Source organism: Lissotriton helveticus, chromosome 4_1, assembly GCF_964261635.1.
Source record: "Lissotriton helveticus chromosome 4_1, aLisHel1.1, whole genome shotgun sequence".
Taxonomy (NCBI): domain Eukaryota; kingdom Metazoa; phylum Chordata; class Amphibia; order Caudata; family Salamandridae; genus Lissotriton; species Lissotriton helveticus.
The window spans coordinates 697147922-697220010 of NC_136063.1; positions in this window are offsets into that span (position 1 = coordinate 697147922).

Sequence of the window (72089 nt, forward strand, 5' to 3'; positions counted from 1 at the left end):
TGCTCCTCCTTGTCTCTACAACGAGGGGGCTTGCCATGCTGCTTCTACTGGTGCTACCTTCACTGTCAGGCACTTCAATAGCAGCAGTTTGTGCTGTTTGAGCATTAATTAGAGCCTCTAGCGCACCGGTCATTCCGGCTATGCCCCTTGTCAGGTGATTGCTGTTTTGAGTCAATACCTCCTGACTGTTCATGCTACGCCTGCATAGCAGGGATGTGGCTGTGGCCAGGCGGTGAATTGCTTTGTCAGTTCTCTGTGCACGCTGCTTCTCCCTGAGCCTTGATGATATTTCTGAGTCCAGTTTTGTGCACAGTTGCTGCATGGATTGTGTCATGTCATGTATCCCTGTAGCCATTTTCTTGTTTACTTCCACCAGTTCCCTGATGCCCTTTCCAATTTCCTTCATGTTGATATTGAGGTTGCGCATTTGTCATTGACAGGACATGATGCCCTTACCCTGCATCCTCTGAATCTTTACCATGGATCCCTCCAGGCCTTGGAAGACACTGGACCCCTCCCCACGTGCACCTACACTCCTTCCTTGTACTGTGCGGCATCTTGTGGTACTAGGGACAGGCTCTGCGCTGGGCTGCAGTGTGGCAGAGATGTCAGCTCCAGGCAAGGTGTGTGGGTCTTCACCCACCATTTCACCAGCAGCTGTCTCCATTTCCATCAGTGGGGGAATGACATGCCTCCTGCTAGGTTGTGCTGAAGGTGTTTCAATATCCAGTGATGCTGGCATTTCTGGTGACGACAATAATAGTGGGGACTGTGAAGGTCTTGGGGATGCCTGCATTTCTTCAGTGATGTCAGGTTCTTGGGAAGGTGGCTGCCCACTCGGTACACCTGTGTCCTGTGATGCACTGGGACCTGGCTCATGACTTTCATCCCTCTCGGGTGCCGTGCCTTCTGCCTCCTGTGACTACCTTCTGGATGTGTGACCTGTGGACATATGAGCGTATATCAGCTAGGCGCAAATGTCTCACAGCCACTACAATAAAAACTTTTGAAATTGCACTTATTACATGCTGCCTGCCCTTCATTATGTCTGCAATCATTTGCCTAACTTGGTGGTTACTGTGCTGTATGACTTGGTCTTTCATTAACTGACTACATGTACCATGATGCATTGCTACTGTTTGACGCAGACACACTGGGACTGGGGTAACTTAGCTTCAAGGGGTGAGGGAAGGATGAGGGTGTGAGGGGGATTGCTGTGCATGCATCTTACCTTTTCTACTTGCAGCTTTGGCCGAGCTGTCCACTTCTCCCAGTCCGCAGACACTTTCAGGCTCCAAGGTTGTGGCCACCATCTCTTCCAGGTCAGTCAGGGGGGTGCTGTGTTCTTTCCTCCACCTGTTTGCGAGGCCTGTTTGTGGTGGTCTGCTAATTTTTTTTTGTGAAGCTCCTCAGGTCATAAAACCTCTTTTTTAAATCTTCTGTGACTCTGGTGGTCACTCCCACAGCATTGACTTTGTCAAGGATATCAAGCCAAATGTTCCTTTTTGCAGATTCAGCCACAGAGAGGGACTGCCTTCCAAAAAGTTTGTGGTGCACCTTTACCACCTCCTCCACAAGGACCTGGAGCTCCATGATGCTGAATTTGAGCTTTCTTTTTCTTTCTGTCTGCTCTGTGTCCTTACTGCTTGACATGTTTAAGGTTTTAAACTGCACAAACTCTGTCTGCTGCTGCTCCCAATCTCTCTGCTCCATCTGCCTCTCCAGAACCTTCTAATTAGTTGCAGCTGCCTGTGTAGCCATTCCTGGTAGGGAGGGGGAGGGTGGTTGCACCTGATTGGCTGTTGTCTTAAGTTTCACTTTTGCTTGCTTTCCGATTCGGAATTTACCGAATTGGTATTACCGAATCGGTATTTACCGAATCGGTATTTCCTATTCATTCCTATGGGCCTTTTGGCCCATAGGGATGAATGGGAAATACAGATTCAGTAAATACCGATTCAGTAAATACCGATTCGGTAATTTCCGAAAGTCCGATACCGAATTTTACCGAATCGGAAATACATACCGATTTTTTCCCTACATCTCATTTACCGATTTTTGAATACCGAATCGGTAAAATTCGGTATTCAAGAATCTGTAAATGACATTTACCTACATCGGGCTCTATGTGTCTATATACAAGGGGACCCTTTTGGCTGTTTTGCTGCTACTCTTAACGACTTCTCACCTTGTGACCGGGATTGTTGTGTGAGAGAGACCTCGCCGGACCAGCTTTGCTGGTCCCGCAGTGCCGCATTCTAAGTGCGTGCATCATCCAGTGAGGAGCTGTGACCTCAGGGCGTGTGGAGCTGACGGCAGGGCTGCGAGCTAGGAAGCAGGGACTCAACCTACCAGGAGTCCCTGCGAGCCCTCGCCACACCTGGGCTGCTCTCCCTGCTGGCCCCGCCCACCCACCCATAATCTTTCCCTCTCTATTTTAAAAGGAGTTCTGGGGACCGCTGCGCGGGAGCGCGCGGGAGCGCGCCCGAGAGAAGCCCGGGACAAGGGCGGGACCGTCTGTGGCCGTCCGGGGCCGAAGGAGGCCGGGCTGGGCCACCCCCTCTGACACTGACGGTATTTATATTCCTTAGTACTTTGCTGTGCCATACAAGTGCTTACTAGCAAGTGTTGTAAATGGGCTGGTAACTTTAAAGAATACCGGAACTCCCAAGCAGCACCGCCTTGAGGACTTCACCGGGCGATGCAGGCCCAGCAGTTATTGGTCCTTTAGACAAATTTTTCAACCGCCCGAATCAGTCTATTGACAAAGAGATATCGCTTGCAGAGAGGCGTGCTGAGCGGAGATTATCCATTGAACTTCTCAAAAATCCAGTTGATAAGCGCTCTGCACAAATCTATCCTGCACTGGTAACACCTCTGTCTTCACTAAACTTGCCTGTAGTAACTGAACTAGTTCATGATGCAATAACTATTAAGGAGATCCGGGGTACTGCAGGCGAACTGATTCCATCTTGTGTGAGCCATATAGACTCTATAACTTGTACACCTGAACTATGTACCAAGGTTTCATTGACCCACCCTAAATCAGGTTCTAAAAGAAAAAGGAATACTGTATCTAGAAAATGTTTCCCAGCTAAGCCCCCATACAAACTCAGAAAAGTAAATAAAAGTATGTGTCCCAGTAAGGCTGCTACCAAAGTAAGCCAAGTTAGGGAAACCATACAAGAGGGGGTTGTTGTGACACTAGACAGCCCAGATCCTAGCACCATCAATCTTCCAGTCACTGGGTTGGTAATTGCTGATAAACCGCCACCCCTAAGCAGCCTGTTTCCTGACTTAGAAAGGTTGTTACGGTCAATACTGCTACCATTAGAGGAACGTATTACTAAGCTTTCTGACCGTTTAGACCATTTTGAGCAGGTAACTTTAGACAATTTCTTTTCTACTAAGGCTTTGATAAAAGCTCAGGCTAGGCCGGCCGAAAGTAGCAAATGTCAGAACACTACTCAAGCTGCATCACAAGTTAAGGGACAAAGGCATCAACCTAACTCTCCATTACCACCAAAGAATGTTAATGCGGTTGTGAAGAAGCCTAATAAGCCTCCCAATGTAGCACCATTGGGACTTGTCATAAATCCCTCCATCATTGTAGCCCCAGCTCAGACTGCGGCGCAACAACCGCCGCTTAGTTTAAACCCTCTGGTTACTGTAGAAGCAGGGGGTGACGCGTGTATCAGAATGGGTACCACTTTACCATCTGCCACACCTCCTAATAAGCAACCATTAGTAAATAAACCTATACCCCGCCCTGTTCCTATTGTCACCAGACCGTCCATACCACCCCTGATAAAGCCACCACATAAGAAACCCCCCATGAACCTCACCCCTGATTCCTTCCCCTATGTAGTAGTCCTTGTAAATGTTCCACCACTTCTACTAGGACAGAAAGAAACCTTCCAGATGCTTAAAAATAAAGCTATGCACTGGTTAAGGGTGAATCGGCCTCTACCAGGGGAAGTTGATGGTCTCATATTGGGGGTGAGGAGAATAGATTGGATAGGCTCTACCACCAAAAGCCTGGGGGGGGGACTGTATTGTGGTTAACTTTCAAGACCCAAGGGTGGCAGGATGGCTAACAAGACAGGGTTGGGGCGCAAGCAATGGAGGTATTGGTATTGTTGACCTTACTTTTTTCTACCCTCGCCCCACCAGTGTTTTGACCTGTCTGTTTAAAGAGCAAAATTGCCCCTCTAGTTGTCCGTGGCCAGAGATTGCCACACCAGCTCCACTGCCACAGTATCATAACCACACCACTGGCCCGATATGTAATCCTTCGGGTGGTTGGCAAGACCTAGGGAGGGGATGGTGACAGACTATTGACGACCCAAAAACTAGTATGGGTAGAATTAATAGTGTGGACAGATCATCTAACACTAGAAGCTCCAGATTTGTAGTACGAAATGACTTAATGCCTACTTCTGGGGAGCAGGTCGCACCTGGTGATGTTTGGGAAGTAGGGGTGGCGATGGTCCAAACCGAGCTTGACACTGTCTGCCCTCCTCCGGGAGATATAGACATGGAGGGCCCTGTCGAGCCCGGCAGCATTTCGGCTGTGGCGGACCCACATGTTAGGGTTCTCAGCTGGAATGTTGCCGGCATGGACAGGAAATTGGCCCTGCCTGACTGGAACACTCTTGTGGAGGAGTACTCCATATGCCTGTTCCAGGAAACTTGGAGTACGGACCCGTCTCATAAGGTTGGATATTCTTCCTTTTACAGACCGGCTGTACACTCAGGGACTGGTAGGGGTCGCCCCTCGGGAGGCCTCCTTGTTTGGGTAGCCTCCTCTCTTAATTGTAGGGTGGAGGAGCACGACACTAAGTGTCCGGATCTCCTTAACATCATCCTCAAATCCCCCAAGGGCCGTGTTATTCTAAACATCTATAACATCTATGCACGAGGCACCAAGAGGGGTAGAGCATCCCCTACTATAACCTGCCTTGAGGGCTTGCTTCGATCCTCTCCCTATAAGTCTTGCACCGTGGTAGCGGGCGACTTCAACTGCACATTTGAGCCTCTTGGCTCAGATGTTACACAAGAACAAGAAGATGTAGATAATAGGAGGGGGATACCGGCCTTAGAGATCAGCCCTATTAGAAGATGGACGGAAGTGGTGCTCCAGGTAAACTCCCTATTAATGGAGTTTGACCTGAGGGCCCTCAATGGCAGGACTAATTCGGACAAAAAGGGAGCTCACACATACAATAGGCCCAGCCATACGTCAAGAATCGATTATATTTTGCTTGACGTCAACCTATGGAGTTCGGTCAAAGACATGGAGATCATACCCTCCGTCGAGAGCGATCACAATTTGCTCTCTCTCGACATGACTCCGTGGTGGTTGGAAGGTATAGGGAATGGAACCCGACGCGCCACTGTCTCTGACATGTCAACTGTCTCCAACTGTGGACGACGGCTAAAGTGGGCAAGGTTGTCGCTCTCAGTCGAGATAACATCCTCTATAACGCAGCTTCTAGCGGCAGCCCTAGATGACTCTGACCCTCTTGAGGGTGGGGTGGTGGGGGTGTCAAATAGGTTTTGTAACCTAACTCAGGCGTTAACCAACCTGTTTATTGTCCCAGCCAGACCCAACGGGAAGAAATTACGCCCACGGGCCAGACAGGGTTGGTATAATCATAAATGTAGGGAAGCAAAGATATTGCTTGTAGAAGCGGTTAAATCCAAATCACAAGCTAGGACTAGGGAGGCCAGAAGGCTTTATTCACACTGCTTAAATAAAGCCAAAAAGGAATGGGAGGACACCTTTTGGCAGGACCTCCTGGTCGCCAGCCAAGGGAGAGACGCCAAAGGGTTTTGGGACCTGGTGGGTAGTAGAAACCGCCCAGATGATACCTTGAGGACTTGCACTATTACTGCCCAGGCGTGGTTTAACCACTTTAAGGCACTCTACTCTGCCGTAGAAGGCACACTTAACGTCCCTTTTTCCCCCCCCTTTCACCTGTGGTTAGAGCCACTGACCTCTTCTCTGTACGGGAGGTCATGAATCTGATTAAAACTCTAGCTCCACTAAAAGCAGCTGGTCCAGATGGGCTGCCTGGGGATCTTCTCCGAGCCTACCCAAGGGAATGGGGGGTGTTGATCTCTGGCCTCCTTAATGCTATCCTCGAGGGAGGTTCTGTGCCTGAGTCTTGGAAAGGGGCAGAGGTGGTTCCAATTTTTAAAAAGGGTTGTCGGGACTTACCGGGAAATTATAGGCCAATAAGCCTTATTGATTCAACCCAGAAGTTGGCGGGCAAGGCCATTCTGGGGAGGATCCTCCATTGGGTGGATGACAACTACATATTGTCCGATATGCAAGCTGGTTTCCGTTCAGGTACAGGAACTATCGAGCAAGTCTTTAGACTCCTGTTACTTTATTGGAAGGTGGTGGAGCTGGGCAAAGGCAGTCTTTATCTGGCCTTTTATAGACCTGAAGACTGCCTTTGACCTGGTTCCTAGGGAGGAACTTTGGAGGGTGTTGTATGGTTTGGGGATGCCCCCTTATATCTTAATGCTCCTCATCAAACTGCATACAGACAACTATGCCCAGGTGCGATGGGGACTGAATGGGGAAAAGACCGATCGGATTCCGGTCATTAGGGGCGTCCGGCAGGGCTGCGTACTAGCTCCCACCTTATTTTCCCTGTATGTGAACGGGGTGGTAGAGCACCTGCTTGGCGAACCAGCAGATGCACCCTCCCTGGGGGGCACTAGGATCCCAACCTTGTTGTTTGCCGACGACACCCTCCTCATTTCCAAAACCCCTCAGGGCCTCCAGAAGCTTTTGAACCGCTTCCAGGACTTTTGCACAAAAAGAGGACTTGTCATCAATGTGGATAAGACTAAATACCTCATTATGCACCCACCCCGTAAGCTCGGCCGCCCTCCCATTCTGAACTCTATCCCTCTCGAAAGAGTGTCAGAATTTGACTATTTGGGAATAAGAATGAGTGATGCCATGAGCTGGACACCCCATATAAACAAAATGACCATCAGTCACAAAAGGGTGGGGGGAGCTCTGTTGAAGGAGTACAAGAATTCATCTAAGCAATGTGTAGCTCCAATAATAGATATCTATAAAGCCCGAGCTGTAACTGCATCACTTTATGGGGCTGAGCTATGGGGACTAGGTAATGTGGAGGCACTGACTAAAGCTGAGAATAAATTCCTAAAGGACCTCCTGGCCATCCCGATGAGCACCCCGACAGTTCCTGTGCTCTTGGATACGGGCTGCAAAGCAATTAAGGATCAGGCCTGTTTACGGCCTCTCCTTCTCTGGGCCCGGTTGTGGAGGGTTCCGGAGCTAAAATCGTATGCAGACGGGTTGTCAGAGGTGATGGGTTTGGACGGCCGTAATAAGATCAAATGGCTTAAGGATATGAAAAATCTCTTAGGGGAACTAGGTTTGGGGTTGTGCTGGTCCACCCATTGTGCACCTCCGAAGGCGACCTTAAAAAAACTTTATTGGGAATGGGTCTCTGCTAAGCTCATTAGCAATCAGCGTCACTGCAATTCCACCGCAGCTTTTCTGCAAATAAAAGACGTTGTTGCCCTTGAGCCATATTTGGATATAATTACGATACCCATGGACCGGGGACTCTTCATTAAATTCAGATTAGGTACACTACCTCTAAATGACCTTATCTCTAGATGGAACAAGCCCGCGCAGGTATCACGCTACTGCGCCCTATGCACTAATAGGCCCGAAACTGTCACTCATCTCCTTTTTGAATGTCCAGATTATGCCCGCCCAAGATCTCACTGGTTGAAACCGCTTTGCAGACAATTGGGTACTTGCCAGCATTTGGTGGCTCTACGGATTTTATTATCTGATACATCTTCCCGGGTCGTCTGTGCTGTATCTAAATTTTTAAAATGTGTATGGTTGATCCGTTCAAAAAGACTGTCTTTATCTATGTAATACACTTTTAAATAACATTGTTGATTTTATTGCTACTTTTTATCTGTTTTGTTCTTAAATGTACAGTCTTTTGACGATGTGCTGTTTTTATAAATTTTGTATTGCTTTTATGATACCTGCATATCGAAATAAAGCTATCAACCAACCAACCGATATAGGTATACTATATCTAAGTATGGGGTGCTTACACCACCTTACCCAGGCTACAAGTGCAGACCTGTGGTGTCAGTTTGGAAGGCTAACCAGGGGTGGCACAATACATGCTGCAGTCATTGGTAGGCCTCCGGGGTCTCTATGCCCTGGGTACCTAAGGTACCATATACAGGGTTCATAAGGGTGACCCAGTAACCAATCTGGTATGTAAATAAAGTACATGGTATCAATTTAGAGAGAGAACAGCTAGGCTGTGAGACTGATTAGCATGGCCACAGCCATACTAAAGTTGAAAAACCAGTGAAACACAGCGGAAAGTGGGGGTAACCATAGGAAGCAGACCCTACTCTCCTACACCACGGTGCAAGCAGCGGCATGGATGTCAGTGTGAAGCGTCGTTGTTGGGGATACCAGGGCAACAGCGTGAAACAAGGCGGTGTGGAGTGCGAGGCCCACAGCTCACAGTGCAAGCAGTGCCTCAGTGGCGGCGTCAAGTGGCATCGTTGGTGAGACCAGGGTTGCGGTGAGGCGCTGTGGTGGTGCCCTCAAGACACGGAGTCGGCAGCGGCGGCGTGTTGCTTTTTCTTCTGTTGCAGCACAAAACACACAGTCCTCAGTGCTGAAGGCAGAAGAACTTGAAGTCTTTGCTGTTCCTGGGACTTCTTGACCAGAGGGCAAGCTCTACCTCAAGTCCTTGGAGAAACTCACAAAAAGGAAGTTGCAGAAAGATCAAGTCCAGTCCTTTCACTGCCCAAGACAGAAGCAGTCACTGCAGGCCAACACAGCAAAGCACACAGCAAAGTGGTAGTCCCTCCTCCCAGTTTCTCCAGCTCTTCATCTAGGCAGTCTTCTTGGTTACAAAAGAGTTGTAAAGTTCTGGGGTATGGGCCTCCATATTTATACCCCAAAATCCTTTTTCCTCTCAGGTCTCCTTGGTCTGTGCTTAGTCCAAACCAGTTCTGTCCTCTCTGGCCCAGCTTCCTGGCAGGGGATGGAGACAGCATTGTCCAAGGCAGACAGGGTCTATTCAGGTGCAACAGGAATCTCCTCCCACCACTCTAAATGCAGACGGGCCTATTCAAGTGCTAGTGAAAACTCCTCCCACTACTCTGAATGCAGCCCAGGCCTATTCAGCTCAGCCCTGACTCATTCAGGAAAAGCAGGACACACATCTACCCCCGGTGGCCGTCTCAGAGAATGCACCTTCTCAACCCCTGTCACTCCAAAGTCAGACAGTCAATATACATCCTAGCAGTGGCACACAGGACGGCTAAGCAAGAAAATACCTACTTTCTAAAAGCTGTATTTTCAAACACAGAATCTAAAAATCACCTTCACTAAAAGATGCATTTTAACATTCTAAGTCCAGACATGCTACCCTTTATTTTCGTATTTTCCCTGACGAAGGACTAACGGGGTCCGAAATGCATTGGATAAATAAACAAACTGCTTGAAAGGAACCATGCCTTTGTATGTGTTTTTGGTTGAGAGGTTCGAATGGGCCGCCAACACATGAGAAGACTTGGAAATTTGCATTTACCTTGCATGAGGAGGAGTTTAAGAAGGACAGTCACATGCAAAGAGATCGTGCAGCGCATTATATAAAGAATATATGTAGTAAAAAAGTTTCAGATGAAAGAAAGGTTGCATATGCATTGTTGAAAATGAGGCTGTCGCCACTGATGTGGGGTTAAAGGAAAGCCCCACGGTTTTGGTGTTTATGTTCAACACGTGCAGTGTGGGCTTGGCATGTATAACAGTGAGCACGCCACTTGAAAAAAATTGTGGATTAAAAAATTGTGGTTTAAAAAGGACAAGTGAAAATATGGTTGAAAAACGGTGTGCAACCCGTTCTTATGTGAAACTTTATTTTCTTACCTTGGTCCCAGGGGTAATTATGTTTATAAGATGGTATAAATAAACTCCCCATTCAGTCCTATGGGAACAGGCAGCCTTGCAAGGGTTAAAAATGAAATACACTGTAATGCTGCACCAGGACATGTCACACACACCAGTAGATGTCCTACTTTTAACATACACAGCACCCTGCCCACAGGGGTACCTTAGGCCTACCTTAGGGGTGACTGACGTGTAGAAAAAGGGAAAGTTGGGACTTCGCAAGTGGGTGCACTTGCCAGGTCGACATGGCAGTTACAAACGGCTCACAGACTCTGCGGAGGCAGGTCTGACTTATCTTTTCGGGGCTACCTCTGTGGGTGGAACAACCAGTGCTGCAAGCCCACTAGTAGCATTTTATTTACCAGCACTCTCAGTCCACTTTACTAGGGCCTCACCAGTAAATCAGATATGCCAATCATGGAAACACCAATACATACCATAATTTACAACAGGGGCACTTGCACTTTAACACTGAACAGCAGTGAGAAAGTGCGCAGAGACACTAAACCTGCAAAAACAGACTCAAACCGGGAGGTCAGAAAGCAAAAGGACAGGGGAAACATGCCAAGTCTAACAGGCCCCCTCCCAAGTCCGATTTTAGCCCCGGGACCCCATCCCTCTGGGCCTGGCCTCAGTACTGGGTGCCCTGGTTCCACCCAGGGTCCCCGGTTTTTTCACTTTGGGGACCGCAGGGGAAGTCTGAAGGCCCCCACAGTCCCTGCAGGCTCCCTGCCTCCTGTAGGAGCAGGCATTGCTTTTGGACAGAGTGAGATGCTAACATGCAGCTCCCTTTCCCCAAAAGCAATTCTGCTCTGCCTTCAGCAAGCAAGAGCATTTCACATGCTCTCACTTTTGAAACCGGAGCAGTGTTTGCTATGAAGTCATAGCAAACAGCAATGTCCCGGGGTGGGCCCACGGGACATTGCAGGAGGCAGCCCTGTGGGATGGTGCTCCCCAGGGCTATCTAGGGCTCCACATGGGGGGCAAGGCTGCCCCCTACAATGTAAATTAAGCCCTGAGGAGGTTGTGTTCCCCTTTGCTCTGTGGGGGGACCAGAACCCCCCCACTTAAATATTTCATTTAGCCCCGGGAGTTGGCAGTCCCCGGGGCTGTGGGGGGCCTCATCATTAAAATATTTAGTTTGCCCTGGGGAGCTGGCAGTCCCCAGGGCTTTGGGGAGTCTAGGAGGGGGCCCGTGTGCCCTCCCACATATTTACACATGCCCCTGCCCATGTTCCACCTGGGGCAGTGACATAGAAATACTGGTTGCCGACCCTGGCAGTCCCTGCGGTGGCCATGTGTAAGAGCAGGGGATGCTGGCAATGCCCCCGGTAAGATTGGGGGAGAGAGGCCCCTGCCCCAAAAACTTGTGCCACCCGGGGTGGAGTCGTGCATCCAGTGCGATTCCTGACAAATGTAAAAAAAAGTAATCATTTTTCTGCCCTTAGCGTTCTGTGTGTCCCCCAAGAGGCCTAGGGATTCAGGGTGTTTCTATCCTGCCCCCTTTCCTTTTTTTAATCTTTTTTCTAAGTCACAAGCTAGCTGCCAACACTTCCTGGTTTGAAGTGTTGGAAGCCAATCAGATCTCAACACGAGATCTGAAGGGTCGTAGATCCACTGCGTCCCTATATATACAAGTGGGAATTTCTTAAAATTTCTCCACTACTACTAAATGGTTTTACACCAAATCACAAAAAGGCATATTGATGAACCAACATCCACCTTCCTGCCAAATTTGGTGTCATTCCGTTCAGCAGTTTGGGCAGTAAATGTGTCTAAATGTCCTATGGGAACGAAAATGGAGAAAACACGCTTTTTAGCATCTCCTGGTTTTAGGTACCCGCTTAATGGATCACACCAAAACTTTCAAGATAGCAGCTGAAGTGAGTGTTGTATTTGTTTAAATAATTTCATGAAGATTCATCAAACGATACCGTAGTTATTGGCAAAATCATAAATGCTTTTCCTCTGGAAACTAGATCCTCACTATAGCTACCTACTGGCAACAGCACATTTAAATAGTATTCAAAATTGTCAACTCACAATAATATCTTTTCTTCGCACTGCAAGTATTTGAATTTTGACCCTCAGATTGATGAAATCACTAGGCATGCTAGGGCCTAAGTGAAGCTACTCCATAACATCAGGCCTTTTATTGCCAGAAAAGATTTTAAAAATACCACTGGCGATATTAGGTATTGAGTACGGGAACACTTGTAACTGTATTACCTAAATCCTCCCTTAATCACTCTATTTCAGATTCAATTCTGCAATCTAAGTAATCACCAGCACAAAGAACATTGACGGAATCACACCCTAACTTTCCGAACTCGACTGGGCTTTACCTGTAAGATTTCATTTCTCATATATAAGAGCCTGCACCCCATCTCCCCTCTTACACTGCACAAAAGCTGGAGCTGTCAGGCAAAAGAGGACTTTAAGTACCAAAACATACACTACTTGTCTAAAGGCTACACCACAAAAAATCCATCCATAATAAAACACTCTTTCTTAGTGTTTGACCATAGAATGCCTTCCCACCACCTTCCAAATCTACAGATCCTGGCATTAAAACCAATTGATTTACCAGAGGCTGCTACTTCACTCTTTAATCTGGCAGAAATCATCACTGTAAAAAAGCTATCCCTTTTCCTGTTTACTGCCTGCCACTGCGTTATTGTATATAGGCAAAACGTGCACTACCAATTCTAACAGTGTTTGCTTATTTTTTCAGGCCACTACCTGTACCTTCGAGGGATATGAGCTGCTTTTATAATAACTATCACATACAGGCAAAGCAAATGCAAGCATTCAGATCTGCTGTCCTTCACAGGTCTTCACTCCAGAATTTGTAGATTTTTGCAGGGAGTCACAAAGTGACTTGGCCCATAGCCCATACCTATTAATAAAGGAAGAGATTTTGTGACCTACAATAAATGTGCATTTTGCAATGCAACTGATTAGGAAATGAGGTGCTGTGATATGAACGCCTAGGCTTCCAACTAGTCGATTTGAAAAAAACACTGACTGGTTTGTGTCCTGGACTTAGTATATCGGCCCCTAACTGCAATCAATGTTCATAAAGAAATGAAAAGGTTAGTAAACCAATATTTTAAGCACCAGGCCATTTTAATTGTGCCTTTGTATTTGATTCTCTAACCTCTGAACATATCCAATTCAACCTATGCATTTTAGTCAGGAACATCAACACAGTGTGCGTTAATTGTGGTCAGAGTAGGAGAGGTTTTGTCTTGGGGGCTAATGAATGTAGAAGGCGATAACCATGCAGTACATTTAAGGTTTCTTACATTTACTCATTCTGAATATTTATATCCTGAATATTGATTTGATGTAATTTAAATTAACAGTAGAGTTAAGTAAACATTCTATACTTTTAAGATGAAAGTCGAAATGGTCAGTATTTGGTGTTTTTTTCCGAAAGGAAGTTCCAAGCGTGGACAAACATCAACTAAATTGTGGTGGCCATCTTTGAGCTCTAATACATCAATTTGCTTGCCCTGGAGAACCTTGCTGTGCCTGATCCAAAATTTGTTATTGCAAAGTGAGTAATCATAGGACCTCCGTTCCTACCTTACCTTTTTCTATTTACCTACTCTAAGAATTGTTCCTATCCCATAACTCCCAGAATTTCACCCGCTTTCTTCCCTCTCTACTCAAATCCAACTTTTTGAGTTTACACATCGATGTCAACCATTCATTAAATGCGGGGGGAACTGCTAGTATCCATTTTATGCATATCTCCCGTCTAGCAAGTAAGATTAATACAAACAGAAGGTCCTTTTGAATATTATTCAAGTGCAATGGGCCCCTGTTATCATTCATAATTCCAAAAATAGCTAAATCCACGCTTACCTCTATGTATTGTCCCATTACTTCATTTATAACCTTACCCACGCTGAACCAGAATTGATGTAATTGAGTGCACTGCCGGAACATAAGGATGTTGTTTGCTTTTGTCTCTCCACATCTTGGACAACTTTTCACCACTCGCTTATTTAACTTTGTTAGCTTCTCCGGAGTCCAGTAAGCCCTGTGTAGTATAAAAAGATGGTTTTTCCTAAGAGGTGCATGTGGTGTAACACACCATAATGTAATCATAGATACTTGCCATGAATGTTGGAGATCCCGCATTGGCAAGTCCTTCTCCCAGAGCTCTGTTGGAAGTGAGAGTTCTTCTTCCCCTGCTAGAATTAGAAGCCAGTACCACTTAGATACCTCCTTCCTCGGTGGGTCATTTCGTATATCCTCCTCTGCAGCCATCTTTTCCCCATGTCCCTTCTCCAAGCTTTTAATCCAACTTGTCAGTTGATAGTACTTAAACCTTGACAGTTTCCCATCCGTGCTTTGTTCTAGAGAGTCCCAACTAACCAGTCATCCTATTTGTCTCAGCTGACCCCATTTTGTAATGCCGCGTTGTTTTTTGGGGTTCGCTAACGTGTCTTTCAAGCATTCTGGTGTGCCTGGAGAATCCCAGATTGGTACAAAGGTACTATAGTACAGTATTTGTAGTATTCTTCTGATCTGGCACCAGATGGTGCAAGCAGCGTGTAGGACCTTCAACTTAATTTTGTAAACATTTTTGGATGGCCAAACTTGTACAAGCAGGAGGAATTTTCCAGAATTGATTTTAGTTTTTGGTGGTTAACTTGGTATCCCAAGACTTCTCCAAAGTCGTCTAACAGTTTAGTAATATTAGGTAAATATGTCTTAAGGTTACTTGTAAAAACCATTAGGTCGTCTATGTATATCGCCACTTTTTCCCCCACCCTTGAAATCTAAACGGCTTGACTTCCTGTAATGTTCTTATTGAGTAGGCTAGTGGCTCGATATACAAGTTAATTAAAGATGGGGAGAGTGGGCATCTTTGACATGTACCTCTTTAAATCCTAATTTCTTTGGTCAGATTTCCGTTTACCAGTATTTTTGCCACCGGAGAATCACAGATATTCATAATCGCCTTCAGAAATTTCTCACCTAGCTCATACTTGCTCATTACATTACAGAGGAAAACCCAATTTACTCGGTCGAAGGCCTTGGCGGTGTCAAATGTGAGAATCGTAAGGGGAGTATTTTCTGCCGTTAAATCACGTAGTTGTCTACCCTTAATAAATCCTGTCTGTTCATTATGGACCAGCTGATTTGACACCTGCCTTAGTCTTGTTGCTAAAATCTGTTAGTAAATTGAATAATCTTTACAATTTACATCTCAGAGGGTCCTTCCCTGGTTTTAAAAGTTTGCTAATAGTAGGTCATTCCAGGATTTAGGTAATTTTAACCCATTAAAAAAGATCTCATTTAGCAGAATCACTAATATGGGGGCCAGTAACTCTTTCAGGTAGATGTACAACTCATTCGGTATGGCGTCTGGGCCCGATGCCTTCCTTTTTCTTAGCTTCAACAGAACACTGGTTCTTTCTTCAAGTGTTATTTCTGTGGTGAGTAATTCCCTGTCATCTTCTTCTAGGTTAGGAACAGATAGTTTACTCAGGTAGAAATCACCTGTTCCTCAGAGGTCTTCATGTCTTCTGCATATAGAGAATGAAAGTAATCAGTGAAGGCATCTTCAATCCCTTACTCATCTACTTTATGCTCAGCCTGATTTCCTATCTGTATTGCTGCTATTCTATTTCTATTCTGTTTGGTCTTGAGTTTCCAAGTGAGCAGTTTACCACTGCCTTCTCAGTATTCATAGTTTGATAACTTGCTGGCTTCTCATTTTTGTCTGATTTTGATGTCTATTATGTTGATTAACTTGGTTTTCTTATTCTGTATTTCTTTTTTTTTATTCTTACTTGGACTTGATTATACTCAGTAACCTCTAAGTTTCTGTCCAGTTCTAGGGTTTCCGATTCCAATTGGCTAATTCTAGTTCTTGTGACTTGCTTCCTAAACGTGGATAGGTTGATTAAAGCCCCCCTGATTACTAATTTATAAGCATCCCAGACTATCTGAATCTGTGTTTCCTTACTACTATTACACTTAAAGTATTCCTCTGTAATTACTTTAAGATTATCTATGATCTGCTGGTCTAAAAGAAGGGTAAGATCTAGAGTCCATCTGGGTGTTGCCTTGTCTCTCCTGGTTTTTATTTTCATGGTGACAGGGGAGTTGTCTGACGGATGGGCTCGGATGTGGTCTATGTTGACTACGCTGTTATTTAAGGTCTTGTCTATCAAATAAAAATCAATTCTAGACGCGCGGGCATATTTTTTGTTTTTAAAGGTGAACCTATTACTTGATTTACCTTCACTATTTCATACGTATACAATCCCCACGTCTTCTGTATACCTTTTGAACCATGCCATCATTTTTGGTTGGTTCAAACCTTTACCTGGAGGGGCTCTATCTCATTTAGGATCTATTACTATATTAATATCCCCCCTCAGTGTAATTGGAGATGACGCTTCTATTAGTTGAGAGTAAAGCGCTTGGAGGGGAACAGGATCATCTGTGTTTGGGCCATAATATCCCACAATTGTGTATAAATTCTTCTCTATTTTTATTTTGGATATTGCCCACCTTCCCCCTAAGTCAGTTAACTCCTCTATAATTGTCACCTTCGCAGGTTTTTTTAATATAATTGCCACTCCTTTGATGCAACAAGACTGGTTCATACAAACATAGCAATCTACCCATTTTTGATGCTTCATAATTCTATTCCACTCTTGTTTCAGAAGGTGTGTCTCTTGCAAAAGTTTAACTTCACTATTTATAATTTTTAAATATTACTCTAAGGCCGTTCATTTTCCAAGACATGATGTTCAATTTAATATTTGCAATTTATTTCCTTTTTCATTGCAATAAAGAACACGTTACTTCCCTAGTTCGAGAGTTAGGGCCTTGTCTTTCTATGTATTTTGCATGATGGACATATTTATTTTTTTCAATTTTTTCCCCGCATGCTCCCACACCTTGTGTCTGTATTTATTGCTGCATGCCCCCCACCTCCTCCCTGGAGAACCCTCCCTGCTTCTGTTGGGCAGATCGGGTTTAACTCCGAACCAAAATCTTTTTATTTCCTATTTCCCCAAAAACTCTCATTATTTCTGTGTTGATTTCAAATGATCTATAAGTTTTACAACATCCTTAGGATCCCGAGTATTATACATTTGATTCCTTCACATGATTTTAAGTGAGGCTGGGAATCTCATCTGGATTATTGCACTCAGAGGACTGAGTTCTTGCATATGGTTCCAAAGTTCCCATTGCCTGTCCTGTGTAGCTCTTGATATATCAGAAATCATTCTAAATTTGTATTCTCCTTTGGTGAATGCACCAGCTTTCAGGGCTTCACTGAGAATCTTCACCTTAATTGTATAGGTTTTAAAATTGACTGGGATTCTCCTCGGGTTTCTTCTTGGCTTCAACAGTTTGAACTCTTTGAATGTCCTCCTCTAGTGTCTTAATCTCCATCCCAGGGATGAAGTCTTTCAAAAGGTTAATCACGAAATTCTTGATATTTTGTCCTTCCTCGCCTTCTGGTATATTTAGGATTCGGAGATTGTTGCGTCTTGCGTTATTCTCTAATGACTCAATTTTATCTTTAAGCTCCCTCTCATTTGCTCTCAAGGTGAGGATCTCCCGTTGGTTTTCCATTGTGTCGCTTCCGAATTTTTCTACCGTTGCTTCTACCACTTATATGCGATCCTTTAGGGAGTTCACTTTTCATTCAAGGGCCTCACAAGTTGCTTGAATCTTTTCCTGTTTTTTTTTCAGATTTCGCAAAATTTGCTCTTATTTCCACAATTAAAGTATCCATAAGTTTCCCCACCTCTGACTGTGCAGTTTGATCTAGCTAAGGCTAGGAATCTATTATTGATGACAATCTCCCCACTCTTGGGGGTATGGGCGTCTCCTTGCATTTTTGTGGTAGTGCTCTGCATAATCCGTTCCTCCATTTTTGACTCTCTGAGCGGTATATTTTGAAATAGTTGTTTGTTATGAATCTTGAAATAGGAGCGAAGACAGGGAGTAATTTAAATTTTCCCTCCTTGTTTGCATCGACCCGATTTAGGAAGTGAATTTGTGAATCCCGAATTTGGTTTATTCCCTGCTCGTCCTCCATAATGCTCTTCTTGGCCCCATTTTTTGAGAATTGTAGGTGTTATGACCAGATTTGTCTGAGTGCTACCATGGCTGGAGCTTTCTATACCAAAATGTCTAATCCTAATGCAACAGCTGGCACTGTAAACCTTTGTCTCTCCCTTAGTTGAACCTAAGGACAGTTTTTGTCCCTTCTTCCCTTTCTGCACAGTATTTTCCGGTGTTATTCTGCTTGTAGGGTTTCTGGGGGCCTTTCTGCTTCTCTCACCCCTCCCCCTGCCTCTTACTGGTCTCATACAGGGTCTCCCGCTCTCCTTCTCGCCTCTGTTGAGATTGCCTTCCACGTCCATCAGCCCGCATCCAATGCAGCCTGCTAAACCTCTGAATCTGATTCTGGCCACTGCCTTCCGTGATGATTGAAGCACCTCAACTGCCACCGCCCACTTCCGTGGTCTCCGCGGTCTGCTCCCTGCCCCAGAGACTCGGTTCTTGCTGAACCATGGGTAGGCAGCGAAATCCCTGCAAACGGGGCAAAGGGGGTTGGCTATTCTATTTGGCTTCTTCTGCAGGTCTGTGGAGTTTTATATCCGCAATGTGGGGAAAATATATTTGTATTATAAGCATGAGTTTCGCTTGGAGCGGGTGAGCACTTCCGACCGGAATCATCAGCCGGTCGCCATGTTCTCCCCCTTTCTGCCAAGATGTTTATATTGTAAAGAAATCAAAAACAAAGATGGGGTCTTAATAGCAGCCTTTATGACATAACAGTTGAGAAACCAACACAAATGATAAAAGAATGTTAATGTTTGTACGCACACTTTATTTTGTGATTACCATCCTTGTAGTTCTCAAAATTGAACTGTATCCAACTTTTGATACAAATAACACATGCAACTAGCAACAGGCTCTGATAAACCTACTCCGGTTGGGTGTATATTTGTTATCCATTTGATGTTGCTCTCTGTTGCTTTACACAGCAGGTCAAGTTAGGGTTTGGTATATATTAGAAGTAGCGTTATCATTAGTCATTACTAATCCTGTGTCAGCTTATTTTGAATATGTCCAGTTTCCTTTTATACTTCACAATTTCAGTATTGCTACAAATGGGGAGAGAAGAAGGAACATCCTGAAGCATCACCACAGTTCCGTCACTTAGAATAATATGCAGTTTTTGGGATGCATTTAAGGATTATAGTGTGGTAGGGGAGGACTGTGTGAAAGCATTTTTTGTTCCTTTACTGTGTTGTTTCCCCATCTAACTTTTCAATTTCTTACTTCTTTTCTCTTATAGACATCTTCGTACATGTACAGGCCCCTCAATTGCTTGACATGGTTGCAATTCAGCCATTTGGTTCAGTAAACTGTCCAAAATACTACTTACACTCGGGTCTGAGGTAAAGCCAATTGATAACAAGAATGCATACTTAGAAATCCTAAATGAAAACCTATTTACTACTTACTATTTCTACTACTATTATATTTGCTCACAAAAAGTGCTCTCACTGAATATGAAAGACCTGTACCACTGAGTAAAAGGAAAACAAGTAATAGACCATTGCAGGAAACTAAAAGTAGGCATTATTCTCTTTCAGGAGACACAAATCAGTTACTGGGGTGACCTGACCCTGAGAAACGATGCAGTTAGAAAAAAAGGTGTAATAACATTTAATCCTTGAACATTTAGGCTTATCTGTAATGGAAAATGGTTCAGAACTAGAACGCAAACTAATGATTTGGATATATAAGCCATACACATTTATACTCCCAATTTTGATTCCCTAGAATAGTGATCCTCTCTCAAAAGAATGAACATATCTCCCTCAAAATGCAAACCTCAGTCGTTAATCTCGTTCTGGATGAAGTAATAGACAGACTTTCACCCTTCAAATTGTGACCACCCAGATCACACACGAGATAAGGAATCTATGCCAAACGCATATTCTTTATTTTAAGTTTGACTTTATTCATTAAAGAAAAATAAAACATGTGCAACAAATACAGTATACAGTATATGTCAATAAAAATACATAGGAAATTCCAAAGGAGAAAGGGTGTAACCAATCTTCAATCGATATTAAATAGCATATGTTGCATAATTGTATGAGATAAAAGGGAATTGGAAGGGGAGGAAGGGGAAAGGTGAAGGGGAGGGGATAAAAAATAATAAAAGAAAGTATCACAATTTATATTATAGAAACAAGAGATAATTTATGCAAAATTATCACTATAGAACATTTGAAGATTAAAATATCATTTAGTGCTAAGAAAAAACATAACTGTAAGGAGTAACACTAAAAACAAGAATAAGATATTTGAAACTATAAAATATGACAGTATATTCCATTATGGAGGTTTCCGAACTTCATCCAAAATATTGATTGGTGTAGCAGAGGTAGAAGCTACCCAAGTTAAGTAAGAGGTTAAAAGGAGCCATAAAAGATCTCTCATAATAGCTAGAGATACCGGCGTAACGTAGTTAGTATCCAGTCTATGATGAAAACAGACAGAATTCCGCCATGTTTTAAAAGTAACTTTAGCAGTTTGCTTCCAGTTAGAGGTTATTAGATGGAGGGCCACTGCTAATAGTAAATGTACTAATTTAAAATTAGGTAATGTTTGGGGCCACCGAGGAGCTAAGGAGCCTAGGAATATGGTAGGGAGGGAGAAAGGTACTTTGGTACTAACATTTTTATTTATTTGCCACCAAAATAAGTGCCAAAATTGGGAATAGGGGGACATTCAAAAAGCATAAGTCCAGCATGTAGCTGAGGAATTTGGAGAAAAGGAGGTAAGCTTAGTAGGGGTAAATAAAAGGCGCTGATAAATAAAATAAAGGGTTTGAGAGGTGTTAGCAGCAATAGAAGTTTTATGAATTTCAAACCATAATTTATCCCAGAAGTGAGTCAACCAGCTTTCTGTTAGATCCTTTTCCAATGCCAATTCAGTCTTTGTTTTAGCTTTTTCTGAGGAGAGAAATTAATGTTTATATAAAGAGGCTGCTGAGGGGGACGAAATTAATAAGGGAAAAAGGGCAAGACATTTTAATAATGGACTGGGGTAGATGACAAAGAAAGAAGATACTGGGTAAGAGAACGGAGCAGGAGGTTATATTGTGCCTTAGAAGATGATGGAAAAGAGAATTTTTCTTGAAGTACTGAAAAAGATAAGGGGGTACCGTTAGAAAGTAGTTGTGAAATCCAGAGGAGCCCTTTAGTTCTCCAAGAATTCCAGTAAATGGTACTATTCTTTATACATAATAATTTATTATGACAAATAGGCTGTTGATCTAACACAGAGAGAGAGGGGTAGGAAGAGGGTGAGAGGAGGTTAAGAATTATACGTATGAGAAATAACTGGGGAACCTAAGGATGCTATGCTATTAGTAAATGTAAGGGATTCTGTCAAATCAAAAGGATTATAAAAGCTTTTTCTATATAAATCCAAACAGGAGGATAAACACCTTGATCAGCGGAAAGCCAACGAGAGGATTGCTTTAAAGAGAAAGCATAATGGTTAAGACTTAAAGTCGAGAAATTTAAGCCCACCAGATGATTTGTCTGCTTTCAGAGAAGATAAGGCTATGCATGGAAACTTATTCTTCCAAAGGAACTTTGTTAGTAAAGAATCAATTTTCTTAAAATAAAATCCCGGAATCTGTATAGGGATCATTGAAAATACATATAAAATTAAGGGAGAATGATGGAGTCCAGTCTTCCCACCAAGAAAGAAATAATGGATGCCAAAGTTCAATACTATCCGATAGGGTCTTGATAATGTGATCAACATTTTTTTTCAATGTATCAGATATATTTTAAGAAAACCATAATCCTAAATACTTTATTTTAGACAGTTTCAAGAGAAACCCGTAAGTGCAAAATCATGTTTATGGCATGTCAAATTAAGAGTAAGAACTTCACATTTATCTGAGTTAAGGCAATATCCAGATACTTGAGAAAAAGCATCAACTTGAGTTATAAAGGAGGGGATAGAGACGGCAGGATTGGAACAATATAAAATAATGTCATCTGTATATACAGACATTTTGACATGAGAGGTGCCTAATTGAAAGCCAGTAAATTGAGTATCTTGTCTAATCTTGATTAAGAAAGGTTCTAATGCTACTATAAATAAAAGAGGTGATACTGGACATCCCTTTCTTACCCCTCTAAACAGAGGAAAATAGTCTGAAGTTTTACCATTAACAAAAATAGATGCTTTGGGGCCTGAATATAATAAGGAAAGGAGGGAGATTAATTTTGGAGAAAATCCTATCCATTTTAAAGCTTGAAATATGAAATCCCATCCTATTCTATCAAAAGCTTTTTCTGCGTCTAAAGCTATAGCTGTAATGGGATAATCAAGAGAGGAGGATTTACTAAGGATGTTAAAAAAGACTCTTGAATTGTCAGAGGATAGTCGACCCTTTATGAAACCTGCCTGTTCAGGACCAATAGGATTAGGTAAAATGGGATCGATACGAAGGGCGGGAATGTTTGCAAATAATCTATCATCCAAATTACCTAGAGAGATTGCACTGAAGTTTTTATTGTCTTTAGGTATTAAAATTATCATGGCTTCTTGAAATGAACTGATTGTAATAAAGGAATTAAAAAGCAGTAAGAGATGTGGAAGAAGAAGATTAGCAAAGTGAGCGTAAAATTCAATAGTGAAGCCATCTGGGCCAGGAGCTTTACCTCTTTTTAATATCGAGACTGCATGAGTAATTTCTGACAAAGTAATATCAGGTTCTAAGGAGTTGAAGTCAATAAGATGGGTAGGAGGAGGTGAAATATATTGAAAGTAAGATAAAAGGTCATTAGAGGCCAGCTCTCTCTCAGGAGTATATCGATTTTAGTAAAAGGAAACAAACTCATTTAGAATATCACTGTCTCTAAAAACTCAGTTACCAGCATTATTTTGTATGGACTCTATTCTAGTGTGATCATGTCTAATTTTTAAATAATTAGCCAATAATTTCCCCATTTTATTTTGACCTCCATAATAATGAGAACTACATTTTACGAGATAGGACAATGCAGATTTGTGGATATTTTATTGAAAGTAATCTTTGCATCAATACGATTCTTTAAAGATGATTCAGTGTTTGAATGATAGTAAGTATATTCAAGGTCCTTGATCTTAGAGAGTAGCTGGGCAGATTGGGCTTAGAAAGAAATCTTTTTTTAGGAAACAAAGTTCATTATAAAACCTCTGGCTGCGGCTTTAGAGGAGTCCCATACCATTAAAGGAGATGAATCTGGGGTAGAGTTGAAAGAAACGAACTCAGAAGCGAAAGAGTTGAATTGATCTGAAAAATTAGGATCAGAAAACAAAGCATTGTTAAAACACCATATACCGGCATGAGGGGTAAAGAGGAGTAAATCAAAATCAACAGAAACTGGGACATGATATGATATTAAAATAGAGCCAATTTTGAAGTGGAGAACCTGAAGGGAGAGAGATTTACTAAGAAAGATATAATCAATTCGGGATTGTGAATGGTGAGGAGGGGAATGAAAACTATATTCTCGAAGTTCTGGGTTACAAAACCTCCAAATGTCAACTAGAGATTTGCGACGTATGGTGGAAGTTGTGAGTGCATCTTAGAGTTAACAAATTTAACTGAGGAATGTCTATCTAATATGGGATCAAGAACTTGATTACAATCTCTGCCAAAAACAATATAATCATCATCAAAAAGAAGTTGTTTATCAGAAATGTGGGACCAAATGGTGCATAAACATTAAAAAATACTACAGATATTTGATTAATGATAAGTTTAACAATTACCCAACGCCTTTCTGAGTCTGAGTCTGATTCTTGATGTGCATCTGATATCTGGAATTTCTTATGACAATGAATTGAGACTCCGTTTTTTTTGCCGAAAGCAGGAGAGGAAAAAACATTGCCTTCCCAACATCTTTTTAGTTTAGCTGCTTCAGTTTCTGACAGATGGGTTTCTTGAATCAAAGCAATATCTGTTTTTAACTTGGCTAAATGAGTTAGGACCCTCTGTCTTTTTATAGGGTTGTTTACTCCTTTAACATTCCATGTATTAACTCTAAATGTAACTAATAAAATGTACATGCACAATTATTATGCAAACAAGAAACTGATTATTCTCTCTACTAAACAAGAGAAAGGAAATAAGTGTATAAGGATAAAATAGCAAAATCAAGAATGTAAAAATGAGAGAGAAAGGAGAAAGAGAGTAATCATAAAGTTTGAAAGATAAGCAGAATATGAGAGGGGAAGGAGGGAGAAAGGAAGTGGCAAAGTAAGGAAAGGAGATGGAAAACCAGCCTGAAGTTCGAGAATATTGAATGAAGAACAAGTTTAGGAAAGAGAAAAGAGAATAAGAGAGACGTTGTGAAGAAGGAAGGGAAAACAGTATGCAGAAAAAAGAGGAGAAGAGAGAAAGAGCAGGACAAAGAACAGAAGGACAAGACAAAACAAAAATTTGAAATAGAAAAAGAATAATCAACAGACATACCACAAAAAGACAATAAAAGTGTGGTAGGTGAAGCCACACAGGGACGACGACACTGTGAGCAGATGACTCCAGGACAAGACAGCAACGGGGGACATCCTCCATGCGAAGCAAAACGAGACAGAAAACTAGGGACCACAATATCGCATCTAATAAAGAAGAAAAAGAAAAATAATTGACCAGATGGAACAATACAACAATAGTTATAACGAGGAGAAGAAAAAATACAAGTAATAAAAAACATAAATGGAATAATTAAGTCATTCATGGTCGAGGAATATCCATGGACTCATCTCTGCAGTTATCCAAGAAGTGTTGAAGAAGTGCCGGGTCTTCATAAGTTGTTGTTTTGTTATTATAAGCCACCTTGAAGAGGCAAGGATGGAATAAGCCATAACGAGCATTCAAATTGCGAAGCTCTGGTCTCATATCCAAGAACTGTTTCCGACGATCTGTTGTCACTTTGGCGTAATCTTGGGCGAAGAAAAGAGAAGAGCCGTTCCAAAAGATTTTTCCTTTCTGCTTGGCAGCTTGAAGAACTTTGAGCAAACCAGTATACTCCAGAAAGTATAAAATAACTTCCCTAGGATTCACTGAAGAAGGAGAAGAGCAAGAGCTCTGTCCCGGGTGGTGGGCTCTTTGAATATTCAGTGGTGGAGAGTCAGGAAGACCAAGAAGAGTTGGTAGAAAAGTTTTGAAAAAGGAAAGAAGGTCAGAACCTTCGAGCCCCTCATCGAGGCCATAAATCCATAGGTTGTTACGCCAATACGATTTTCCAAATTTTCCACCTGTTGTTTGAGGAGAATTATCTCTCTATGCAATGTGGGCACTTGATCAGTCGTTAGTTGTATAGTATCAACTTGTTTCACTAAATCTTCAACTTTTTGTTCTTGATTTGACCAATTATCTTAAAGGCTCTGAAGACAGGTGATGGTTTCCTACATATGAGGTCTAAGGGCTCGAATTTTGTCCAGAAGTATCTCCATAGAATTTGAAGAGGGAGGAGACGTATGAGAAGGTGGATATTTCTTAACTCTTTTACCTGCCATTGAGTTTGGTGCAGATGGTATTTTAGACCATGATTTGGAGTTGGATCTGGGAGTATTAGGAGATAAGCCACTTGTAGTCGAAGAACCAGAGATTGTATCTTCCATATTGTCCTGCAACACACTAAAAGGGTTCCCACAATTTACAATAAGATACAATGATCCAGGACTCCACACAAGAAAGTCAACAACGAATAAGTATAGCAGAAATTAGAATCCATTCAGCAGGTCTTTTTATAAATGGTCTTTATTCCTATTCTTCACACGACCGTAGCCAACGCGTTTCGTCCAAAATGACTTTTTCCGGGCTACAAATAAGTATACAAAATATACATTATATGTACAATAGTATTTACAAATTTACAATATAAAAACATACACTTATGTACAATACTAATATATACAATGAGTATCTTCTATACAATATTGAAGCCACTGTTGGCCTGTCCTGACCGTGTTTATCACATATGTATAATACATCATCAACCTCATATACTTTTATAAAATCACCTGCTGACTGGACATATTCAATAACAGAAGTTTGTTATATTTGAAGAAAATACTAAATGAGGATCTCTTTTACTAAATCCAATTATATTTATAAATAAAGTAACACCCTTAAAAGAGGTTCTGTTCAGACATCTATCCTGTGATGCCTTCTTATTCCAAATCTTTATATGTGGTGTTTATCCTTAGAAGAACAGAGCACAAGGCGGAATTGTAGCCTGGATGAGTCCTTTGAGGAAAATCTAGAAGAGATAAAAAGGAATTTCCAAAGTAGAGGCTATTCCAAAAAATGTTTGGCCAAAGCAGAGTCGAAAATCAAGAAAATTAACCGACGAAGCACATTGAGTCAGAAACCTAAAAATGTACAGAACTTTGAGAATGAAAGTGGTTTTTATAACTCAGTATAATGTCTATAGCCATTATGTGTATAATACTCTACGCAGAAATTGGCATCTGTTGCTATCCGCAAGGTTGCCTGCAGGTACCATCTCTGAAAAAAACAAAATTGTGTACAAGAGGGGCAAAACTTTGAAAAACATGCTCCGCCCCAGCTATGTAAAAGACCTGAAAAAGACCACAACTACATGGCTGCCCAACAAACCAAATGGGTTTTTTGTTTGTGGATCATGCAATATGTGCCACTTGGGATTACACAGAAAAACAAAATTTAAACATAACACTGAAAGATAATTTACAATTGATTCATATATAAATTGTAATACAACCTTTACTGTGTATATTATTGGATGTGCCTGCAACAAAATCTATGTAGGCAGTAGCATCCATAATCAAAAATTAAGAATACAAGAGCATGTGGGAGCAATAAAAAATAAAGATGAAAGATATCGGGTATCGATCCACATACATGAAAACCATCCAGAAGAACTGAAAATATGGTTCTATGCAATTGAACAGGTGAAACCCTTGGAGAGGAGTGGTGATAGGGTTAAAACACTTAGACAGGCAGAGGCTAGCTGGATCTGTCGCATCAGGACAATTTCTATGGGCTTGAATATTAATAACAAAATGTATCTATTTCTTGTAAAGGACTATTTCCCCTCTTTTCGAAAACTAATGCATTGTATAGCTTTGTGTTGTATAACATGCATTATCTATATTGTACAGGATGTTTTTGGGCTCGAAAACTTGTTTTTAATGTTAAGACAGATAATATTCTGTGAAGTGATCATTATGTTTGTCTCTAAATATGTTCATTTTTCATGTAGCAAAATGTAAGTATTAGATGGAAGAGTATATCACCTAGACTTGCATAAAAAAAACATTTTTGATTAAAGAGATAAGATTGTAAAGCTCCAACTTATAGGTGAACTTGATGTCAATAGAAGAAATTACATTTTAATTGTTTAGAGAAGGTGGTTATACCTATTTTCTATTTTTTTCGAGATACATATGAATAGATGTATTCTTAATAGCAATGATCGCAAATATACATCAGATCAGCATTTATATTGTTCATGTGGATCTTGTTGTATTGTAATAGAACAGCCCTCCATGTCCTATGAAAGAATAGAGTATGGTATGGAACACACGTGATTTGTCTTATCTTTAGCAAATTGAAGAGATTTGTTATAAGTCGAGGATTCCCCAGTATAAATTAGCACTTAAGTAAATAAGTGGAATTATAACAACACGTTAACTTTTTTTTTTTAAATAGCCATACTTGGACGTAGAATTCTCTAAAATGAAGTTGTTGAACATATGTAAACAAAAATATTTTTATAACTAACCATTTATTATTATATAAAATACGCGGAATTGACCGCACTAGTAAATGTGAGAAATCCCGTTACAAAATGGCGCAGACGGACCAAAAGCCTTATATCGCTGGATTCCCAATAAAAAATAGCACTGATAAAGCAGTAGATGTTTAAAAAGTTATATTTTATTGTCTTTCGCTGTATATACTCGTGGGTTGGAAAAATATAAAGGCACCACTGGGTGTGAATCTAATAAACTGCCCGTATCGAGTATGGTGAAATAACCTTAACCGCTCGCTAATATGATTCGGTCCATTACAAGATGGCTGCCGGGTTTTTGTTCCTTTACATGGGATTTGTAACTGATTAGGAGCAGCTGACTGTCAAAAGCGGGGTAATTAAAGTCCGACATTTCAGTGGCAACTTTATCAACGGGTTTTCGGAAACGACCATGCGACATGTGAACACGGCATCGAATCCTTTAGTAAGTGGCTATTTGGGATATCTTTGCAGTTTGGGGCTCTAGTTTGGCATGATTTACTAAAATTGCTTCATTCTTTAACCTGACCGGCTTTTGGTTAACTTTCTACGACCGGGAGAGGGGGCACATTCGTAAAGGAGGTTTGGATAACTCTTGCCCATTTTTCACTAAGAATGCTGTCTAAAATAAGCTTGGAAAAGGAGTACATACTCCAAAGTCAATAATCATACTAAATGTGACTTTATCTGATTTATATGTTTGATGCTACGCTAAGGATCATTTCCCGCAACAATGGTGTGATGCCTGTAATTATTGCCGGCTTTGAAATTTTTAAGTCTGGGAGTAGGGAAACGTGGAATAGAGTAATTGGATAACGATCAAGCATGTCGCCCTTTATAAAGAGAACGTTATGTTTGATTTGGCAAAACATGCTAGGGGAAACCATTTATTTAAACTCGGGTGGAGCAGCGGGTTGGTTCTCCTGATCTCTGTTTGGGTATGTACATGAGCACGTTAACTTGAAGTAGACTTAACTAGCTGCAGGTCTAAATCCGGCACCAAGCCATATATTTGCTCGTTTTTTTATCCTTGTAGATTGAGATGGGCTAACGCCACATATACCCTACTGGGAGCACTTATCAAACTTGAATTTCCCCAATACAGGGTGAAGACATTTTTGAATATATTGAGGTATGTTTTGTGCAATAAATCAACCTACAGCATTATTTAACATATTGAGGTTGCATAATAAAGAGGTATTCTTTATCTTGATATAGGTGGCCACTTTTTGAATATAGACTGGAGGATCAAACAATATCTTTGAGAGCGTCTATTAAGTGTAGACTGCCAGTAATACAGGGAGGATAATATTTGGAAACGGATAAGGTATGCCGGACTAAAAAGCCTTGATCTTATAAGATTGTGCTATAGGTAAGGACTAGAAACTAATGTTGCATTTCTGTCCTGCCAGCATTATTCATAGGGTGCTGCTTTAAAAGAATACTATAAATCGTGAGAATTGACTGAAGAACCATCCAGTAACCGATCAAATCACTATTTTTTGGTAAGCAGGGAATGGGTGGCTCGGGGGTAGCGAGCTCTTCCATTGTTCCATTTTCTTTCGACTAAACTTGTGCTCTGTTCTTCTAAGTATAAACACCACATATAAAGATTTGGAATAAGAAGGCATCACAGGATAGATGTCTGAACAAAACCTCTTTTTAGGTTGTTACTTTATTTATAAATATAATTTGATTTAGTAAAAGAGAAACAAACTTCTGTTATTGAATATGTGCAGTCAGCAGGTGATTTTATAAAAGTATATGAGGTTGATGATGTATTATACACATGTGATAAACACGGTCAGGACAGGCCAACAGTGGCTTCAATATTGTATAGAAGATATATTAGTATTGTACATAAGTGTATGTTTTTATATTGTAAATTTGTAAATAATATTGTAAATATAATGTATATTTTGTATACTTATTTGAAGCCCTGAAGAAGTCCTTTTGGACAAAACGCGTTGGCTACGGTCGTGTGAAGAATAAGAATAAAGAACATTTATAAAAAGACCTGCTGAATGGATTCTAATTTCTGCTATACTTATTTGTTGTTAATAATCTTGTGTGGAGTTCTAGATCATTGTATCTTATTGTAATTTGTGGGAATGTTCCCTTGGAAGCTTAGGGGTATTGAGCTTCAGGTCCCTAGCACCCAGATTTTATGATTACTTAAACCAGATTATTGATAGGTGCAGTCATTATTGCCTTATACCCTGTGTTCTCTTTTGTTGTTTTTACACTAAAAGGGTTATACTCCTCTATAGGCATAGGGTCTGTGAGTTGAGCGCCACTATGATTGGAACGAGGTTTTGCCATGGCATGAATAAAAGAGACCTCCCAATTGAAATTGCAAAAGGTTGTGGTGAGTTAAGAAAAATAGTCAAAATATTTATTCTGTCAGTGCTCGAGCTTCCACGATAAAAGGTGAGAGGAAATAAATAATTATTGTCCAACTTTTAGTAGTAGAAGATACAGTTAAATTGGATGAGCAGAGAGAAAGTATATGGAGGTAACGCAAGAAAATGTGAGGATTTATGTTGAAAAAATGTGCCTCAGGTTGTCGAAAGGTAGGGCCGAATTCGACCAAGAACCCTTCAGTATTTGCCCGGCGTTAGCCGCCTCTCATACCATTCGAGATTACCAAACAAAGAGGCAGGCGCTGGAGACAGAAGGCAGGAAACAGGAGTTTATTCCGACGGAGTAGAACACGTCAAATCAGACAACAGGGTATCTTCTCGAGGTGCTCTAAACGCATCCTTGAGGCCTGGCCTCTTATACACAGGTTTATTGCTTTATTACATGAAACACATTCTTGTCAATACTTGATGTACGGAAAAACATCCTCGGAATCCCCGCTTCACCCCCGTTCCCACACATATTTACAGTAGCGTTCCCACCTCAACCTCAGCATGTGGTGGTTGTCGCGCAGCTGGACATTCTGCTGGGAACTGGAAAGTGGGCGATCGGTCGGATCTGGAGGTGTGAGGGTATTGATTAACCACCGCTCCTTTGATGTGAGGTGAGGTCCTACTGTAGGGGGCAATAAACTGCATCTGTCGGGTTAGGTGATGGCCTGGGATCGGGCTGGACAATCGGGCAGGGAGGAAGAGGTTATCAAAAAGGGGCCTGTTCTTTGAATGAGATGAAAGAGCGAGGGGGTTCAGCACGGGATGTGGGTCGGAGACAGGGTCGCGCTAGAGGTGCGCTTATGGTCCAAGCAGGAGAAACCGGGGGCTGTCGGGTGCGGGGGAATACTTGCGAGGCTGGGGTGTGAGGGGGAGAGGCTATTGGCAGTGGGCAGAGGGGTCGTGACACAAAAAATGGCTGCCACCTACTTTCGCGATGGGGCCTAAAAGGGATAAGATGGTGTGGCCAATGTTTCATGATTCTCACTTTACGCTCAACAGTGGCTATGGTGAACATAAATGAACGCCGCTTATGTATACCGATTTTAGTCATTTTCCACAGTCCCCAGTTTTTATCATGAGTTAGTTCATTTCTGTTCATGTCTGAGGTAAGGACGTACAAGCTGACATTTAGTTATACTAATAAGGGAAGTATGTGGCTGGGCTGTCTATTGAGGTCTTTGGTAGCCCATATGCATTACGGGCAGATGGAAATAATCCTACTATAAATGCTGACAGAATCGTACATAACCACATGTAGTCAATGCGATAGGCGAGGAGGCAGTGCATATAAAATTACATTAGCGGTGTCATACGTTAGACCTTGGAGACGGGGACATTTTTTAGACGATATTGGAAATTCGTTCGAATACAAGCATGATGTCATACAGAAAATGTTCTGGCAGAATAAGGGCTATTATCACTTGAGGTCTGGACTCCATGGGGATCAAAACTAAACAGCATGTTCATGTGCATAACTGGTGTTCTACAATCATCAAGGTATAGAGTTAACGCCTTCTTAGTTATCCTTGTACAATTGAAAAGTGACCGATGTAAGGTTATGAAAACTCAATTGGGTGGTAATCAATACGAAGCGGTTGGGAGAGAAATTCAACTTGACAAGGGACAGTCAAGGGGTGGCAATGTTCAAAAAGGGTTCGTCTGTCCAGTGTCTTTTTACAGCGAGCCATCACTGGTAGGCTCTCATCGTTCTTCCTCTTTCGTTGGCGCTGTTGAGCACCGGCAGGGGAGCTACGCGTCCGGCTCTACTTCAGATCTCGCGTTGCAGGTTGTGGCCATTCTTTGCTCTTGGACCACAGTCCTGTGTTTGTCCTCAGAGTCAAGTTAAAAAATTCCATATGAAAAAAGGGGGGGTTGTGGGGGCGTGCTTTGGGAGGCCGAGGGAAGAGAGGGTGGAGTGGGATCAGATCTGAAACGGACCAAGGAGGGCAGAAATTTCAAGCAAGTGGGCCAATCAATCGGGCACAATGGGCTGGGACTTTCGGCACGAACTCATCAACGTGCAGGGGCTTCTGGGCGGCCCTTCTTTCCTTCACTTTCCACGCTGAGAACGGTGCCTTGTCCCGCAACTCTTTGCTCTGTGGCTCCACCTTGGTCGAGGTCATAGATATTCCCCGATCTGCAGCCAGGCTGTGCGTCAGATCCGGCCCCTCTCCTCCGACGACTGCACGTTATCCTTAAATGAGTACAAAAAACAGTTTTTTAGAGAATTGGCAGGGGGAGACGTTTACACACTTTAATTTCTCTCCCAACCCCAAGTAGTTGGGGAAACATTCATTGATCACGATAGGGTGGATGCTTAGTAATCCTTACATCGGTGTATGTTGTTAACTCATGCATCATTGCTGTAGTGCAGGTCGGCAAGCATTTTTTTTATTTTCAAACAACATGTCTGTCTGGCATTTTACTCTTGTTATATTTGCGAACGTGGCAAGAAGTCTGATATCTAAAAATTACATAGTTTATCGAATTCAAACCGGCTCCTTCAGTAGAGACTCGCGTTTGTCTAAAACAAATCATGTTGAGCTATATGTTTCTTCAAGGTCTGTTAATTTATAAAAAGTGTGAAAAGCTGTTATCATGGGACTATAGCTACAGTCTTTAAGATTTTCTGGGACGGCTGGTACAGAACTGGGATCATTCTGGAGGAACGGGGACGTATCGGACATTCTATTTTTGTACAATGGGCGGTGGTAATCCGAACGATGAGGGTGGTGTTACCAAAGTACTTAAGACAAAAGCCACTGACATATAGTTCCCTTTTTAATGGTCAGATTAGGGGACATCAGTCGTCTCACCTGTCCTTTCTTTCTCAGACAATTAAGTTTTATCATTTTACAGAAAGGAGAGGCAGTAATGTGGCAAAATATGATCGTTTTGTTTCTGTCAATTTGTTCAAACACTGTCGTGTCTAAAAGCCAATTATTCCCATACCGGCGAGGTACAGTGTCGTCATTTATTCAAAAGGGAGCAAGGGAGCCCTCAGAGGGAGAGAGCGTCGTGCGTACCAAATAGGATATTAGTACACGTACAACAAAAAAGAGGGAGAGAGAGAGAGAGAGAGAGACGTGTACAATAATAGGCTATTCAGTGCACACACATATAGATCAGTACGGGTCAGTTTCACGTATACAACACAAGCTGAGGGAAAGCATAAATTCATAGTTTACGTATACACAAATACCAGATAGGGTGCGACAGTACATACATCAAGTACGAAAACTTAAGATAAAACAGAGGGCTATTTTTGGCGAAAGAGCCTTTTCATGAGTGTTGCATATTTTCAGTACTCCATTTAATTCATTTGGGGGTCGAGCTCTTCGTTCTCCTTCCTTCCTAATAGCAGACAATTTCTGTTGGTAACCTCGCTTCAATAAATACTTACTCCTTTTAATTGGTCGGACACTGGTCCAGTCGTGCTTATACTCACGGTGGGGTCTTCCAACATCTAACAAATGACGATCCAAGTTGAGGTAAAGGAGGGGTGTCTGTCGGATGTGTGATGCTGCAATTCTGACTTTTCTATGAGGATGGAAGAAGAGGGGGTGAATCTAAAACATGAAAATATCCCTAATTTCTGGGCTGAGGGGGGACTTTGGATGAACCCCAACCCGGGGTATCCTTAACTTTTCTCATCTAGTCTGCACATTAAGTTGACTCACTGGTGCGCGTCATTGAGGGCGTTCATTTGGGAATATCGGTTGGGGTCCGAGGTACTACAATAACCCTTCAAGTTTCTGGCGTGGGCCACTCTCCCATTCACTAGCTCCAGAGAGGGAGAGAGTCGTTCCTAGGTAGGGTAAGTGCTATATTCTTTTCCGTCCTTCACATGCAGGTATCATGTTCGGGCTTGTTTTTCTTATTCCATCAACCGCTCGATCCATACCTCAGTCATACAAAAAAAACATTCGTCCGTCAACCCAGACGTGCGCCACACATGAGCATTCATACAACACAAATCGGGGCCCACGCGCGCATTCATACCATACAATTCTTCTTCTTTCTGTGTGTAACACGGTGCATTCTGGGTCTTCTCCATACTCCAGCTGAAATTCCGATATTAACCTGCAGAGAAAGAGAAGGGGGGGGGGTGACAGCGTACAAAGCACATCAGCGCGCAAAAACACGAAAATGTTTTTACCTACCACGTGCCTAACTGATCTTCTTTGGGAAGCAGTACCTTGCATCTCGGTATTGCAGCCCAGAGGAACTGGTCTATTGTCCTATTCATAGATGTATCTAAATATCCGAATCTTTTACCTATTGCTTATGCTGCAGGAATGTAAAAATACGACAGATCTTGACTATTCTTTTCGCATTGTTCGTATGTACCATGCCTTTCTAATTTTTCATAACCAAAATTGCTTCATTTTACTTGTCCTTTATTTATTTTGAAAATAGTAGCCTTTATCCGAGAACCTACCACTCTAAGTGACTGATATGAGGCTAGTTCTACATATTTTATTTTTTTCTTTTTAAACCTTGATTGAAAAAGATGTCAGCATAAAAATACGGGCCTCCAACCATACAGGCCGGCCACGGGGCAGACGGGAAATGTATGAGGTAAGGAGAGATTACACTTGTAGGATAGGAGTACGTAATGAGCAAGCTATTGTAATTGGAAAAACTTAAACAAGACAAATGGTTGCAGGATCAATGAAGGTTGATTTTATAATTGAAAGTAAAAAAAGTTCAGTTACAATAAAATTGTTTATACGCATACCATGGGCGAGCATCATGAGTAGCTTACTTCGAAAATACAATAATCAATAGTGAATAAGAACCAATATCAGTAGGGTTGTCCGCATGCCCAGTCAGTACCCTTCCCCCCGCCACGTGCTCAAGGACCATATACATATCCCATAATATCAAGGCTACGTAACTAAAACGTCATAAGGAGTTGCAAGTCTCGCCTATACTGGCGCCATTTTGGGGCGTGGCCGGGTGGGTCCAGAGTATAGTCCAAATGCCTCCGACAACTAGCGGCCGGACCAGAATCCCTTTCGGTAGTTCAAAAAGTTCGTTAGCGCCAACAGAGAGGGCAAGCGGCGTGGACTGCGGCTTAAAGGCGAGGAAGGCAAAATCTTCCCTACCGGGTAACGCTGAGGTCCCACCGGAGCTGATCGAGTTGGCAGTCTACAGTGTCTCTTAGTAATTCGGACAAAGGCCGGTGTCAGCATGAGAGCACCACCATCTTGTGACAACGTTGTGGCCACTCCGGAGAGCGGGACAGCAGGTGTATCCCTCCACAGATACGTTGAATCAGTCTTTCCTTCGATACCAGATGTGGATAAGGTGGCGGTCGCCCGGGGCAGTGGCATATCCATGGGGGATAGTCGAGCAACAGTGGCGGTGGCCCCCACCGGAAGCCTGTGGGAGTCGAGGGCCAGTGACTTTCGTAGATTTTTTAAAACTGAGAGGACGTCTTCAAGAGTGGGGCTCATGCCCGAGCAGGCAAGCATCCGAGTTCCAAGACAGCCCAGAGCCACTCCAATGGACCAGTCCCAAATCCGGGGTGTTGGCCGCCATTGTGTGAGCTCCGTGGCAGCCGCCTGTCGCTGTACTGCAAGAGCGGGTGCAATTCAGCCGGATGGTGGATGAGACGCTGTGCCGCAAGAGCGGGTGAGACTCAGCTGGCCGAGCGAGGCACTGTTCCGCAAGAGCGGGCGCAACTCAGCTGGCCGAGCGAGGCACTGTTCTGCAAGAGCGGGCGCAACTCAGCTGGCCGAGCGAGGCACTGTGCCGCAAGAGCGGGCGCAACTCAGCTGGCTGAGTGAAGCGCTGGGGTGCAGCTGAGGCACCTCCACCTGGGGAGGTGGGGGAGGCTCGTTCGCGCCACCTCTCCCTCCCAGTGCACCCCACGCCGTCTCCTGGTGCAGGTATATGTGATGGTCGGACCAGGCAATAAGAGGGGGGGTCATCAGCAAGGCATTCACCCCCCCCACCCATGGCTCGCTGGATGCCACCTCAGGGTGGATGAATGGGAAGGCCAGTACAACAACATTGTGGCCGTGGTGCTTCCGGGCCATCCACCCAACGACCTCTTCGGCCGATGGCTGCCAGCAAGGCCTTGGCGCGTTGGGTAGCCTCCGGCCTATTCGCTCAATGGGCCGCTACCGACGCTACCTCGCCGGCTGATGGCTTTTGTAGACTTTTTATAGCCCAAAGCCTACTAAAAAGTAGCTCAAAGTAGCCCAACATTGAAGGCTGGACAGGAACAGCGTTAAGCAGACGACGAATGCGTTGGGTTTGTTGTTGCAGCCGGCTGCCATGTAAATAGTTGTTTAATAAAAAGTTTTAAATAGTTGTTTAATAAAAAGTTTTAACATGTTACTTTGCTGGAGTGTTGTATATATTTATAATATTTGCATTGGGTTTGTCGTTATTTGGGCGGGGTGGGCGGTGGAGCCGAGCTGTCTTGCAGCCATCATGGCGTCGAGCTCGATTCTTCTCACTAGTTTCATATTTCTCATGAGGGGTTGTTCCTAATGTTTCTATTTTAGCAAGGTCAAAAAAGAGATCCCATCAGTGGCCTACTGATTTTGCTCGATTCCTTTTGTTTTTCCTAACGATTTTTATGTTTTTGTTTGCTAGCACGATACAGCGGCTAACCCGCAATTTTTGTATATATATTTATGTCCTTTTTATTAGGGGCGTCCTCCGGTGGAGCTGGATGATCTACCTCTAATAAACGGTCCGGGCTGAACCAACTACCAACAAACGGGGCAAAGATAGGCATGACGGGTTACAAAGGGGACAAAAGTCTGCACTACCTATCCTTCACTATCCGCAAAGACTAAACAGAGCATTGCGACCCTGTGCTTATTTGTGAATAGAGAATAACCCAAAGAGAACCAATTCCGAACGATCAATGTTCGGATAAACAATCAATCAAATGAGCGATAAAAATAGGCACGACGGATTACAAGGGGGGCAAAAGCCTGCGTTACCTATCCTTCACTATTCACAAGGACTAAACAGAGTATTGCGACTCTGTGCTTTTTTGTAAATAGAGAATGATCCAAAGAGAACCAATTCCAAAACAGTAAATGCTTGGATAACAATCAATCAAATGGAGAGGGAAGTAGTCACGACGGGTTACAACGGGGGCAAAGGCCTGCGTTACCTACCCTTCACTATCTGCAAAGACTAAACAGAGTATGGCGACTCTGTGCTTGTTTGCAGATAGAGAATCTCTCAGAAACAATCAAATGAGCAATACTAGTATTTTCAAACAATCAAACAATCAATTCGCAATTCGTCGTGTTTACACGACCTTACCCGGACCGCATGGACAGTATCTCGTCTTCCGCTTCCAGCGCCTGATCGTCCTCTATTCTCTGTAATTGCTGTGGCACTCCTGATGGTTCCCAGTCAGGACCGTAGATCACTCGAGAGAGGTCTGCTCGGAACCGGTGAAGTTCGGATGATCGGCTGCCAGCCGAGTGTCTATCGGGCAGGTGCACTTCCCGATCGTTGCAGTCATTCACTCTGTCGTTGGGACCTCTCTCACTAGATCCACGCGTCGCTGATGGGCCCCACGTTTGGGACGCCAATTGTCGAAAGGTAGGGCCGAATTCGACCAAGAACCCTTCAGTATTTGCCCGGCGTTAGCCGCCTCTCATACCATTCGAGATTACCAAACAAAGAGGCAGGCGCTGGAGACAGAAGGCAGGAAACAGGAGTTTATTCCGACGGAGCAGAACACGTCAAATCAGACAACAGGGTATCTTCTCGAGGTGCTCTAAACGCATCCTTGAGGCCTGGCCTCTTATACACAGGTTTATTGCTTTATTACATAAAAACACATTCTTGTCAATACTTGATGTACGGAAAGACATCCTCGGAATCCCCGCTTCACCCCCGTTCCCACACATATTTACAGTAGAGTTCCCACCTCAACCTCAGCATGTGGTGGTTGTCGCGCAGCTGGACATTCTGCTGGGAAAGGGAAAGTGGGCGATCGGTCGGATCTGGAGGTGTGAGGGTATTGATTAACCACCGCTCCTTTGATGTGAGGCGAGGTCCTACTGTAGGGGCAATAAACTGCATCTGTCGGGCTAGGTGATGGCCTGGGATCGGGCTGGACAATCGGGCAGGGAGGAAGAGGTTATCAAAAAGGGGCCTGTTCTTTGAATGAGATGAAAGAGCGAGGGGGTTCAGCACGGGATGTGGCTCGGAGACAGGGTCGCGCTAAAGGTGCGCTTATGGTCCAAGCAGGAGAAACCGGGGGCTGTCGGGGCGCGGGGGAATGCTTGCGAGGCTGGGGTGTGAGGGGGAGAGGCGCGCAGGCTAATGGCAGTGGGCAGAGGGGTCGTGACACAAAAAATGGCTGCCACCTACTTTCGCGATGGGGCCTAAAAGGGACAAGATGGTGTGGCCAATGTTTCATGATTCTCACTTTACGCTCAACAGTGGCTATGGTGAACATAAATGAACGCCGCTTATGTATACCGATTTTAGTCATTTTCCACAAGGTCATCAGGCGGCAAATTATGCAGTAGAGATAGCCAAAAGACCGTATACAGTGATTAAGTGCACATTACTTGCATGCCTGTGGTGAAGAGCAAGAGTATGTGAAGACATATTGGCAAAATGCTCATTAACAGGAAGTATAAGTAAAAATTAAAACCGCTTTAAAAAATATGAGGAGGCAATCCTGGATATTTGACATTTATGAGGTAAATATATTCCTCAGTTTGTCAGAAGTCATGCAGAAAAGCCAATGAAAAATACAAAATGGCGGCTCCGACTACGCAGACAGCCGCTACCAGCAGAAAAAAGCAGATAAACATTTTCTTAGCTCACCCAGAGCTTCCGCGATACTCGTGTCTGATGTGGCAGGAGTATCAACGCATCTGCACTGAAAACCAGGTCCCCGGCAGCAATGTAGAAGGCAGGAGGATGTCTGTCGCCCTATGAAACCTCGAAGCTCTTCACTTGAGCGGCCATCACCGGCGGCTCCATAGCCATGCCCCCCCAAATGCATATTCTAGAGCAGTGTTTCCCAAACTGTGGTCCGCGGACCCCCAGGGGTCCGTGACACATTCCCAGGGGGTCCGCAGGCAACAGTTTTAAAAGCACAGAAAAGTTTCTTGTATAATTAGCAGCTTTCCAGCAGCAATAAAAGTGTCAAGAGAATGCCAGTGATTAATGTACCTGCTGGAGCGTGAGGAGAGTTTTCTTTAGTGGCAGCTTTGACTTAACTAATATAGCACAGAGGGTTAATGTGCCTACTGCAAAGAACGTGTAACATGCATTTTAAAAAGCAGCATTTTATGTGCATAGGTTTGTGGTTACTGCTTTTGTCACAGATTCTTTTGTTACTGTGCACTTCATAAGTGACAATCATAATGTAGCAGAGGGACCTATAAACTGTCATCAAAGAGCTGCTTGCAAACTGCATGGTACCAGTTAATAACTTTTGTTTTTTCCCAGTTATTCATTATCCTGATGCTGCTTTATTTGGGTGGAAATACATTTTTAATGTTAAAGTCAGTGCTAGCCACTGTGTTATGTTCTGAATCCTGAGTTTGTGCTTTTCCAGACCAAGCACTCTTTAAACATTTTATATACACACTGATTTACATGTACGATTCAATGTCTCTATATGTGTGTGATGTAAAGTGCTCTGACATCCTACAATGGTATGAGAGATGCTATAAAACAAATGAAATACATGTGACAGAGGGGCTATTACTTCAATATAAAATACTAAGGGCCAGATGTACGATCCGTTTTTATATGCGTGAACGGGTTTGTGAACCCGCTTTCACATGCAAAAAAGTATTGGGCCATGTACATTGCCTATTTCGCAATTTGTTTGCGACTCGCTAAATGGGTTTTGCAACTTGCTATTTGGAAGGGGCATTCCCTTCCAAATAGCGAGTCTTAAAACCATGTACAAATGTTTTGCGGTCGCAAAACACTCGCAATTACCACTTACTTCAAGTAGATGGTAATGCATTTGCAAATGGGAAGGGGTCCCGAGGGGACCCCTTCCCATTTCGGCCCCCTTTGCAAATGCATGCAAAATTATTTTTTAAGGGTAGGCAGTGGTCCCCGGGACCTCTGCCTGCCCTTAGAAAATGAAACAAAAACGTTTCATTTTCTTTTTTTTTTAAATGCATGGTAAATGGGCTGCATTTTTTTAAACTGCTTTATTTAAAAGCAGTCCCAGACATGGTGGCCTGCAGAGCACAGCAGGCACCATACCTAGGAGGGCTGGCATTCCCAATAGGCTCGCAAATTGCGAGAGGCTCATCAATATTAATTAACCTCGCAATTTGCGACCCCTTTGGGAATCCGAAACAGTGTTAAACACACTGTTGTACATTTCATTTAGCGACTCGCAATTTGCCACTCGCAATGTGTCGCCAATTGCGAGACGCTAAATGGAATGGTCGTACATCTGGCCCCAAAATCCTTAGGGGCAGATTTACAAGCCCCTTGCGCCTCTTTTACTCCACCGTTGCGTCACTTTCATGATGCAGCGGCGATGCAAAATATGCGCCATGGTGCAGGGTATTTACAACGTGACGCATCTTGGAGATGCGCCACGTTGTAAAGCCCTGCGCCAGAAGGAGGCGTTCCGGCGCAGGAACGCCTCCTAAAAGTGGCTGAGTGAAATCTACAAGATTTCACTCAGTCACTTTGGGGCCCATGCTGCGTCAAAACCCTGCGCCTGCTTGAAGCAGGCGTAAGGATTGACGCAGCATTAACAAGATTCGGCCCCCCAGAGCATTGCTGTAGCTGTGTCGTGCTTGCGACGCTACTCCAGTAATGCGCCACCTTTACGGCAGAGATGCGTCATGCATCTGTGCTTTTTTGCCCATGAGGCACAGCATTGTAAATGCGGCGCATCAATGGTGGCAGAGGCATGGTGCACAATAAGTGGCGCATCCCTGCTGATATGCATGGATTCGTCACTTATTGTAAATCTGCCCCTAAGTACTTTGAGTATTTGTTTTGTGTGCACACGTGTGTATTTTTTTGGAATTACTGTTTTAATATTTGAAATTTAACTCATACAAATTGCTTGGGGGTCCCCGGCTTCCAGTGGTGACTCAATGGGGGTCCTCAGGAGTCAAAAGTTTGGGAACCACTGTTCTAGAGGATTTTTGGAGACTAAACAGCCCAGATTGTAAAGAATTGAGTGGCATATTATCAAGGGGGTTTATCTCCGCTTTTTTGGCTTTAAAAGCCAAGAAAGCGGAGATAAAATGATCTCCCTATTACCTAGCTGTCGCTAACACTAGTTAGCGACAGCTAGTAGGAGATAGCGACCATCTTGGGCCCCACTTTGCATGTCAGTGATATTTATCACTAATGACATGCAAAGTGGGCGTGCCAAGATGTTAGCGACTGGAAACAGTCGCTAACATCGCTATCTCCTATTACCAACTAAGCGCGAATATCTCCAAAAGCTAACACCTGCCCTGACCAGTTCTTAGCCATGTTATCCAATGGGAGGTGAATAACATGGCTAAGAGCATTAGCTCGGTAATGCATGAATATCTCTGACTTTACAGCGATATTCATGCATTGCGGCCGATTTTTATCGCATTTGCGATAAACCTTGGTAATACCAAGGTTTATCTGCGATAAAAATCGCCGCAGCTCAGCGGTAAACTTTTGTCTCTAACCAAGCAATAGCGATAATTATCGCTATTGCTTGGTAATATGCCCCTGACTTTTTTCTCTTTCACATGTCATTACTATTCGCACATTGACTATATACTGATTGATGCAATCTTATTCGTACGAAAGATTGATCCTACTCGTATATCTGACCATGCATGTCACATTCCCAATACATCGCAATACATGCCCCAATGAAGAAGAGCCTGGTATGGCACATGATTTCCAAACTCACTGAAGATACAACAGATGTAGGAGAAATCAAAAAATACATTCAACAGTTTAGTTCTGAAAATAGAAATTCATGGTCTTCTACCATCTTCTTATGGAATGCACATAATGCTGCACCACACAACTTATAATTAACCTAATGGCTACGTAAAACAAATAAAACAAAATCCCCAGAAGCACCACCTTGTCAAGCAAAAAAAGCTTAAACACTTAGAAATGCTGTAACGTTTGAAAAATGAATGTTGCAAAATTATTAGCAAAAAGCACATTGTTGTCAATAATTTCAAATATTAAAGCTGAACAAGAAAATATTCAAACTAAATATAACAAGATAGCTAAGGCATTCAAATAATGTTATGTCAGACTCACTAAGGGTAACACAATCATTATGCTAGTGACAAGTACTAACTTTTTAAATAAAATAAACATTAAAAAATAACAGAAGGAGAAAGAATTTACCTAAATAGACCCTTTGAAAAAATGTATATTTCGTATTACTTCCATACTAAATGGAAAATCACCAGGGCAAGATAGTTAACCCATAATTTTCTACAAATGCCTTAATGAGGTAATATTCAATCCACTGGCAGCAATGCTAAAGTTCACCTAGGATGGCAGAGTCTCAGGTACAGCTGCCAAAGCCACAATTGGTGTCATTCCCCAAAAAGAGAAAGACAATCCTCCATGAAAAACTACAGGCCAAAGTCCCTAATTAATGCAGAGGCAACATTTATGATAAACAATTAGCAGCAATACCAGAAAAGTCATTCCAAATCTAATCCATCCTTCACAGTCTGGGTTTGCTAAAGGCAGAATGGCAGTGACAACACACCTCCCGCATTCAAAAACTCACCAGCAGCTGCAGTGGCTGTAGATGCATAAAAGACATATGATAAGATATAAAGGCCTTACCTTCAGGCTTTACTTCAACAGTTTAGCCTAGGAGATAATTTCTAAAAATGGTAATGGCCTTAGATGTATGTCTAGGAGCTAGGATTAGAGTTAATGGCATCCTTACTGGCACCTTTGCACTTAGTCAAGAAACCTTTATTAGCCATTTACCCATTCCTCAAACTAATCAGTGACAATCTTAATATTTAAAAGATCACATTTCAATCAGTTATCGTGAACATTGCAGCATCCCACAAGGACATCTTAGTATTTACAGTGCATGTTGTGACATCCATCTGTACATTGTTAGAGATTATACTTGACTTCCCCAACACATCAGGATATTCTCTGAATTATAGAAAGGCAAAACTGCTTCTGCTCAGTCCCCTGTATTTACCAGGTGTCATTGGTCACACAGGTCAACAATGACAAGCATAGTTTACCAAATTTCTCGGTATTTGGTTCTCTAATGGACTCCAAGGTTTGTTAAACACAATGAGGACAACACATTTGAGAAAATCAAAGTACTCCAGAATATGTGTTCTCTTAAAAATATCATGTATGGGGGATGTTTAGAATCAATAAAGATGATTATTATACATATTCATAATTTTTTTAGCAAGTATAATTCCAATCAAATTATCCCTTTACTTATACTTTAAAGTCAAGTAGATTAAAAAAGGGATAGAATGTCATATTTAAAAACTTATTTTCAAAGAGGATGGATGCCGATCTCTCAATTAGTACAACTGCCAAACCGCCTTCCAAACCATATGACAAGGTCTCCATTGGTTCTTAGAAAACCAAGTTAAACCCCCTAATTTAGACCAACTTAGAGAAAGACTTAGCCCGCCTCCACCATATCTTTGCAAATCTAACAATAAACCCAGCTGCGGCACCTCATTCCTAACAGATTTTTCTCAATACAGTCAGAGCCTTAGTCAGTGTGGGCAAGACTAGAGCTCAAGTGTATACACCCACCCTAATGTCGTTATTGCACAATAAAAGAATGGTACTGGACAAGAATCCCACTGATATGACTCCCTGGGTTTATAGATGAATCTCATCGATAAAGGGCCTATAAAAAACAATTGTTAGTGTTTCTGATTTCTAGTTAAAACTGGTATCAACTGATAAAACACTGCCATAGGGAATACTTGTTTTTCAGTAGAAACTGGAAAACATTGGATTTTGTTGCAAGTTTACTTTCGTGGTGCCCTCTGGTACAAGAGTAATACAAGTCCAGCCAAACCATTAAGCACTTTTCTGTGATGGATGCCTCCACTGTGACCCATTATGGCCATGGTAAACCACCTAATATACCTTTGTGACCATTCACAAGGTCCCTTCATCCTCAGGACCTACATCCACTCCCGTTTTGGGAGCATTGCTCACTTCATATTGCTTTGGCATGCTCGTGTTTTGCTATGCAATGATGACCAGCAGGTTGCAGCTGGACTCTGAGTTGAGTCTCAGTCCAGGGTAAGCGACACTACCATAATTTCATACATCTTCAATGTTCTTATCTGAATTTGCCTTTTTCTGAGTGCCTGAACAGCATGCATGTAGGAACCACATTCCCTCTTCAAAAGGATCAAGGACCATACCATGAACATATTCAATGCCCAAGCACTGGCCCAAAATTGGTCCATGAGCAGGTTTTGCAGACTGCCCCGCCTATATCACATGCATCAACTCAGAAACATGAAGAGGCAAACACCGCTGTGTGTTTCCTAGTATGTACTTCCGACAGAGCAATTTCTGCAAAAATGGGTGCATGGACCTGTTCTGAGTACTGCTCTATAATGAGTTCATGAATGTGGACCAGCATCACCAACCTTCATTCCTGTTGTCTTTCTTTCAAAATCAAACATGGAACTTATTGTTCAGAAACAAGGCTTGACACTTGGCAACATCACCCTTACAAACCTCTGTGGCTACATTTAATAGATACATATTGAGCTACGCACCTTCTTTCCCCCATGACTGAAACTACACTAGTACAGTGCATACTGCTACATAACACGGAAATAAAGAGCCTTGTGCAACTCCCACACATGGCTAAGTGCACAGTCTCACCACCATGCTTTCAGAAAAACAAAGTATCACATGCTTTTTTTTTTTTTTCTCATATACCATTATTGGAAATCTTGATGGGAAACTGGCCGCCTCTATACAGTTGGTCATCCTGGTCCAGCCCTAGTTTCGTTAACCTCTGGTAAGATAGCTGGCCTGATCCCTCAAGTAGCCACTGCTTTCCCAGTTCAACTCCATTTCACACCGTGATTTTCGGGGGCCCTGTGTTACTTTGGAGCAAGGGAACCATCAGGGCTCCAGATAAATCATAGGAAAAGGAAAACCATTTAAATCATGAAAAATCCATTCACTTATCCTACCATGCCACTAGGGCTGCCCAAGTCTTAACAAAACTTGTGGGATCACATACCATATCTGATTTACTTGTAAGAATATTATGTTTTAAACAAGTTGAAAAGGGGGGGATTGGATCCTTCCAGGCTCTGCGGATTTCACGCCTAGCCAGAAGAATAACATAAAAGACAAATCTCGTACGAAGTTCATTTACCTTATAATCCATGCACAGCCCAGAAAGAATGGTTCTTGTGTTGAGATCCAAGGGTACCTGAAGGACTTCTTCCAAAAATTCCCGAATCTTGATCCAGTATTCTCTGATCTCTATATAATCTACAAACATATGAACATCGTCCGCTGCAGAATATTTACATCTTGGACAATAGTAGTCCAAGTTAGAGAATTTAGCCAATTTTTTGGGGGTAATATAGGCCCTATACATAGTGTACAGGTGGTTCCTTTTCAATGTTGCAGGTTTTACCACTGATTGCAAGATGACAAAAGAGTCAGACCATAGATCTTTAGTATTCCCACTATTTGTGTTTAGAACATTACCCCATAGTTTTTGTAACTCTAGTTCATTAACGATTTCAGGATCAAGCATAGCAGAGTACCAAAATGAGATCTGATTTTTCCACCTTCCACGCCTAAATACTGAATCAAATTTCGGGTTTGGATCGTTAGAGTCCCATGTTCTAGTCAACCACCATCCAGATAGCTGATAATATTTAAATCTGGTGAGAGTACCCCCAGTCAGATTGGAAAGGGCCTCCCAACTTAGAAGCTGTACACCATCCCGTAAGTCTCCCCACCTTTCTAGTCCTGCTAACTTCAAGGGTCGGGACAGTTGGTCATCCAAACAGGCAGGAGTCCCAGGGGAATCCCAGATCGGGGCTTGTGTTGCATAATATGGGATATCGAGCCTTTTTCTAATAAAAACCCAGTTTTTTAGGGCTGCCTCCAAAATCTTGAGCCTCACTTTCTTATAAAACTTGGGGTCTCCAAATTTAAAAAGAAAAGAATCCTGTCCATGCGGGATGTCCTGCAATAAAGCTGAATAGAGTGTGCCGTGAAAGGATAAATCAATTTTACCGGCTAATAGTCTGAAGTTTTTAAAATGAAATACATGGCAATATATGAATAAATCAGACAGAGCCAGCCCTCCTGTTCCTAGACTTCTCCTGAGCTTTTTCCATGATATTCGTGGAGATTTTGAGTTCCAAATAAAGGATCCTAACTTCCCTTGTAATTTTTTTATGGCAGGTATAGAAAAAATTAATGGAATGGAAATAAACAAAAACTTTATTTTAGGCAGAATTATCATCTTTATTAGATTAACTCTCCCAAAGATGTTTAAAGGGAGAGATGACCATCTCTGAAGTAGGGCACAAACATCCTTGGATACTCTATCTAGATTAATTTTGGGTATATCTTCAATCTTTTTGTTCAGATGTATGCCCAGATATCTCATCCCTGTCTTTGACCCTGGAGTTACTACTTCCTGGTTCCACTCCATAATCTCAGTATTATCTTTGTTGATCGTGTATCCTGAGATATCACCAAACCTTTCTGCTAAATCTTTTAATCTAGGCTGTGCTTCTGTTGGATTTGAAGTGTACATTAATAGGTCATCCGCATATAACGCACATTTTAATACCATGTTGGAAATCATAAAGGGTTTAATTAGTGGATCGGACCTAAGCAAAGAAATAAAAGGCTCAATATATAAATTAAACAAAAGAGGTGACGGGGACAGCCCTGTCTAGTTCCACGAGCAATGGGTATTCTTTCTGTAAGAGACCCATTAACTAAGATCTTAATGTTCGGAGCAGAATATAGAGATTTTATTGCAGTCGTAAAATTATTTGGAAGTCCGAAACCCCCCAGCGCCATCCATAGGTATGACCACTCTACTTGGTCAAACGCCTTGGCAGCATCAACCGCTACCAGGGTCAGTGGCAGTTTTTTTTTCAGTTGCTACATCTATTGCGGCTATTACTTGAAAGGTTAGCTCATTAAGTTGTCTATCAGGGATAAAGCCCCTCTGATCACAATGAATGATGGTTTTCACTACCCTGGCCAGTCTAGCCGCCAATATTCCCGCAAAAATCTTGTAATCCGAATTCAGTAGAGAAATCGTTCTATAGGATTCTATTTTTTTCTGGTCTTTATTCGGTTTTATTAGTAGCGTAACAGTGGCTTCCGACCATGAGTTTGGGGCTTGCCCTCCCCTTATGAGAATTCCATTAAAGAGTGTTGTTAAGGTAGAGACTATTTGATCTAGGACTAACATATACAACTCTACGGGAAGCCCGTCAGGCCCGGCAGCTTTTCCTTTAGCCATTTTCTGCACCTGGGTTCTCACCTCTCCCTCTCCGATCTCAGAGGCTAGAAAGGATCTGTCAACCTCAGACAGGGTCGGGAGCTGTATGCTATTTAGCCAGTCCTCCGCACGCTGCATACAGTCTGCCGGATTAGCTTTGTACAGATTATACTTGTAGGACTTAGCCTCTTCTCTAATCTGATTGTCATCACAGGTGGTATCACCTGAGTTAGAGAGTAATAGGCTATTAATATGATTCCTGGTCTTATCCACTCGAGATTTCCATGCGAGCAAGCGACCGCATTTCTCCCCGTAGGAAAATTTTTAGAGCTTGCTGGCATCCCATCTATTTTTTAATTCTTTATCTATAATAGCTTGATATTCTGCCCGTAAGATATTCAATTCTTTTTGTATACGGGGTCTGATGTCTGACTGCTCTGCCGATGCTTCTTGAAGCTCCCGTTGTTTCAATTTGACCCTCAGGATATGTTCTTCGTTCTTCTCCCTTATCGCCTTATTTCTTCTAAACTTCAAGGAACTCAGAGAACCCCTAACAAAAGCCTTGAATGTCTCCCAGATCACCTGTTGACTTGTTGAGCCATTATTATGCTGGAAGAACTCTTCTGTCTGTATTGCTAGGTCTTGCCTAACACCTTCTTGAAGTAGTAGAGCTCTATCCAGTGTCCACCTTCTTTGCTGTATCTTCTGATTAAAAATGATTACAATTTCAACAGTTGAGTGGTCCGACAAGATGGCAGGAATATATGATATAGAGTCAACCGCAGAAGAAAGTGATTGATCCAAGAGAAAAAAATCGATTCTGGAGTGCTGACCGTATTTACTACTATAAAAGGAAAACTCCTTTTTACCAGCATTTTTAACTCTCCAGATATCTATGAGGTTAAGGTCTTTCATAGTGTTTTTAAGCTCCATTAGGGACCTTTGGGGGGACCTGAATCTAACCCTAGAGGTTCGGTCTAATTTTTCATCAAATATCATATTAAAATCGGCCCCCAATATTATTGGTGCTACGGACTTCACCAAGATAGATTTAAGCTTCATAAGTGACCCTGGAGCATCAAGGTTGGGCCGGTAGTACACTGCACTTGTAAATGACGTCTGACCTATAGTTAGTAAAGCCACCAGTCATCTCCCGGAATGGTCTGTCTCAAATTTCACCAATCTTATCCCAGCATTGGCTCTAATCAGTATTGCTACCCCCCTCGTATTGCCACTTTGATCTAAACAAATAATCTCTTGAATCCACTTCCGACCTCCAAATGCAGACTTACACACCCGTCTCTCTAGATGTGTTTCCTCAAGAAGACAAATATGGGCTCCTGATTTATACAAATACTCAGTTACCCTATGCATTTTTCTTCTATCCCTCAGGCCGTTGACATTCCAGCTAATAATTTTTATTTTACATGACGTATTAGCCATATGGACCTTTTGGGTGTATTGCTGCCCTGCTCCCATCAAAAGTTTTATCTTTCTTCATAAGTACATGAGGATTAATTTTTCCCCTTTTTTTTACCCCCCAACTAACTACCCGCCACCCATGAGGAACCCCCCATACCTATTTTGGCGATCTTGTCGCCTATTGGGGCTCTCGATGTCCGGTCAGAATTTCCCTCCTCTTATAGACGGTATGTGGGCACCTAATATAGTCTCTAGTGCATCTAATGTGTATCTGATGTGCTCTAAAAACAAAAACAAAAATGCTCTCTTTTTCCCTTTTTTTTCTTTTTCTCTCTTCACCCTTTTCTCCTCTCTTTCCCTCTTTTTTTCTTTTTTTTTCTTTCCATTCCTCCCTTTTCTCCCCTTTAACTTTGTATTCTCCGCCCACCGTGTCATGTGAAACTCCTGCGCACTTTCTTCTCTTTATATGTACAGTTTTTTTTTGTTTTTTTTCTTTCCTTTTCTTCTCTTTTCCTTTTCTTCCTTTTTTCCTTTCCCGTTCCTTTCTCCTATATTGATTAATCTTTCCCCTTTTATCTCCTTATCTCCTTATTTTATCCTGATTTAAGAAAAACAGACATATCTTGTTATCATCTGTCTTAAGGGAGGTTAGCAGTGCTCATTTTTGACTCTCTCTCATTAAAATCAAAAAGAAGTCTACTTCCTGGGACGAGAAAAAGTTGTGCATTTTATTTCTCCAAACCACTCTCAGAAAGGCTGGGAATTTCATCTGAACCTGTGCACCCAGGCTCCTCAAATCTGGCATCCTATTCCCCAATTCCCACTGTTGTTGTGCTGTTGCTTTCCCGACGACTGAACGAATAAGGTACTTAACAGAGTTTATTTGAAGAGTGGAATCTGACAGTGCTCTACCCAAGATTAGCTCTTTGATAGTATACGTTAAGAAATTTACTAGGATCTTCCTGGGGGCTTTTCTATTTTTGTGCTGCCTAAAGGGGTCCCTATGGGCCCTTTGAATCTCTGACTCTAGATCTATGTCGGGTCTATCCTTAAGAACTCCCTCCCTAAGAAGCTTACATATCAAAGACTTAACGTCACCATTTTCCGCCATTTGGAGGGCGGTATTTTGGGTTTTAAGGGTCTCAATGTCCCTATCATGTCGCTGCAAGGCCCCAGTAAGCAAGGTGACTTCCTCTTCCAGAGTGCCTGTTGGCTTCCAGACGTCATCCAATTTGGCCTCTAGATTTGAGTATTGCTCATGGAGACTTTTCTGATTAGCCTCTGATATTTCAAATTTGGACAATAAATCGCTTCTTAGGTTGTGCAGAAGTAATTCCACCTGTGAAAGACCTCCATCCAAGGCAGCAGTACTGTCTCATTGCCTCTATCGCTCTTAGCTGATTCAGTTGGTGTGGCATCGGCTACAACAGCAGGAGTAGATATACCGTGTGCCCCTTGTGCCGGACCTTGATGACCGGGCATATTCTCTTCTAGCAGCATCTGCTCATCAGTTTCTAAGTTGTCTGCTAAGACTGCATACCTATTCCCCAGGGTCACTGGCTGAGGCCCTATAGCCTGGGCAGCTGGCCGTTGACTAAGTGAGGAGGTAATGAGGGTAGAGGTAGAAGAAGAGGAGGAGGGAGGAGAATTAGGATCCACCACCTTCTCCATGATCTTAAAAAAGGTTTTTAGAGATGGAGTAGGTTTTAATTGAAATGGACAAGTTTTTGGTAGTTTCTGTTTTCTAGTCTCTCCCAAAGTGAGCTTTTTATCTCTTTTCTCTTTCTTCCTTCCTTTAGGGGTAAGTGGTATAATCTGTGTCCCTGTTAGAGCACCCAGGTCCGTGAGTCCAGAATTCTGTAGTTCTAAATGGGACCTAAGTTGGTACCTGCTTCTGACAGGTATAACAGGTATGACTTGTAGCGTGGGAGGTGTAGATACCAGTGTCTCTTCGCTGTCACCACTTCTCCCTGAAACTACAGGTAAAGATGCCCCTTCTACTCTGAGTGGTTTGTTCAACGGTATACCTGTAGACTTTTTAGTTAAGTCCATCCCCCTGCACTGTGCCAGTTTGAAAAAGGTGGGGGCAGCAGTGCCTGTTTCTGTGTCTATATCCGTATTAGGCACTTTTGAGACGAAACAGCCAAGATATTGGGCACCAGCAGCACACGATGGATCAGTGATGATAACAGTGCTTCCTGCAGCACCTGGACTGCCACCCAGCCCTCCCCCTACTGACTGTGTAGAATCGTAGATATAACTACGAGGTGAGCGGTGGCCGGTTCTAATAAATATCCATCTTTGCCATAAAGTGGCCCGACTTCCTTGCAACTGCTGCCGCCTGGCAGTGCTACTCCCCGCTGTCGGCACTGCTGCAGCTCCCGCCACCAGTCCTACCTTACCGGTTTCCTCCACACAGACCGGGACGTGCACGGGGGTAAACTCCACGCCCATTGGAGGCGCACTCTGGACACACTGCCTCTCTCCCGCCGGCCTCCCAGACTCCCGCAGGGTCCTAACGTTCGCACTGAACGGACGCCGGTCTCACTTCAGCCCATCGACCGGGGCAACAGGAAAAACAGCACCAGAAAAGAGAAGACAACGGAAAAAAAGGTTAGCACTCGGTTCGCTCGGACATTAAGGCAGGCTCCCACATCTGCTCACCGTTTTTAGTGCATTTGTTCTTCCTATCTGAAAGGGAAAAACTGCCGTCGGATCAGAGCTCCCACGGCAGACGTCAGCCCGCCGCCATGTTCCTCTTGTGAAAAGCTCGGAAAAACTGCCGTAGGATCAGAGCTCCCACGGCAGACGTCAGCCCGCCGCCATGTTCCTCTTGTGAAAGTATCAAATGCTTCACAGATATTGATATTTAGTGGTCCTCATATTGTCTTCCAAATCAGCACAGAATCCCATATGAAAATCCCAACAATATCAAATTAATTCATGGTGCAAACCACACAGGACAATGATCCATTTAATGGACTGAACACTAGACTCAACTGCTGCTTCCTACAGCAGAACGGTTTGATGTCACCAAAGGATCTATAGTTTACAATATGCATATTGATTTATTTGCAGGCTTCCACACTTTGACCAAGTACAGCAGGTTAAGATGAAAAACATATCTCTGTTAATGCACATCCTTCACAGGGGGCAGTACTGGTAAAAAGAATTTGGGTGAAGACAAAAGAGACAGGAATGGAAGTGAGAGAAATAACGAAGTGTTACTTAAAGAGCAAATTCTAGACGTGGGTATATAAAGTGAAGTAGGATTAGGATAGAAGGATGGTAGAACTGACAAATATGAATGAACATGAAAATAAATAAAATAAAAACAACATTCTTAGAAACACTGGAAAACCACTAGAACTGCGACTTTACAGCGCATAAAGAAATGAACACTGATTACCAAATTTATACAGTTTTGGAAACATTAGAAAACACTGTAAAAACCTCAGTGGTATTTATAATAAATAGAAGCTTAAAGCAGGAAAGACCAACAATCGTTCATTCACATTTGCGAGGCTACAAGCCAGCCACACTCCAAAACATAGACTTTTACTACATCCTAAACATTCTAGCAAAAATCTCAAAACTAGGCTTGCTAAAAAATCTTCATCTGCCAATTCTTCTCTAAAAAGTGAATAAGTCATGACCTTTAGCATCAAAAATCTATAAAGCCATCAGCACCTATAATATTAAAACTCCCTCCTCACTTCAACTCAAAACCACAAGTAGGAACCCCTCCAAGAGATAACTTGGGTGTTTTAGGTGAAAATACTGCTCAGTATAAACTGGTCCAAACTCTAAGTCAATGCAGAATATTCTTACTTCATCAAGTTTTCTCAACCTCCACTAAACTCACCAAATTGGGGCTATTAAATTCTGGGATTTGTTGGAATTGTAAGGAGAGCCTTGGCAACGTTGAACCTTTACCTTTTACCTGCACATACATCAAACAACCCTTCTAGGAGAAAGTTGCCTCCTACCCCAAGGACATCGTTAGAACTAACATAACTCTTGACTTTGTGACTGGGGATTCTAGCTGCCCCAGCCTCATCAAATCACAAACTCACAGAATTAAGACTCATGGATCACTCGGTTACCATTGCCATGACACTTACACAGAGTGAAAATCCTCCAAACATATTTCCATACATACAGGTGGGCAAGCGTTATCTACATTCAAGGTGCATGCAAATCATTTCAAATCTACTAAGACATCTCAGTTGGCTTTTCATGGTTACACCCTTCGTAATCCCATTTCTGAGAACCTCATCTTTTAAAATCCCTAAAAACAGATTTTGGAGTTAGTTCCCCTTGTTTCTTAAAGATTGTTAAGTAATTCATAGCTAGGTTAAAGGCTTCAACCTCTCGATTAGTACCTTAATGAAAATAGTGTAATGAAGACGCGACTGCAAAGCTCTTTTACATTATTCATTTTACCACCCACACTGTGCACCTAATTTGAGGAGGCCATAAGTACATGCCAAATACACATACTGGACTTTGGTAATAAGAAGCATACCATCAACAATAAAGTCAGTCCTCGGGCTATCATTTACATGTTTGATCTCTGTAAGCACCAATGAACAGTTTCCATGCCTTCCTCTGACAACATAAGGCGTCCCTTACACCTGGCATCCAACACATACTATAAATACCCTACTGCAGACTATTCAGAACAATACCTGGTCTAACACAACAACTCAGTTCCAGCGACTACTGCTAAAATTGATCACAGCCTGTCTAGAAACTCTCAAATACAATTTACAGACCACCATTACTCCCAAACAAATCCTCACTATCATGTGCCACAAATTCTCTCTCTGCTGCTGCTACTGTGGAGGTGTATATCCCCACTTTTGACAAGCAATGCAAACATTGTGTCAAGCTGAATCATTTTAACTCAGCATACTGACCTGTAAGATTGCTGGCACCCACCCACCAAGATCCCTATTCTTGGGGTGTCAGGCAGGAATGTAGCAGTCCAGCATGATAGGTGGGGGGAACCCAGGTATGAAATGGCCATCCAGAGCTTCACCAAGATGTTTCTGCCATACTACATGCTGCTGGGCCACACTCCCAGAAGCCCATTTGTGAGCTAAACATTGTTACAGGGCTTATCCATGAGCTCACTGTAGATTTATGCCCAGAAAGCAGCTTATGAAAGCCCTGTGGGATCTCTAAGTAACAATTCCCAGGAGCTGCCATAAGAGCAGACAAGGCAGAATGGCCTTAATTAATAAATTCTTAAAAACGACATGCAATGTACCTTTGCACAAGGCACCATTCACACAGCACAAAGCCTCCATGCATTTCACATGGGAGCACAGCTGCATATCAAACACTTTGGGAGAAATGAATGACCCAAATTACGGGGGGCTTAACAGGTTTTACCAAGAGGGGGGGGTAGACAAATCTCCCACAGGCATGGGCAAAACATTCTTTGTGTCTATTACTATCAATTCCCATCCAGTATGGGCAGAGGTACATCAACAAACAAAAGGTGATGGGAGGATGCTTACAATAAGCCTAACCACTAGCAATCGCTCAGGGTAGCATTCAACCCTTCTTTCTTTTGCCCATCATGCCACCTCAGATTAGACCCGGCCAAATGCAAATTAGTCTTGACTCTGCTCCAATAGGAGTAGCCCAGCCCGAACTGCCAAGCCAGGTCCTTTCCGAACTGGAACACAAGCAAACTAGCAGTGGTTTCACCCTAATTGGTGCTCTTTAGTCGTGTGTAACTTCATTCCAGTGGCACAGTCAGCAAGCGACCCACAACTGGGCATATCCTTGTGTGTGTTAGTTGGGCAGAGGTACACTCTGGGTGCACTCCCGATTCAACAGAGTATTGTGTGCTATGTGAGAGCAATACAAAAAGAGCAACTCAATTGCAATCAGAGATGTTGATTGCACTGTGGGAAAATATTGGGTCTTGCAGATAGGTAAAAATGGAGACGAAGGCTCAGCTGTCTGGATAGTACAAAGATATGTGCTCCTTCAATATCCCCTTATAAAGATTGCATACCTGACTATCTGAATTGAGTTAAACAATGCATTCCCAAACTTTGTATTGCATACATGCCACTGCTATATTGCTCACCCGAACTCTAAGGCCAATCTCTTTCAGCCTTAGGGATGATACCGTTGCTCATGTGCCTACCATTAATTGGATACCTCATGGAATGAATGATAAGGTGGGGGCATGCACCATGTCACTCAACTATTTACATGCAACTGCAGGTCCCGTCCAGCCTCCTGAATATAAAAAGATGGGCCATAGAATCCTTTAATATAAAATTCAATATTTGTATTAGCTGCTGAATATAACATTGTTTCTTGATTGCTTTCCTGCATTCATGCATTAATGTTTTCATTTGATGCTGTACTTAGTTCTTTCACATGTATTTCAGGTGTGTAGTTAGGATAATACGTTTGGCTTTATCTATTAAATTTTATGTTACATCCCTAAGGAAGCCTAATAAACTAAAAGATTCGTCATCATCCATCAACTATTACTTAGGTACATCAAGAATACACCAAGAGAGCCTGAATAGACTGCACTCAGCCCTTTGACGCTCTAGCTAACCCAGTAGCTAGACTAGAGAGCAATGCACCCTTTAGAGGTAGGTCTTGGGCCAGGTCATTTGCTGCACACTTCTTGCTGCTTATCAGTTAGAAAGATGTGGTGCATATGCGATCCTGGCACATGTGCCTACCACTCGTGACTGAGTGAACTGGATTTTTCATAAGCACAAGACATAGGGTCTGCTTTAGATTTTGGTGGATGGGTTTCTCCGTCACAATGATGATGGAAATCCTGTCTGCCGAAAAATATCTCCTATAAAATCCTATGGGATTTATATTTCGTCGGACGGGAAATCCATCACCGTTGTTAAGGAGTAACCTGTCCGCCTAAATCTAAATCAGGCCCATAGTCTGGACTAAATGACAATATGTACTTTTTTACTCTGCAATTCTATTTGTGATCCTCATTGATTGTAAACATCTGGACTATGCTCCTTCAATTGTTGGACTTTCACAGAGCTATCTTTATCTCTTCAGTTGTTCACTATTTGCCAAATGTTACTTATTTATTTTGTTTATTTATGTTTTTTGGTAAAATACTCTTTAAAAAATATGTTCAGGAGCACAAAATGATTCCAAAGACTTGCTGCCAGAACTCCCAAATAGCAGGGTTGTTCAACACCAAGGCTTCACAATCTTAATTCCACAACATGCCACTTCTTACCACCAAACAATACAAAAGTGCACCCCTGGTCTAAACCTTTAGTGGAGTGCACAGGAGTCCCTTTTAAAGGATGGTTTCCCACACCCACCCGTGGGTGGCATGCTTCATCATTGGGTAACCTCATTACGCCTTGAACCTAGTCGCAGTGCAGGCTACAACCCCCTCACTGAGAGGGAGGAGCTCAGGGATGTTTTATGATGCACAGAAGAGGTATCCTAAAATCTTGAGATGAGCCGGGCATGGAGGGAGTGAAAAAAAGAAATGAAAGTGAGCCAAACTAACTCCCTGGTATGTCAGAACATACTTTAATAGGACATCCAGAGGTCAGGATTAAAAAGGTTGAGTTATGGTGAGAGAATTCAACCTGTCATAGGCTAATTCTGGTTGATATGTTTCAGGCTGATACCCTCCGCAGAGGTGTAGTGGCTTTCTTCAGGACCAAACGTGAAGGTTGAGGGGAAAAAAACATGCCTATCAAACTTAGTAGGTGGAAAGAAAAGGCACACAACCAGCTAGTGGGTATAGTGCCTACTGGAAATTTCTGCTGGTCAGCGTCTTCCCTGAAAAGAGACACGGGTAGTTGAGGGTAACCTTCCTTTAAAAGGGACTCCTCTGCACTCCACTTAGGTTTTAGACCCAGGGGTGCACTTTTGTGTTGTTTGATTGTGTCAGAGGAGAGTGAGCCCCCTGCTGGTCTCTAAACCTCCTCAGGCCTTATTTGTGTGTTTTGTACTTCTTTCCACCACCCTGCACTTAGTGTCTGATTTAGTGTTTGGGGTGGCGTAATCTGTCACAAACATGACAGAGAATCCTGTTCGCCACATTCATGGTTTGTGTGCCTCATTTACTGAAGGGTTGACTGTAAACTTTTCATCAATGGAAACCCCTTTAGCCCCCATCAATTGAAAGATTCCACCGATGACCCAACGGGAAACAGCCTTTACAACGAATGCGCTACAACGCATTCCATTACAAAGCAGTTGTTACAACGACTGCGTTGTTACAACGCAAACCATTACATCGCAAGTCATTTCAACGACATGCTGTAGGGGGCACTCAGGTGTTGGTTTACAATCCAACACCTTCTCTGCTTTTGCACAAACGGGAGTAGGAATAGTAAATTACACTATTCCTAAGTCCACTGCGCCCCCTACAGCAGGTCTTTGTAATGAGTTGCGATGTAATGGTTTGCATTGCAACAATGTGGTTGTTGTAACGACCTCGTTGCAATGGAATGTGTTGTAGCGCATTCGTTGTAAAGACATATATTCGACCCGACCGAGTCAGGGCTCTTAGAAGAAGGGCATTACACTGCTGGCCTTATTCAGGGTGAACAGTGTAGTGTCAGTTTTTTGGGTCCCTCACCACCAGGTACAGCCTGGCGGAGAGGCACAGAAAATACAAATAATGTCCACCCTCACCTTAGGAGATAACTGGCAGGGTATTGGGGGGACATTCGTTTTTTTCTTTTTCAGACACAAATTCCTGCTTTGGGAATTTATATATTTCTGAAAAAGAAAAAAACTTTAAAATGTTTGGTGAACAGTCATTAAAGCTGATGGAGACTATTTACCAACCTTTTGTACCTTGATAGGAAACACTGTGATGGGGGTTCCTTTCGATGTACAGAACTGACCCATTGGCCGGCGGTCATCCCTAAATTTGGCAGATGTTAGTCCATCAGGGTTGCGGAGGTAATATTATTAGTCACCCAATGGACAAAGTACTAGCTGCCAAAGCGTAAATCAGGCCATTGTTGCCTTTTCATCTTTCTCTTGTAGGTTTTTTCGTACCTGCTTTCTCCTTTTATCACGGTTTTCCTATCTTTGTCTTCTGCTTTCTTTTTTCCTTTTTCCTTCTTTCTCTACATTTGCTCTGGGTCAAAAGTCTGAGAATGAAAAATAAGACCCAGCCCCCCAAAATGAGTGCCCACCACCTGCACAAAATAAGCACCCAACGAGTTACAAATGCAACACAGATGCAAGTTAGCTCATTTCGCAGCTAAAACATTTTTAATTTTGTGCGGCATTGCTGAAGATGGCAAAGTTCACAATACTTGTTGGATGCCTGTCACGGTGACTCACTCTCACCAGTCATGACTCACTGCCAGAAATAGTATGGTTGAGTAAGGCACTAGTAAATTACTTGCTATTACTTAGTTCCTTTTCTCACTGCATGTTCATGGAGTGGATACAAGTGAACATGTCATGCTTAGAGCTGCTATTAAACCATTACACTCATTGGGACACGCTTTGTGTTGCATTTGTTTTCTTCTATCACCATGGCGCTCATTGATACATTGTCCCTGGTGTATGCTGCACTGACTCATTACTATTAAAGTGTTCAGAAAGTTAGACACAGAACTCAACAAACACCCAGCGGACATTCAGAGTTACTGATCTTGTTTCCTCCTGAAGAAATTTGAGGAGGTTCTTCTGAAACAGAAATACTTTGTAAAAGATGCAATAAAATGAACTTATCATAGTGTGGGAACATTACATAACAGCAACAAACATGCATTTCTAACAGCAACTAAGTGATAGTTAAAACTCACAGTAAATATGTTTAGTATTCTATATTCAGTTAAAGTGTTCCAGACTTAAAATATTGTTTGAAGTGAGCTGTTAAAGTACAAATGTACCAAATACTGGCAAAAGTTTCAACTCTCGGTTTTCTCGCCTAATCTAAAGGTTACAGAACTCGTTCTTCCCAAGGCATATTGTCCACTGGCTCCACTATTGGGAATTCTTTGTTCGGACTCAGCCCTTTCAACTATTGCGTTGGCTAACCCACCCTATTTAGGGTGGCTCCTCCAACACCATTCCTGTACAGAAGCCATGTGAACTATGGTGTCCTGGGTCGATAAATGTCCTTTAATATCGCCTACACATTGAGGAAAAACACCCAGAATATGAGGACATCATTGTGAGCAAATGCATTTTTGCACTTTGGGGTCCTCTCACTGAGAAAAAATAATGATGCTGACAATTCTGCCATGGGGCCTATGCGTAGTGGATTTATTTTGACTGGCTTTTTCCTCCAAATGAGTTGTTATCATTGAGAGAAGAGTCACTATAGGAGAAGAAATGTCTCAGCCCACTTGTTGGCTTTAAATATGGAAGGCCTCTTCCAGCTACATTTGCAGCCAAACTAAAAAATGTAAATGAGGCCCTTCTAATTGCATGAATATAACTTATATAGCACACACATATCTACAAGGCAACAGAGCACCGAAAGATAAGGGGATTAGACTCTGGGGTAAGAGGATGGTGAGGGAAGTGGGGTGGAAAGTTGCTAAGAGGTGTGGCCTGGAGGGGGCATTTGTAACACAGAATTATATTTAATTTTGCTTTGGCTCATTGTAGAACAGTAGGATTTGTATCCACACCCTAATTTCTTCAACCTTGTTCATAGCGATGCTTAATTGGATGTCAATCAACTCTCTCCTCTTCTTGCTGTCTGAGGAGGGTACTGCATATGATTCATACCCTGGAATACCCCAGGGTGTTCTTGACCATGTTTTCTATAGGAGGTAGATTACAAACTCTATGAGATAATTCAGTAGAAATGCCCTTTTTGGATTTATCACCAGCAATATATATAGAAACTGGTACGTTTTATTTGGTCTAACGTGGTGCCTAGTTTCAAAACTGTTGAACTTCTTTTCCTCTGTTTGGTGCGCTTTTGCTCCCATACATTAATACATAAATATTCACCAAGTGACCCTCTCCTTGACCATCAAATTCAGTGCAAATATTTACCCAGTAAACCCTTTGAAGTATAATTGCTTTAACTACTTTATTTCACTGATTTCAGCCTTTCCTTTTATTGTTGGGGTCCACTCAAGTAATTTCCTAAAAGCTCCTTCTCACCAAGAAAAGATTTCCCTTTGGTCTAAGCCCTCGTGTGTGAGCTCCTGATCTTGTGCACTGGTACTTCTGTTGAAACTGACAACCCATTCCCTTTCGGTCCTTCCCCTAGGTCAACTGGGTGCACATGACCCATACTCTTGTGGCCCATGTTTTCATGGCAGCCTATTGGGTATACTTTTTTAGTCTTATTGATATTGGAGTCTATAAAGGCAGAGTTTCGATTTAGACTTAGTACCAGTGTGATTGTGCTTAGCCCTGGGGACTGATGCTATTGCTGATGACTGTGAATTGAAGAATCCAACCTTTTGCATGCCTCAGCTACAGTGATCGGTTCAACCATTGTCCAATGGATGTCTAGAGTATCTTATTACCAACTTAATTTTGAGCTTACATTGTTAATCACTTGTGTTTGAAATTTCCTGAAACCTTTTACGCTCTTTACATTGTTTCTTACGGTTATTAAGCCACCCCAGCATTGGGGTAGATTCTTGCATAAGGTTAAGGGTAAGTGTCATAGAAGATTAATTATGATAGCTTTGCATCTCTTTTGCTCCATGTAAAGTGGTAAATGCATAACACAGGGCTCAAATCAGATTCATGAAGCCACACAAAGCCACCCTGAGTGGCTTTGAGGTGTCTCATAAATCTTTAGTAAGGTGACACAGCGCAAATTGCTGCGGCACTTTACTCTGCATTCAGGAGGCATTCCATGGGCATTGTGGTGGGTGCTTCCACGCAACACCCATGGATTTTGATGCTGCGCCAGATTTACAAACTCACGTAAACCTGGAGAAGCGCCAAATCTTTATCCCTCCTGAGGTGAGGTATATTCTGCAGCACACGTAGAAAGATAACACACCTCTTAGGGTTGTTTCTCTGCAGGGAGATGCCCCTTTCCCACAAAAAAACAATTGCGCATGCAATGGAGGCACCCTTGCACCATGGTGCAAGAATACCTACGTTGGAGCTAGGCTGCCAAAACTGCGCCAGTGCAGGGAGAAAGGACAGGAATGCACCATATTGCATAAATATGGTGCACTCCAGCCCTTTCACTTTGGCGTAGGCAGCTTTGTTCTACGCCAAAATCCTGTAAATGAGTGCCTTAATGTCTTCTACCCACCCACTTTGCATTTCGCCTGTCTGTACTGAGTAGGTCGCAGCTTTCTTCAGTTTGGGTTTGGTGCAAAGATAGTAGGAGCACTGGATTTCAAGCCCACTGATGATGGGAATAATCGCTTGCCAAACCCTCCGGATTCACTTTTCGTTTCACCTGTCGTTTGGGCTGCTCCCTATTTGCTATGCTCACCATTAGCTGTTCTGCCCTTGTCTCATTCAGTCAGCTTCTTCTTGTCTATTATTCTATTAGTCTATTAGTGTTCGGTTGCAAGCTAAAAAAACTGAGCAAACTATAGGCTTGAATTAAGACTTTCTAGTGACCAAAACATGTTTGGAAAATAAACATAAGAAGTACGGCTTATATCTAGCAAATATTAAAAGAATTTAGCCATGTCAGGGGAGGGGCTAAGCTCTCCTAATGCTTAGAGGTTTTTTATATGGCACACTCTGCCTCAAACAAGGTGGGGAGGGGGGTTACTAAGGGCAAGAGATGAGGATTGACAGCACGGTTTATGTGGTCTTTTTATGATTTGTCAACACTGTCAGAGTGCACCCATGTTTACCATGTTTACTGTTGCTGCATTTCACTCATTTGCCAATGCCTTACTTGGAATCATTTCGTTTCCTTGGTCCTCGTTTACTGTGTCTTAGTGCCCCTGCTCCTGTGTTACCACTGAATTGGTGTGATCTCCACCTCCTGAAACTAGCATAGACAGTCAACTCTCTCTTGTACTCCTCCACTGCCTCAGGCTCTGGGTAAGGCCTCATGGTCTCTAGATACTGCTTGCACGGACTCCTTAAGTAAAGAATACAACTGAGACACTGCATGTTTTTTTTACTTCTTTTAGTGCTATGCTATTACTGGTTTTCATACTTCTGGGTGAGTTGTTCTTCCACCATGCAGTCAGTAAGCTGCACTAACCCTGAGAGTCTCTTTCCCTCACTCCCTGGGTCTTCCCAACACAGGAGGTGGTGCTACCACTTTAGTTCTACATCCCTTTCCGTCTGTGACAGCGACACAACTATCTCCACCCCTTGCTAACTTATTTCCCTCCTTCTCACCCAGAGCTGAGGTGTAAGGTGTTGGCTTCCATATGGTTTGTTCACTTGTTCTCTGCTATTTCTATGCTACCCTGAGACCTCGAGTTTCTGTGGTCCACCCCCTGGAATCCACGAGGGCTTGAAGAATGTAGAGAACACCAAAGACGGAGGGGTTTGGAGTGTAGCATGTGGAGGCGTTTGGCAAAGTGGAGCTATATCTCATGGTGAGTGTGAGATCGACAGTGGCTCCTCCTGCATTGCAGCGTTTTGATTGGCTATGGGGAGCCTGGATGCTTCCGGATTCGGACGTCACCTAGAACAGAAGCAGCGAGACGGCGGCCATTTGAAAGGTAAGATTTTTTCTAATGTATATAATTCCTTCACCCTTACCCCCACCCGCGAACCCAGTTCCCTGTCAGCCGCCACTGGAGATCGTCAAACCATCGATCTGCTATTGCTGCTGCCTCTGCCTAGCTCCAGTAGTCAACCTTGTGCATGCTGTCAGGCAGTGTGCACACTCAATTTCATTCATCAGTCACTGGATTGATTCCCAGATTTATGAAAAGTTCATGCAACACAGCACAGATACTAAAAGTTGCTAAACCAAAGTTGCTGTGCTGCGTTGTGTGAAAGGGAGCTAGCAGACTAGCACCATAGAAACTAAGCTATAGCTCTGTTTTACTCTCTCCCTGTGCTGGTGCACTTTAGGATGTCATGCACCAACTCATTTGTGCGGTCTGTATGAAATAGTTTTTACACTTGAAGGAGACTCTCCTTTAACACTTTTATTCTGCTTTGTATGTGTGCTGTACAGTGCAGCACGCATGCATAGTGGGATAAATGAGAATTGAAAACATGTTTTCTTATTACACCTGCCTCGAGGAGTTATAGTTTTTGGTGCAAATCCCTGTCTAGAAATGTTTGTAGATGGGGAATCGCATCAAAACCCATGGGTGGTTGCATGGGAAAACCCATATGCCATCCATGGAACGCCCCTTTGATGCAAAGTAAGGCAAAGCAGAACATCACACAGTTTTGTGCTACTTTGGGAAAGTATCCAACGCAAATCCTGCTCTGCGATGGTAAGTAAACCCCTGCACAACACGTAGCTTCAGGTTTGTGTTACAAAAGTAACGCAAACTCGGCGCAAAGCATTAGTAAATCTGGGCTTCTATTTATAAAAAAACATGGCATAGTTAGTTAAAAGTTGTGCAACTCCACATCTTAGCTCACTTGACTTTTAAATGTGGTTGCATTAGCAAAAAACAAAGCAGCAGTTATTGGATTAGCTGTCCACAGACTTTCGCGGAGGTAATGAGGAAAAGGCAGAAAACAAAAGCTATTTTTTTATGGTAGAAGGGAAACTTCCTGCTCATATATTGCATTCGTTGTGTACTACTTCATATGTCAAGGCTAGGCCACTCATTTCCAGGCTTCACTTCATTAAGATTCACGTTGGATCGTTTACTCTTGCAAAATATGTACTGTATCAAAGGTCACAAATGCTGTAATTTCTGTATTCATGCAAGTATCGCAATGATATGGCGCTGCAGGCACTAATGAGTCACAGGGGGTTCTCAATCCCTCTTTTGAGGCATTTGCAATCACATTTGGTGCACAAATCACTAACAGCAAGGCTGATATGCCAGAGCTCTTTGTCCTGGGTGGAAGCTCTATGGAGCCTCGTACGTCGACAACATGCCTCGTGTTTTATTACTTGGCAGATTTATTTTTGCATGCACACCGTCTGAGAAGTAGGGCCGGGTTTCTGAGAAGTAGGGCCAGGTTTCTATACTATAATGTATTAGCTGAAAGCACTTGGTCTGCATTCCACAGAAACTCATCAATGTCTACCCTTCCAGAAATGCTGAAAAAGCGTTCTCATCTTATCAGAAGTGCTTTCTGGACAAGGTAGAGAAAGTACCAACAAGCATTGGCAAAGCCAATAGGTCGCGCCTATGCAAGAGCTGGTGGCTCTGCCAATGAGTTTTAGTCATGTTGTATACCAGTGTGGCTGCTGTTCAGCATTGATAAAAGTTAGTGGTGTAGCGGAGAGTGGAGTGGAGTAGAGTGCCATATAGTGGAGTGCAAAGAGTGTTGTGGTGTGGAGTAGAATGGAATGCATTGGAGTAGAGTGAGGTGTCATTGAGTGTTGGGGAGTGGAGTGTTGTAGAGAAGAGTGGGGTGTTGTGTAGTAGAGTATTGTGAAGTACAGTGGAGTGGACTAGAGTGAAATGGTGTAGAGTGGGGGCAAAGAGTGTCATAGAGTGGGGTGGCATAGAGTGTTGTAGTGTGGATAGCATAGAGTGGCGCAGAGTGGAGTCATGTAGAATGCAGTGGTGTAGAGTGGAGGAGTGGATTAGAGTCGAGTAGTGTTCAATAGAGTGGAGTGGAGAGGAGTAGAGTAGAGTGGCATAGAAGGAGTTGTGTATAGTGGAGTAAAGTGAAGTAGAGTGTCATTAGGTGTCATAGAGTAGACCAGCATAGAGTGAAGTAGAGTGTCATAGAGTTGAGGGGTGCAGAGTTAAGGGGCATAGATTGGAGTAGAATAGAGTGTAGTAGAGTGTCGTAGAGTGGAGTGACGTAGAGTGGAGTGTCGTAGAGTGGAGTGTCATAGAATAGAGTGTGTTACAGTGGAGTGTCATAGAATGAAGTGTCGTTGAGTGGAGGTTTGTTGAGTGGAGGGTCAAAGTGTGTCATGGAGTGAAGCAGACAGGAGTAGAGTGTCGTAGAGTGAAGTTGATTAGTGTAGAGTGGAGTAGAATGGAGTAAAGTAGAGAAGCATTGACTGGCATAGTGCAGAGTCGAGTAAAGTGGTGCAGAGTGGAGTAAACTGTGATAGAGTGAAGTAGAATAGAGTGGTGTAGTGTGGAGTGGGGTAGAGTAGAGCAACATAGAGTGGAGTAGAGTTTTTTGGAGTGTCGAACAGTTGTGTGGCGTGCCGTATAGTGATGTAAAGAGGTGTGAAGTGTCATAGAATGGTGGGGAGAGTTGCAGAGTGTGTCGGGTGGAGTAGAGTAAAGTGGCATAGAGTGGTGTAGAGTGGCACAGAATGGGAGCCACAGAGTGGAGTGAGTGATGTAGAGTGGAGTGTCATAGAGTGGCGTGGCGTGGAGTGTCATAGAGTGGAGTGTTGTAAAGTTGAGGGGTGTAGAGTGGGGTGGCATAGAGAAGAGGGGCATAGAGTGGAGTGAAGTAAAGTGTTGTAGAATAAAGAGGCATAGAGTGTCATAGAGTGGAACAGAGTCTCGTCCAGTGGAGTGCCGGTTAGTGGAGTGTCATTGAGTGGAGGGGCATAGTGTGGAGTAGTGAGGAGTAGAGTGGAGGGGCGTAGAGTGGAGGGTGTAGAGTGATGTAGAATGGCATGGAGTGGCATAGAGTGGAGTGTTGTAGGGTGGTCGGGCGTAGAGTGGCAAAGAGTAGAGTGAACGGGTGTAGAGTGAAGTTAAGTGTCACAAAGCGGGGTGGCATGGAGTGGAGTAAAGTGGTGTGCATTGGAGTGAAGTAGAGTGGAAGGACATAGAGTAGAGGGGCGTAGAGTGATGTTGAGTGTTGTGGAGTGACATACAGTGGAGTGTTGTAGAGTGCAGGGGCATGGACTGAAAGAGAGAAGAGTGAAGGGGTGTAGAGTGGAGTAAAGTGCAGTACAGTGGAATGGCGTACAGTGGAGTAAAGATGGAGAGAGTGGAGCAGAGTCGTGGAGCGGATGGTGTAGAGTGATGTAGAATGGCATAAGTGGCATAGAGAAGGGTGTTGTAGAGTGGAGTGCTGTGGGGTGTGGACTGTAGAGTGGAGAAGAGTCGTTAAGTGGAGTGGAGTGATGCAGAGTGGAGTAGCATAGAGTGGAGTAGAGTGACCTAGGGTTAAGTGGCATAGGATGGTGTAGAGTGCTGGAGAGTCGAGTAGCATAAAGTGGCATAGACTGGAGTGATGCTGTGGAGTGGCTTAGGGTGAAGTAGAGAGGAGTAGAGTACAGTGAAATAGAGTGGAAGGGTGTAAAGTGGAGCGGCATAGAGTGATGAGGAGTGGAGTAAAGTGAAGTAGACTTAAATGGTGTAAAGTAGAGCGTATTAGAGTGGAGTGACATAATGTAGAGTGAAGTAAAGTGTCATAGAGTGGAGTGGCACAGCATGGAGTGCTGTAGAGTGGAGTAAAGTGGCATGGACTACAGTAGGGTGAAGTAGCATAGAGTTTCAAATAATGGCATAGAGCATTTAGACGGGGGTGTCATAGAGTATCGTAGAGTGAAGTAGTGTAGAGTGTCATAGAGTGGAGTGGAAAAGAGTGGAGGCCGTGGAGAGGTGCAGAGTGTCATAGAGTGGAGTGTAGTAGAGTAGCATAGATTGTTGTAGACTGAACTATCGCAGAGTGGCATAGAGTAGGATGACACCAATTGTCATTGAGTGGAGTGTTTTAGAGAGGAGTGGAGTGTCATAGAGTGCAGTAAAGTGGTGTGGAATGCAGTAGAGTGGAGTGGCATAGATGCATACTAAGTCGTAGAGTGACATACGGAGTCATAGTGTGAAGTGTCATAGATTGGCAAATATGGAGTGGCATAGAGTGTTGTAGAGTGGAGTGTAAAAGAGCAGAGTGGCCTAGATAGAAGTGGTGTGAACTAGAGTGCCATAGAGTGCAATAGAGTATCATAAAGCATAGAGTCGAATGACCTAGAGTGTCATGAAATGGAGTGTCATAGAGAGGCATAAAGTGGAGTGGACAAGAGTGTAGTGGCATAGAGTGGAGGGGTGTAGAGGGGTTTAGAGTAAAGTGTTGTAGAGTGTCATAGAGTGGAGGGTCATAACTTGGAGTTGAAGAACCGGATTAACCCACTTACTGGGTCTCGGCGGCGGGGGAACCGCACAAGCCTTCCATACCCTTCATACGTAGTAAAAGGAGACACAGGAGCCTTCGTCTGCAGGAGGAACCTAGATTTATTTAAATAGCCCGGGCTATGGAACAGAGTCCCAAGCTCGTCAGAAACAAGACAGAGGAGGCTGCTGCTTTACTCCGCAGCTTACAAGCCTTTTATACTTTTTCATCTCAGTCTTTTGGCTGTTAGTTCATTGTTCAATCAGGGAAGTGTTTGTAGTTGATAACCAGATCCAGACGACGTTTGTAGATGGTGACCTGGTCAAGGCTTGGTACACAAATCATTGTTCACTCGGCTTGATCAAGGCTCAGTCTTTCAGGTCATTGTTTAGTCACCTTGATCAAGGGCCAGCAGTAAGACCATTGTCCAGATAACTTGAACACGGTGTCAAGGATGTTTGCCAGGCTGGGAGCAGGAGATGGAAAACAAATCATTTACACAGGGTGTGAGTGTCTCATGGCTTTCTGTTGAACTACAAGAACAGGGGGGGTTGGGTGTACGACAGTTCTTGGGCAGAAATGCAGGCTGCAAGATGGCTGTTGTCGTGTTAGTTAGATTTTCCTCAGGCATCAGCAGAAACGACCAGGTGGGTCGTGTGGAAGTGTTTGACACGAGATGGCAATGAAAAAGCAATGGAGTCTCGGTACAAATGATGCTGATCAGAAGAACACTTTTCCTCAGAGTGTCATTCAGTGGATGGTATTAGAGTATGGTAGAGTGGCCTAGAGTGCTGTGGAGTGGAGTGTCAAAGAGTGAAGTCCTGTAGAATGGACTGAGAAACATCCTAACTTTACGACATTCAGTATTCACAAAAGGTATTTAGGAGTTGTAAAGTTAGGGCTTTACTGCTCCTAAACGCCTTTTGTGAATACAGAAAGTTGTAAAGTTAGGATTTTTCTCAGTTTAGGAGTAGTAAAGTTATGAATCCTTACGTTGCTACTACTAAATGCCTTTTGTGAATACCAAAAGTCATAAAGTTAGGATTTTGTCTCAGTTTAAGAGTAGCAAAGTTAGGAATCCTAACTTTGCTACTCCTAAATGCATTTTGCGAATACCGAAAGTCATAAAGTTAGGATTTTTCTCAGTTTAGGAGTAGTAAAGTTAGGAATCCTAACTTTACTACTCCTAAATGACGTTTGTGAATACCGAAAGTCATAAAGTTAGGATTTTGTCTCAGATTACTTTTGTGAATCGGGCCCCATGTTCCCATTATAACTAAACCTCTTAACACCCCACACATCACACCAGTCACCTCAGCTCAGGTGAAAGTTAGGGACAACATCCCACAGTACAACAGTGACTTTTTAATCCTTACAGAGACTTAGTTGAACAACACATACTACATCACATTTGATCTTCTACTCCCTCCAAACTACTTCATCATAGGTAACAACCTTGTAGAGAGAGTTGTTGGAGGTATCACAGCCTTCTTCAGAGACTCATTACAATGCAAGGAGATGCCTCACTAGTTATTTTACACATTCTAGTGCTTATTTCTGGATCTACCTGTACAACATATTTGCCCTTTCAGACTCCAAGCCATCTGTTGAAAAGTGTCCCTTTTTTCATGGTTACCTCCTAACCTTTTGCTAGAAATTTGATTTTAACTTGACTGTGTGTGTGCTGGGTTCCTGCTAACCAGGCTCCAGCCCCTGTGTTCTTTCCCTGAACTATACCTTTGTTTCCACGATTGTCATGCCTCTGGGTCACGTGTAAGTCCCTTGTAAAACGTACCCCTGGTACCAAGGGCCTTGTGACAAGAGAGGGCCTCTGAGGGCTGCAGCATGTATTATGCCACCCTCAGAGATCCCTAATCTTAACACCCACACACTGCCATTGTAGGCTGCATGTTTTGGTGCAGACCAAACAAAAGAGTTGACATGGCACACATTCTTGTGTGCCATGCCCACCAACACTGCCTGTGTCATGAAATGAAATGAAAATGAAATGAAATTAAATAAGGGTTTTTGTAGAGCGCATGTTTGCTGTGGCGCCTTAGCGCTTGCCATAGAGTGCAGTTGGAGAATCAGCCAGCCGATTAGGTACAAGTAAATAAACAGGTTTTAAGATCCTTTCTGAACTGAAGTAGGTTGCTTTGGGTTCTGAGGTGCAGGGGCAAGGAGGTCCATAGCCTAAATTTCGGAAACTTCTGCCGCTCCACTTCAGCGTCTTTACCCTTGGAACTACAAGCAGGGACGCCGATGCGGAGTGGAAACATCTCTGTGGGGCGTAGCACTTAATATATTGGCTGATCTGTCCGGGTCCCTCCCTGTGCAAAGTCTTGTGTAGAATACACATAGATTTAAACTGGATCCTAGCCAAAATGGGCATCCAGTGCAGCTGTTCTCGAATGACTTGACTAATGGGACTGAATTTGGGTAGTTTTAGTAACAGCCATGCGGCAGCATGTTGCAGATTCTGCAGTTTATGTACCACACTCTTTCTGGCTTCAAGGTAGAGTGAGTTACATTAGTCAATTTTTGACAGAATCAGGGCCATAACGAACATTGTCCTAAGGGGCATAGGGATGAGAGGGAGAATTTTCCGAAGGATTTTCAAGGTATAGAAGCAGGAAGAGGAGATGCTGTTGACCTGGTCTGATAGGGAAAGATGATCGTTGATCAGAACTCCAAGGTTTTTTACCTTCTTTACGGGTTGGGGCAGGACCCTGCTGTCCCGGGGCACTAATCGGAGTTCCGGAGGAACATATGCCCCTTCCAAACATGACCACTTCCATCTTCCCGGTGTTCAATTTTAAACAATTGTTCTGCATCCAGCTAATAATATGGTTCTTGAAAAGGTTAAAACGTGCTGACACGATCTCTAGTTTGGCGGCTAGTGAGACAACGATTTGCGTGTCGTCAGCATAGCAAATGGCTGTAAAGCCAAAGGAGCGAATAAGTTTAGCCAGTGGGGTAACATATACGTTAAATAGGGTAGGTGAAAGTGCTGAACCCTGAGGTACCCCACATGGCATGACGAAAGTGGGAGATTTGTGCTTATCTAATTTCACAGCTTGTTGTCTATTAGTTAATTAGGACCGAAGGAGGTCTGCGGCTTTATCAATGATCCCTATTTCTGCCAGCCGCTGAAGAAGTATGCAATGATCCACCGTATCAAACGTCAAATGTCATGGATAAGTCACCCCTCTAGCAGGCCTCAGAGCCCTAAGGCTGGGTGCACCATACCACGGGTGAGGGCATAGATGCATAAGCATGAAACCAATCCTGTGCACACAAAAGATTCGAGTTGTCTCCAGGTGGAGACTTAAATTTGAGCAATGTTAACGAAAAGATAAACACGATTCGTCTGGTGAAAATTTAGAATTTAATCGTGAAATGAATGTTCAGTACATCCAAATAGCAAGTAGTAGACAAAATTAGATGAAGCCGACACGTTTTTCGTCACAGCGTGTAGCGGATGTGACTCATCAGGGCTCAAACGCACGGTGTGCAAAAGGAGGGGTCAATGGCGTGCGCGGTAATCGCAAGCGCCTCGAGGGTACAAATGGAGATGGGTAGATCTCCAACTTAGAGAATGAAACGGGTCGCACGGGTCCGTGCAGGCGTTACCGACAACCCGGATGCCGTCGGTAACGCCTGCACGGACCCGTGCGACCCGTTTCATTCTCTAAGTTGGAGATCTACCCATCTCCATTTGTACCCTCGAGGCGCTTGCGATTACCGCGCACGCCATTGACCCCTCCTTTCGCACACTGTGCGTTTGAGCCCTGATGGGTCACAGCCGCTACACGCTGTGACGAAACACATGTCGGCTTCATCTAATTTTGTCTACTACTTGCTACTTGGATGTACTGAACATTCATTCCACGATTAAATTCTACATTTTTACCAGACGAATCGTGTGTATCTTTTCGTTAACATTGCTCAAATTTAAGTCTCCACCTGGAGACAACTCAAATCTTTCGTGTGCACAGGATTTTGTTCATGTTGTTTGGTACAGGAGTGGCATCTCCTTACCTTTGCAGGGGCTGGTTTTCCGTTGGGTTTGTTCCCCTGACCTGCTTGCACCGGACTTTGCACTGTCATAGCAACTACCAGAACCAAAGGAACACGCAGAGCGCCATCACTTCCTTGCACATATCCAAACCCATTCTCCCTTGTTCCAATAGATGCATAAGCACTATGCCCCTACAGTGTCTGTGCCACTCACAGACATTGTTCCGAGAAGCCCTTTTGAGTACATGGACCTACAAAACAACCATTTCCTAGTGTAATGGCTGACTGGTCCCCACCAGACGGGTTTCTGACCTCATGGAGTGAGAGCCTTTGTGCTCTTGGAGGTTCGAAAACAGCCTGCTCTGGGTGGAAGTGTTTCACACCTCTGGTTAGCAGGAACAGCACCACTTGTCAGTGAGCCTCAAAGGTTCTCACCTTGTGATGTGCTGATTTGGGCTGCTCCAACCAGTGGAGATGCCCATTCCCTGTCCAAGCCACACCTTTAGTGTCAGGACAGGGGGAAATTTTAGTAAGCAGAGTAGGAATGTCCACCTTAGCCTGGCACAACCCTAGGGTCGCCAGGAGCTGAGGTGAACCACTCTCTATTCTCCATCTTGAATTTGAGAATTTGGCCCAATAGGAACAAGAATGTGTCCCTCTCTCCAAAGGGAGCTGGCACCCAAAGGGTGTAGTCACCCTCGAGGACAGTAGCCATTGGCTACTGCCCACGACCTTAGTAATGCCCTTAAATTAAATATTTAAGGGCTCCACTGAACCTTGCTCCTCGGATTTGACGACCTATGAAG